General features: G+C 37.8%; 1 protein-coding gene across 1 annotated transcript; it reads right to left on the bottom strand.

Annotated features, from left to right (window-relative positions):
• Positions 1–16,726: 16,726 nt before the first annotated feature.
• On the bottom strand, positions 16,727–69,416 carry LOC147579416 (uncharacterized). The gene is given in 4 exon segments (XM_086715138.1): positions 16,727–16,851; positions 16,936–17,110; positions 47,626–49,655; positions 69,410–69,416. Coding segments are annotated over 4 exon segments (2,337 nt in total).
• Between the last annotated feature and the right edge of the window lie 2,673 nt (positions 69,417–72,089).

Genomic DNA, 72,089 nt, shown 5'->3' with positions numbered 1-72,089 from the left:
GCCAAAAGAAAGCTGGAGTAGCCATCCTTATATCAGACAAACTAGACTTTAAATTAAAGGCTGTAACAAGAGATGAAGAAGGACATTATATAATAGTGACAGGGTCTATCCATCAGGAAGAGCTAACAATTATAAATGTCTATGCGCCGAATACCGGAGCGCCCAAATATATAAAACAATTACTCATAAACACAAGCAACCTTATTGATAAGAATGTGGTAATTGCAGGGGACTTTAACACCCCACTTACAGAAATGGATAGATCATCTAGACACATGATCAATAAAGAAACAAGGGCCCTGAATGAGACATTGGATCAGATGGACTTGACAGATATATTTAGAACTCTGCATCCCAAAGCAACAGAATATACTTTCTTCTCGAGTGCACATGGAACATTCTCCAAGATAGATCATATACTGGGTCACAAAACAGCCCTTCATAAGTTTACAAGAATTGAAATCATACCATGCATACTTTCAGACCACAACGCTATGAAGCTTGAAATCAACCACAGAAAAAAGTCTGGAAAACCTCCAAAAGCATGGAGGTTAAAGAACACCCTACTAACGAATGAGTGGGTCAACCAGGCAATTAGAGAAGAAATTAAAAAATATATGGAAACAAACGAAAATGAAAATACAACAATCCAAACGCTTTGGGACACAGCAAAGGCAGTCCTGAGAGGAAAATACATTGCAATCCAGGCCTATCTCAAGAAACAAGAAAAATCCCAAATACAAAATCTAACAGCACACCTAAAGGAAATAGAAGCAGAACAGCAAAGGCAGCCTAAACCCAGCAGAAGAAGAGAAATAATAAAGATCAGAGCAGAAATAAACAATATAGAATCTAAAAAAACTGTAGAGCAGATCAACGAAACCAAGAGTTGGTTTTTTGAAAAAATAAACAAAATTGACAAACCTCTAGCCAGGCTTCTCAAAAAGAAAAGGGAGATGACCCAAATAGATAAAATCATGAATGAAAATGGAATTATTACAACCAATCCCTCAGAGATACAAACAATTATCAGGGAATACTATGAAAAATTATATGCCAACAAATTGGACAACCTAGAAGAAATGGACAAATTCCTGAACACCCACACTCTTCCAAAACTCAATCAGGAGGAAATAGAAAGCTTGAACAGACCCATCACCAGCGAAGAAATTGAATCGGTTATCAAAAATCTCCCAACAAATAAGAGTCCAGGACCAGATGGCTTCCCAGGGGAGTTCTACCAGACGTTTAAAGCAGAGATAATACCTATCCTTCTCAAGCTATTCCAAGAAATAGAAAGGGAAGGAAAACTTCCAGACTCATTCTATGAAGCCAGTATTACTTTGATTCCTAAACCAGACAGAGACCCAGTAAAAAAAGAGAACTACCGGCCAATATCCCTGATGAATATGGATGCAAAAATTCTCAATAAGATACTAGCAAATCGAATTCAACGGCATATAAAAAGAATTATTCACCATGATCAAGTGGGATTCATTCCTGGGATGCAGGGCTGGTTCAACATTCGCAAATCAATCAACGTGATACATCACATTAACAAAAAAAAAGAGAAGAACCATATGATCCTGTCAATCGATGCAGAAAAGGCCTTTGACAAAATCCAGCACCCTTTCTTAATAAAAACTCTTGAGAAAGTCGGGATAGAAGGAACATACTTAAAGATCATAAAAGCCATTTATGAAAAGCCCACAGCTAACATCATCCTCAACGGGGAAAAACTGAGAGCTTTTTCCCTGAGATCAGGAACACGACAGGGATGCCCACTCTCACCGCTGTTGTTTAACATAGTGCTGGAAGTTCTAGCATCAGCAATCAGACAACAAAAGGAAATCAAAGGCGTCAAAATTGGCAAAGATGAAGTCAAGCTTTCGCTCTTTGCAGATGACATGATATTATACATGGAAAATCCGATAGACTCCACCAAAAGTCTGCTAGAACTGATCCATGAATTCAGCAAAGTTGCAGGATACAAAATCAATGTACAGAAATCAGTTGCATTCTTATACACTAACAATGAAGCAACAGAAAGACAAATAAAGAAACTGATCCCATTCACAATTGCACCAAGAAGCATAAAATACCTAGGAATAAATCTAACCAAAGATGTAAAGGATCTGTATGCTGAAAACTATAGAAAGCTTATGAAGGTAATTGAAGAAGATTTAAAGAAATGGAAAGACATTCCCTGCTCATGGATTGGAAGAATAAGTATTGTCAAAATGTCAATACTACCCAAAGCTATCTACACATTCAATGCAATCCCAATCAAAATTGCACCAGCATTCTTCTCGAAACTAGAACAAGCAATCCTAAAATTCATATGGAACCACAAAAGGCCCCGAATAGCCAAAGTAATTTTGAAGAAGAAGACCAAAGCAGGAAGCATCACAATCCCAGACTTTAGCCTCTACTACAAAGCTGTCATCATCAAGACAGCATGGTATTGGCACCAAAACAGACACATAGACCAATGGAATAGAATAGAAACCCCGGAACTAGACCCACAAACGTACGGCCAACTCATCTTTGACAAAGCAGGAAAGAACATCCAATGGAAAAAAGACAGTCTCTTTAACAAATGGTGCTGGGAGAACTGGACAGCAACATGCAGAAGGTTGAAACTAGACCACTTTCTCACACCATTCACAAAAATAAACTCAAAATGGATAAAGGACCTGAATGTGAGACAGGAAACCATCAAAACCTTAGAGGAGAAAGCAGGAAAAGACCTCTCTGACCTCAGCCGTAGCAATCTCTTACTCGACACATCCCCAAAGGCAAGGGAATTAAAAGCAAAAGTGAATTCCTGGGACCTTATGAAGATAAAAAGCTTCTGCACAGCAAAGGAAACAACCAACAAAACTAAAAGGCAACCAACGGAATGGGAAAAGATATTTGCAAATGACATATCGGACAAAGGGCTAGTATCCAAAATCTATAAAGAGCTCACCAAACTCCACACCCGAAAAGCAAATAACCCAGTGAAGAAATGGGCAGAAAACATGAATAGACACTTCTCTAAAGAAGACATCCGGATGGCCAACAGGCACATGAAAAGATGTTCAGCGTCGCTCCTTATCAGGGAAATACAAATCAAAACCACACTCAGATATCACCTCACGCCAGTCAGAGTGGCCAAAATGAACAAATCAGGAGAATATAGATGCTGGAGAGGATGTGGAGAAACGGGAACCCTCTTGCACTGTTGGTGGGAATGCAAATTGGTGCAGCCGCTCTGGAAAGCAGTGTGGAGGTTCCTCAGAAAATTAAAAATAGACCTACCTATGACCCAGCAATAGCACTGCTAGGAATTTATCCAAGGGACACAGGAGTACTGATGCATAGGGGCACTTGTACCCCAATGTTCATAGCAGCACTCTCAACAATAGCCAAATTATGGGAAGAGCCTAAATGTCCATCAACTGATGAATGGATAAAGAAATTGTGGTTTATATACACAATGGAGTACTACGTGGCAATGAGAAAAAATGAAATATGGCCTTTTGTAGCAACGTGGATGGAACTGGAGAGTGTGATGCTAAGTGAAATAAGCCATACAGAGAAAGACAGATACCATATGGTTTCACTCTTATGTGGATCCTGAGAAACTTAAGAGAAACCCATGGGGGAGGGGAACAAAAAAAAAAAAAAAGAGGTTAGAGTGGGAGAGAGCCAAAGCATAAGAGACTGTTGAGAACTGAGAACAAACTAAGGGTTGATGGGGGGTGGGAGGGAGGAGAGGGTGGGTGATGGGTACTGAGGAGGGCACCTTTTGGGATGAGCACTGGGTGTTGTATGGAAACCAATTTGACAATAAATTTCATATATAAATAAAATAAATAAATAAATAAATAAATAAATAAATAAATAAAACCATTAAAAATTTAAAAAAAAAAAAAAAAAAAAAAGGAGTAAAAAAAGATCATTACTGACCATTTGGGAATCTTCTGTAGAAACGTCTATGTCTTAATGTGTTTCAAACACAGAATAGAATTTAGTGATTCATCACATATATAACACTCAGCGCTCATTGCAACAAGGGCCCTAGTTAATACCCATCACCCAATTAGCCCATCCCCCCAACAAACATCGCTCCAGCAATCCTTAGTTTGTTCTCTATATTTAAGAGTCTCTTATGATTTGTCTCCCTCTCTCTTTTTGCCTTATTTTTTCTTCCTTTCCCTTATGTTCATCTGTTTTGTTTCTTTAATTCCACATAAGAGTGAAATCATATAATATTATTTCACTTAATACACTTTAGTTCCATCCAAGTTGTTGCAAATGGCAAGATTTCATTCTTTTTTATCACTGAGTAATATTCTATTCTATATATACGTACACACCACATCTTCTTTATATATTCTTCAGTTGATGGACATTTGGGTTATTTCCATAATTTGGCTATTATTGATAGTATTGCTATAAACATTGGGGTGCATATGTCCCTTCGAATTGTGACTTTGATGATTAGATAGCTGAACTGCCACCATTAGATTCTCAGCATTTACACTAAAATTATCAAGTGACAAATTTGTCCTCTGATAACAATTTTTATTTTTGCTCTACCAAAATTATATCTTAAATTCAGAAAAATAAAATTTTTAATATTTGTTTTAAGATTCAAAGTGTATCTTTTAGATTTCTTAGAGGACTCAAAAAATTATAAATATTTTTACCTCATAAAATGAATGATGTTAAAAGGAATTACACTTTTTTTCTTCAATTAATTTACATATTTGTATGAGTTACATGAAGTTGTAAAATCTAAAAAGTTCAAATGGTTAATTTTACATAGGTAAAGTATTACTGATATAAATGTTTCAGAGACTGTATATATTATCAGATAGATTGGAGATTGTCACAGCTCTGATAAGCTCACGTCTTCAGGTGAACATTGACCAAGTCCTTATGAAATAATGAAATATTACACCTCAATGTAGAATGTTACTCTCCTTCATTTTATATTAGTTACTGTAATAAATTATTCACAGACATTTAATCTCATCTTGTGGGTAGATTTTGCTTTCCTCCAACATTTGCTTAAAGGTTCTACTATAAAGTAGTGACCATACTGTTAGGTCTTGTTATTTTGAGGGTTCAGAAGCAGATAACATTATGAAAGCAGAGGACTGACTTATAATCCAGTGGAATAAATATCAGTTGGACAGGATAGAAAGAATTTATGAGGAAAATTCCATTGTAGGTAGAAACTATTTATAGTAATGTTTTAATGTTTTATTTTCTAATGGTTATATGAGAGCTTATTTCCCATAATTGTCCTATGCCATGTAAACAGTATCTGATTTTCATTTTATTCTAAAAATTCAGAATATACTTTAACTAGCAACATATTATTTGCATAGTTTCATTAAGAATTTGTCTTTATAGGGGCATCTGGGTGGCTCAGTTAGTTAAGCGCATCAACTTCGGCTCAGGTCATGATCTCACAGTTCGTGGGTTTGAGCCCTGTGTTGGAATCTGTGCTGACAGCTCAGAGCCTGGAGCCTGCTTTGGATTCTGTGTCTCCCTCTCTCTCTGCCTCTCCCCCATTCCTGCTCTGTCTCTGTCTCTCTTTCTGTCAAGAATAAACATTAAACAAAAATTAAAAAAAAAACAACAGCAAAAAAGAATCTGTCTTTTATTTGGATTTAATTGAACATCCAAGGCTGTACATCTTTATTGGGTATTAAAAGTCCACAATTAAAAAACAAGGATTGAACTTCAAATGTTGATCCAATGCCTACCAAATTCTCCCAGAAAAGGTTGATTGATATTTGTCTATGGTTCAGCATCTCAAGTAGTAAGGAAGTCACTTCTACAAGGCCACTTGAGAAGTGCCATACTTGAGAAACTTGAGGAGGGATATCTTCACTCAGAAGTTTAACAACCTCTTCCTACATCTACATAAACAATCAAGGACAATATTAAGAACAATTTGGGGAGGGATCAAAGATAACTTTAGATATTATTGATGATCAAAACAAGGGAATGTTAAGCAAAGTTAGTTACAAATTAGTATTGATGAAAATAATTTTATGACAGGAGAATTTAAAGGAAAATTGACTAATATCCTGCTACAGTACATGTATTTTCAATACTATATTTCATTATTTGACAGACCAACTAAACAATTACGTAATTTTTTTACTTAATTATGTACTATCTGATTCCATCCTAAATACAGTAAACTACATGTAAACTTGCAAGATACTCACTAGTATAAAAAACAAAAAACAATTTCAAAGGTTATCACACATTGGGATTGCAATCCATTTTTTTCACAAATGAAAGCTGTTTGTCAACATTCAGAAAAGTTGTCTTTAAATCCATTTTACTATATATCTTATTATGAGAATTACTTCATTGTATCAATTTTCCAATTTCCTTTTTTCTTTTATTTTTTATTTATATATGAAATTTATTGTCAAATTGGTTTCCATACAATACCCAGTGGTCATCCCAAAAGGTGCCCTCCTCAATACCCATCACCCACCCTCTCCTCCCTCCCACCCCCCATCAACCCCTAGTTTGTTCTCAGTTCTCAACAGTCTCTTATGCTTTGGCTCTCTCCCACTCTAACCTCTTTTTTTTTTTTTTTTCCTTCCCCTCCCCCATGGGTTTCTCTTAAGTTTCTCAGGATCCACATAAGAGTGAAACCATATGGTATCTGTCTTTCTCTGTATGGCTTATTTCACTTAGCATCACACTCTCCAGTTCCATCCACGTTGCTACAAAAGGCCATATTTCATTTTTTCTCATTGCCACGTAGTATTCCATTGTGTATATAAACCACAATTTCTTTATCCATTCATCAGTTGATGGACATTTAGGCTCTTCCCATAATTTGGCTATTGTTGAGAGTGCTGCTATGAACATTGGGGTACAAGTGCCCCTATGCATCAGTACTCCTGTGTCCCTTGGATAAATTCCTAGCAGTGCTATTGCTGGGTCATAGGTAGGTCTATTTTTAATTTTCTGAGGAACCTCCACACTGCTTTCCAGAGCGGCTGCACCAATTTGCATTCCCACCAACAGTGCAAGAGGGTTCCCGTTTCTCCACATCCTCTCCAGCATCTATAGTCTCCTGATTTGTTCATTTTGGCCACTCGGACTGGCGTGAGGTGATACCTGAGTGTGGTTTTGATTTGTATTTCCCTGATAAGGAGCGACGTTGAGCATCTTTTCATGTGCCTGTTGGCCATCCGGATGTCTTCTTTAGAGAAGTGTCTATTCATGTTTTCTGCCCATTTCTTCACTGGGTTATTTGCTTTTCGGGTGTGGAGTTTGGTGAGCTCTTTATAGATTTTGGATACTAGCCCTTTGTCCGATATGTCATTTGCAAATATCTTTTCCCATTCCGTCGGTTGCTTTTTAGTTTTGTTGGTTGTTTCCTTTGCTGTGCGGAAGCTTTTTATCTTCATAAGGTTTAATTCCCTTGCCTTTGGGGATGTGTCGAGTAAGAGATTGCTATGGCTGAGGTCAGAGAGGTCTTTTCCTGCTTTCTCCTCTAGGGTTTTGATGGTTTCCTGTCTCACATTCAGGTCCTTTATCCATTTTGAGTTTATTTTTGTGAATGGTGTGAGAAAGTGGTCTAGTTTCAACCTTCTGCATGTTGCTGTCCAGTTCTCCCAGCACCATTTGTTAAAGAGACTGTCTTTTTTCCATTGGATGTTCTTTCCTGCTTTGTCAAAGATGAGTTGGCCATACGTTTGTGGGTCTAGTTCTGGGGTTTCTATTCTTTTTTTTTTTAAATTTTTTTTTTCAACGTTTATTTAATTTTGGGACAGAGAGAGACAGAGCATGAACGGGGGAGGAGCAGAGAGAGAGGGAGACACAGAATCGGAAACAGGCTCCAGGCTCTGAGCCATCAGCCCAGAGCCCGATGCGGGGCTCGAACTCACGGACCGCGAGATCGTGACCTGGCTGAAGTCGGACGCTTAACCGACTGCGCCACCCAGGCGCCCCCTGGGGTTTCTATTCTATTCCATTGGTCTATGTGTCTGTTTTTGTGCCAATACCATGCTGTCTTGATGATGACAGCTTTGTAGTAGAGGCTAAAGTCTGGGATTGTGATGCCTCCTGCTTTGGTCTTCTTCTTCAAAATTACTTTGGCTATTCAGGGCCTTTTGTGGTTCCATATGAATTTTAGGATTGCTTGTTCTAGTTTCGAGAAGAATGCTGGTGCAATTTTGATTGGGATTGCATTGAATGTGTAGATAGCTTTGGGTAGTATTGACATTTTGACAATACTTATTCTTCCAATCCATGAGCAGGGAATGTCTTTCCATTTCTTTAAATCTTCTTCAATTACCTTCATAAGCTTTCTATAGTTTTCAGCATACAGATCCTTTACATCTTTGGTTAGATTTATTCCTAGGTATTTTATGCTTCTTGGTGCAATTGTGAATGGGATCAGTTTCTTTATTTGTCTTTCTGTTGCTTCATTGTTAGTGTATAAGAATGCAACTGATTTCTGTACATTGATTTTGTATCCTGCAACTTTGCTGAATTCATGTATCAGTTCCAGCAGACTTTTGGTGGAGTCTATCGGATTTTCCATGTATAATATCATGTCATCTGCAAAAAGCGAAAGCTTGACTTCATCTTTGCCAATTTTGATGCCTTTGATTTCCTTTTGTTGTCTGATTGCTGATGCTAGAACTTCCAGCACTATGTTAAACAACAGCGGTGAGAGTGGGCATCCCTGTCGTGTTCCTGATCTCAGGGAAAAAGCTCTCAATTTTACCCCGTTGAGGATGATGTTAGCTGTGGGCTTTTCATAAATGGCTTTTATGATCTTTAAGTATGTTCCTTCTATCCCGACTTTCTCAAGGGTTTTTATTAAGAAAGGGTGCTGGATTTTGTCAAAGGCCTTTTCTGCATCGATTGACAGGATCATATGGTTTTTCTCTTTTTTTTTGTTAATGTGATGTATCACGTTGATTGATTTGCGAATGTTGAACCAGCCCTGCATCCCAGGAATGAATCCCACTTGATCATGGTGAATAATTCTTTTTATATGCCGTTGAATTCGATTTGCTAGTATCTTATTGAGAATTTTTGCATCCATATTCATCAGGGATATTGGCCTGTAGTTCTCTTTTTTTACTGGGTCTCTGTCTGGTTTAGGAATCAAAGTAATACTGGCTTCATAGAATGAGTCTGGAAGTTTTCCTTCCCTTTCTATTTCTTGGAATAGCTTGAGAAGGATAGGTATTATCTCTGCTTTAAACGTCTGGTAGAACTCCCCTGGGAAGCCATCTGGTCCTGGACTCTTATTTGTTGGGAGATTTTTGATAACCGATTCAATTTCTTCGCTGGTGATGGGTCTGTTCAAGCTTTCTATTTCCTCCTGATTGAGTTTTGGAAGAGTGTGGGTGTTTAGGAATTTGTCCATTTCTTCCAGGTTGTCCAATTTGTTGGCATATAATTTTTCATAGTATTCCCTGATAATTGTTTGTATCTTTGAGGGATTGGTTGTAATAATTCCATTTTCATTCATGATTTTATCTATTTGGGTCATCCCCCTTTTCTTTTTGAGAAGCCTGGCTAGAGGTTTGTCAATTTTGTTTATTTTTTCAAAAAACCAACTCTTGGTTTCGTTGATCTGCTCTACAGTTTTTTTAGATTCTATATTGTTTATTTCTGTTCTGATCTTTATTATTTCTCTTCTTCTGCTGGGTTTAGGCTGCCTTTGCTGTTCTGCTTCTATTTCCTTTAGGTGTGCTGTTAGATTTTGTATTTGGGATTTTTCTTGTTTCTTGAGATAGGCCTGGATTGCAATGTATTTTCCTCTCAGGACTGCCTTCGCTGCGTCCCAAAGCGTTTGGATTGTTGTATTTTCATTTTCGTTTGTTTCCATATATTTTTTAATTTCTTCTCTAATTGCCTGGTTGACCCACTCATTCGTTAGTAGGGTGTTCTTTAACCTCCATGCTTTTGGAGGTTTTCCAGACTTTTTTCTGTGGTTGATTTCAAGCTTCATAGCATTGTGGTCTGAAAGTATGCATGGTATAACTTCAATTCTTGTAAACTTATGAAGGGCTGTTTTGTGACCCAGTATATGATCTATCTTGGAGAATGTTCCATGTGCACTCGAGAAGAAAGTATATTCTGTTGCTTTGGGATGCAGAGTTCTAAATATATCTGTCAAGTCCATCTGATCCAATGTGTCATTCAGGGCCCTTGTGTCTTTATTGACCGTGTGTCTAGATGATCTATCCATTTCTGTAAGTGGGGTGTTAAAGTCCCCTGCAATTACCACATTCTTCTCAATAAGGTTGCTTGTGTTTATGAGTAATTGTTTTATATATTTGGGCTCTCCGGTATTCGGCGCATAGACATTTATAATTGTTAGCTCTTCCTGATGGATAGACCCTGTCACTATTATATAATGTCCTTCTTCATCTCTTGTTACAGCCTTTAATTTAAAGTCTAGTTTGTCTGATATAAGTATGGCTACTCCAGCTTTCTTTTGGCTTCCAGTAGCATGATAAATAGTTCTCCATCCCCTCACTCTCAATCTAAAGGTGTCCTCGGGTCTAAAATGAATCTCTTGTAGACAGCCAATAGATGGGTCTTGTTTTTTTATCCATTCTGATACCCTATGTCTTTTGGTTGGCGCATTTAATCCATTTACATTCAGTGTTGTTATAGAAAGATGTGGGTTTAGAGTCATTGTGATGTCTGTATGTTTTATGCTTGTAGTGATGTCTCTGGTACTTTGTCTCACAGGGTCCCCCTTAGGATCTCTTGGAGGGCTGGTTTAGTGGTGACGAATTCCTTCAGTTTTTGTTTGTTTGGGAAGACCTTTATCTCTCCTTCTATTCTAAATGACAGACTTGCTGGATAAAGGATTCTCGGCTGCATATTTTTTCTGTCTAGCACACTGAAAATCTCGTGCCAATTCTTTCTGGCCTGCCAAGTTTCAAAAGAGAGATCAGTCACGAGTCTTATAGGTCTCCCTTTATATGTGAGGGCATGTTTACCCCTTGCTGCTTTCAGAATTTTCTCTTTATCCTTGTATTTTGCCAGTTTCACTATGATATGTCGTGCAGAAGATCGATTCAAGTTACGTCTGAAGGGAGTTCTCTGTGCCTCTTGGATTTCAATGCCTTTTTCCTTCCCCAGTTCAGGGAAGTTCTCAGCTATTATTTCTTCAAGTACCCCTTCAGCACCTTTCCCTCTCTCTTCCTCCTCTGGGATACCAATTATGCGTATATTATTTCTTTTTAGTGTATCACTTAGTTCTCTAATTTTCCCCTCATACTCCTGGATTTTTTTATCTCTCTTTTTCTCAGATTCCTCTTTTTCCATAACTTTATCTTCTAGTTCACCTATACTCTCCTCTGCCTCTTCAATCCGAGCCGTGGTGGTTTCCATTTTGTTATGCATTTCGTTTAAAGCGTTTTTCAGCTCCTCGTGACTGTTCCTTAGTCCCTTGATCTCTGTAGCAAGAGATTCTCTGCTGTCAGCTATACTGTTTTCAAGCCCAGCGATTAATTTTATGACTATTATTCTAAATTCACTTTCTGTGATATTATTTAAATCCTTTTTGATCAGCTCATTAGCTGTTGTTATTTCCTGGAGATTCTTCTGAGGGGAATTCTTCCGCTTGGTCATTTTGGATAGTCCCTGGCATGGTGAGGACCTGCAGGGCACTTCCCCTGTGCTGTGGTGTATAACTGGAGTTGGTGGGCGGAGCCGCAGTCAGACCTGATGTCTGCCCCCAGCCCACCGCTGTGTCCACAGTCAGACTGGTGTGTGCCTTCTCTTCCCCTCTCCTAGGGGCGGGATTCACTGTGGGTTGGGGTGGCCTGTCTGGGCTACTTGCACACTGCCAGGCTTGTGATGCTGGGGATCTGGCGTCTTAGCTGGGGTGGGTAGGCAAGGTGCACAGGGGCAGGAGGGGCAGGCTTAGCTTGCTTCTCCTTAGGTGATCCACTTCAGGAGGGGCCCTGTGGCAGCAGGAGGGAGTCAGATCCGCTGCCGGAGGTTTGGCTCCGCAGAAGCGCTGAGTTGGGTGTTTGCGGGGAGTGAGCAAGTTCTCTGGCAGGAACTGGTTCTCTTTGGGATTTTGGCTGGGGGATGGGCGGGGGAGATGGCGCTGGCGAGCGCCTTTGTTCCCCACCAAACTGAGCTCTGTCGTCAGGGGGCTCAGCAGCTCTCCTTCCCTTTGTCCTCCAGCCTTCCCGCTTTCTGAGCAGAGCTGTTAACTTATGACCTCCCAGACGCTAAGTCGCGCTTGCTGTGGGAACACAGTCCGTCAGGCCCCTCCGCTTTTTGCAAGCCAGACTTGGGGGCTCTGCTTGGCCGGCGAGCCGCCCCTCCGCCCCGGCTCCCTCCCGCCAGTCCGTGGAGCACGCACCGCCTCGCAGCCCTTCCTACCCTCTTCCGTGGGCCTCTCGTCTGTGCTTGGCTGCGGCGACTCCGTTCTGCTAATCCTCTGGCCGTTTTCTGTGTTATTTAGGCAGGTGTAGGTGGAATCTAAGTGATCAGCAGGACGCGCGGTGAGCCCAGCGTCCTCCTACGCCGCCATCTTCTCCATCCCCAATTTCCTTTTTTCTAATAAAGTTTAGCATTTATATTCAATCACCACAAATACAATGCAATTTGAAAGTATTTTTCCTCTCTCTATATTAATATGGTAAAATAGACACAACATAAAACTTACCGTTTTAACAATTTTAATCTTACAATTCAGTGGCATTAAGTTGTACACATTGTACACAATATCGTACAACCAATACCAGTATCCACTTCCAGAACTTTTTTTTATCATCCCAAACAGAAACTCTGCACTCATTAAATAATAATAACTTACTATCCTACCACAGCCCCTGGTAACCTCTATTCTACTTTCTGTATCTATAATAGAATCTATAATAGAATATTTGTCCTTTTGTGTTTGGGTTATTTCACTCACCATAGTGTTTTTCAGTCTCAACCATGTTGTAGCATGTATCAGATAATATTCCATTATATGGATAAATATTTTGTTTATCCATTAATCTGTTGATGTGCACTTTAGTGCTTTCTTCTTGTTATTATTAAAAAATGCTGCAGGGTGCTTGGGTGGCTCAGTCGGTTAAGTGTCCAACCTCGGCTCCTGTCATGATCTAACAGCTTGTGGGTTCAAGCCCCACATTGGGGTCTGGGCTGACAGCTCAAAGCCTGGAGTCTGCTTCAGATTCTGTGTCTCCCTCTCTGTCTGCCTGTTCCCAGCCTGTGCTCTGTGTTTCTCTTTCTCCAAAATAAATAAACATTTAAAATTTTTTAAAATGCTGCTATTAATATTGGTGTTCAGTGTCAGTCTCTATTTTAGACAGTTTGAGGTATATACATAGGCATGGAAGAGGTATCCCCTACCTTTCAAAAGTTTGTTATGCCACTTTACTTTCAAAAAAGACCTATATTACAATCTGTTTTTGCATATCAAAAGAAATTCAAATGGGATTTTTACTTTTACCAAAAAAAAAAAGGCAAAGATCAAAAATAGCATTCAGTATTTGTTTTACAGTGAGCAGTTATAGAGGGAGCACACACTCCAGTTAAGTAGGGTGGCACCACCAAATTCCTTCCCTGGGAACTTCATTCATTCATCTCAGCATCAAGCTGTCATAGCTTCAAATTGATTCTGTGAGTGCCTGTGCCTTATGTAAACTTACTTTGTGTATCTACTAGCAAGGTACGGTATCAGAAAAGCCTGACAGGTGAAAATTTTATAAGATCGCAGAATAGTAAGGAGACTATTCTGTGCCTGTCTCATCCCTCGAACACAGCTAGATCAACATCAAATCATTTTGAAAAGCTAGGAAATCAATCTGAGGATTAAAAGTACAATCTTACATAATTTGAGGGAGAGAACATGGCAGGTACTCTGTGCAGAGAGATGAGTTGGGGGAGAGAAGAGATGCAGTGTCACAGAGGGAGAGAGCCCTTTTTGCAAAGAGGAAAAACAGAGGGGGAGATTGAGCAGCACATCATGTTCATGCAAGAAAAGCACTCGAGAAAAGCTCGAGAGAAAGAGAGAAAGAAAACATGTGCAGGGGACTTCACAAGAAAACTCTTCTCCAAAATCATTGATGGGGAAAAAGGAGAAGGTTTCAATACCACCAGTTTTTGTTTGTTTATTTGTTTGTTTGTTTGTTTTATAAGGAGAAGAGCGCAGAGTCTGAAGTTTTGGAGCTCAGCACTTGTTGGTGTTCCCATGAAAAAGCAGGATGGAGCCCGGGAGAAGGCAGCTTGGTCTGAGGATCCCCTGCGTCACATAAGAGAAGCAGTTATCTTGCTCTGAGTGCATTTAGTAGAGGCCAGATGGGGCCTCTCAGGCAAAAGACTCTGTAGGCACCATATTGTTGCCCTGTTCACCAGTATAGTAACAGAGACACTGGCTAAGGGCAGCAACACATGGCAATAGCTGTATGTTGCAATTTACCATAAACTCTGAGCCATTGTCAATGTGCTGTCACGTGACCATTTTCTGGGACAAGTTGGTACCAGCCACAGTGCAGCAAGACCCCCAGAGGATCAGCACAGATCTGAGCCACCAGAATCTGAAATGTGGGGTTTTTAAACACAGCCATGCCTGTGATAAAACTCAGAAGGGAGGCAACACTTATCATACTGACAGCTCTGGAAACAGGATGAAGGCAGGGAGCTGATGGAAGCCTCTGTGAGGGCACAAACTTCCCTCTCCAAAGACGAGAGGAGAGAAGTCATTTTCACCATTAGCCCACCAACTCTGATGGATCCCAGTGAACTAAACAACACCATCAAGTGAAGAACAGGACAAAGCAGTTACCAAGCCTTTCCTTCTGTGCCATCCAGGCACATCTCCACTAGGGCAAGGCAGCCTGAGAATCAGAGCAGCAGGCCCCTACCCTCGAAGACCAGTACAGATCTCTTGCACCAAGTCTACTGATCATAGAGTGCTGCAAGGTTTTAGCTCTAGGGGAAACTGGATCTAGCCTCATTTGAGTTTTTTTCTGTTTCTCTGTTCATTGTTTTTCTTTTTTGCTTCTATTATGCCCCCCCTCCCATATATAGAAGGAGCAAATATTTTATTTTATTATTACTTTTTAACTTGTAATTTTAAAAATATTTTTCTTTTTTTTTTTATTTTTTTGTTTCTATTAATCTTCTCTTAACAAACAGACAAAAATGCACCTAGGATCTAGGTTCTTTTATTTGAGTACTTTTTAAATTTAATTTTATTATTTTTCTTTCTCCAAAATTACAAGATGGAGGAATGCACCCTAAAAGAAATAACAGGGAGTATGATGGGCATGTATTTAATCAATACAAATATAAGTAACATGTCTGAATTAGAAATTAAAACAATTATAAGGGTTCTAGCTGGATTGAAAAAGCATAGAAGACACTAGAGAATCCCATATTTCAGAGATAAAAGAGTTAAAATCAAGTCAGGATGAAATTAAAAATACTATAACCAAGATGCAAATTCTAATAGATGCCATGACAGTGAAAATGGACAAATAGGAAAAACAAATTGGTGGTATAGAAGGTAAATTTATGGAAATAAATTAAGCTGAAAAGAAGAGGGAAACAAAGTTAACAAATCATGAAGTTAGACTTGGGGAACTCAGCAACTTTTTAAAACAGAATGACATACATATCATAGGAGTCCTAGAAGATGAAGAGAGAGAAAAAGGGACACAAGGTTTATGTGAGCAAATTATAGCTGAAAACTTCTCTAATCTGGGGAAAGACACAGATATCAAAATCCAAGAAGCACAGAGAAGTCCCATTAAATTTAAGAAAAGCCAGCCATTACCAAGGCATTATCACAGTCAAATTCACAAAAGTGCACAAAGAATCCTGAAAGCAGCAAGGGAAAAAAAAATCAGCCTACAAGGGAAGAGAGATCAGGTTTGTAGCAGATCTGTCCACAGAAACTTGGCAGGCCAGAAGAGAGTAGCACAATATATTCAATGTGCTGAATGGGAAAAATATGTGCCTGTGAATACTCTATCCAGTAAGACAGTTATTCAGAATAGAAGAAGAGATAAAGATTTTCCCAAACAAAAACTAAAGAAATTTGTGACCACTAACCCTGCTCTGAAAGAAATTTTAAGGGGGACTCTGAGTCAGGGTAGGGGGAAGAACAAAAGTAACAAAGACTAGAAGGGAACAGAGAACATCACCAGAAACACCAATATTACATGTAACACAATGGCTCACAATCACCCTGAATGTAAGTGGACTACACACTCCAATCATAAGATTGAGGAGAAGAGTTAAGATGGTGGAGAAGGGAACCCTGGACTTTCCTCATTCCTCAAATACAACTGTATTGAAGTCAGATCACTTGGAACACCCAGGAAATCATTCTGCTGACTGGCTGAAAGATCTCCACAGTTGGAGGGAGACAAGGTAGGAGGTTCAAGGTGCATGAAACTGAAATGAGGGAGAGAAAAATGGTAGTGCCACAGAAGGGAGAGAACCCCTTCCACAGAGAAACAAAAGGGAGAGAAAGAGAGAGGGGTTGAGGAAGTGCAGCAAAGGGTTCACACAAGAGAAAAACCTCTCTGGATCATGGATTGGGGAGCAAGAAATAGTGTCACAGGGTTTTTGGTTTGTTTGTTTGTTTGTTTGTTTTGGGGTGTGTGTGTGTGCATGTTTGTGTGTGTGTTTTCAAACAGCATTGAGAGTTTAATATCTGAGATTTTGGAAGTGTGTGACTTTATCTGGTGTGGAGCTGTGGCATGTGCTCCTGGGGATGAGGAGGGATCTGGTGTAGTGATCTCTGAGGTTCACTGGGAGAAAACATTCCCCTTCTTGGAGTACTTTTGGAATAAGGTATATTGCCTCTCCAAGGACAAAAAGAAACTTTTTACCACCAGCAAAAGGCCTTTCATCAGCAGCAGAGAGAGGCACACCCAGAAGGCATACAACTTTTTGCTGCTTTTAGCAGTGTCACACCATAAATTCTGCGTACTGCACTGTTATGGGACTGTTTTTCTGGGACAAAGGACATCAGAAAAAACATGGAGAGGTTCTCCTCCAGATGAGGGGAGCAGGTCCACTTGATGCCTGGTCCTTTAAGACTTTGAGTTTTGAATCCCAGCTGCACACCAAAAACAAAAACAAAAACAAAACAACACAGGAATGCTGTGGTGCAGGGTGAGCTGACTGTCCTAGTATTTCTAGAAGGGCTTCCTGAACAGAAGGTGGTGTGAGATACCCTGTTGGGGAGAGATATTGGGGAAGTCCCATTTCCCCCCCAACATGGTAGGACTTCACAGAGCAACACAGCAGCCCCCAGTGGAGGCAGGACCCACTTACACCAAACCCTGCCCCACGCTGTGCCTGGTTTATGTACTCGGACAAGACTGAGTCAGTGCAGCAGGTCTTTCCTTCAGAAGACTAGCACAGGCAGCACCTAGCATGTACCAAGTGTACTGAAAATCAAGTGCTTCAAAACAACATCTTGCAGTTCTGGTAGAAAAGAGCAAGGTGTTTTGTTTTGTTTTGTTTTGTTTTGTTTTTAATTATTCTTTCTTTCTTCTTCTTCTTCTTCTTCTTCTTCTTTTTCTTTTGGAATCAGGCTCATAGCTTCTTGTTTGCTTTTGTATTTCATTATCACTTTTTTTTTCAGGCATCTTTTTTTCTTTTCTTTTTCTTTCTTTATTCTTTTCTTCTTTTTTTCCATTTTTATTTATTTATTTACTTATTTATTTTGAAATCGGCCTTATAGCTTTTTTATTCTCTGTTTATTTTTCCTAGTTTCCTTTCCTTTTCTCTTTTTTGGGATCAGGCTCCCCCCTCCCCTTCCCACTTTTTTCCAGGCTTGTTTTAAGAAATAAAATAAAGCACACCTAGTAAAAGGTCCAAACATTCCCCACTACAAGCAAGAAGGAGCTCTGCAGAGGACTGACCAGTGGGAAAGCGCAGCCAAAACACAACAGCATACAGCATACCCCAGAAACACTTCCTGAAGTACCAGTCCCTGGACAGTGTATGACACCTTTTTTAATATAACACTATTCTCAGGTGCAGGATATATAACAAGTCTTTAAAACACACACACACACACACACACACACACACACACACACACAAAACAGAAACTTATCCCTAATGACAAGACAGAGGAATTCTCCTCAAAAGAAAGTTAAAGAAGAAATCACAACAAGGGATTGCTTAAAACAGATATAAGAATATATCTGAACAAGTATCTAGAACAACAGTCATCAAACTACTAGCTGGGCTTGAAAAAAAGCATAGAAGACACCAAAGAAACCCCAGCTGTAGAGATCAAAAATTTAAAAACTAGTCGGCTGAAATAAAAAATGGTACAGCTGAGATACAGTGATAATGAGGACTGAAGAAGCAGAGGAGAAAGTAGTGATATAGAAGATAAAATTATGGAAAATAATGAAACTGATAAGAATAGGGAATGAAAACTATTAGGGCATGAGGGGGTACTTAGAAAACTTACTGATTCCATAAATAAAACAATATCAGGGCACACCTCGGTGGCTCAGTTGGTTGAGCATCCAACTGTTGATTTTGGCTCAGGTCATGATCTCATGATTCGTGGGTTCAAGCTCAGCATCAGTCTGTGTGCTGACACTGCAGAACCTGCCTGGGTTTCTCTCTCTCTCCCTCTTTATCTGCCCTCCCCCTGCTTATGTTCATGCTCTCACTCAAAACTAAATAAATAAACTTAATTATTTTTTAAAAAAGCAATATTCATATCATAGGAATCCCAGAAGAAGAATAGTGAGAAAAAGGGGCAGAAGGTTTATTTAAACAAATTACAGCTGAAAACATCTTAGTTTTGCCTACGTTTAACATTTGTAAACATGGAATTACACAATATATACTACTTTATGCCTAGTTTTTTTTTTTTTTTTTTTTTTTCAGTCAGCATGTTACAAGTGAGACTAATCTATGCTGGTTTATGTAACAATAGTTTCTTTTTTATGTTACTATGTGATATGTCATTGTACAACTATATCATAATTTCTTTATTATCTCTTGTTGATGGATACCCAGACTTTTTCTAGTATTCAACTATTGTGAATAGCCGCTATGAACCATTTACTTACATATAATTTTTATTTATTTATTTGAGCATATCACATACTTTTAATTATTTATTTAGAGCATATGCACTATTTTTCCTTAGGAATGGAATTTCTAGGAGTACGATTAAATATAATAGTATCTGTTAAGCTTATTTTGAATGAGACTGCATCACTTTACACTCCCATAACCAGAGTATGAGTGTTTAGGTTGCTTCATATCTTTTACAACAAATAGTTTTGTCCATCTTTTTTATTTTAGCCATTGTAATAGGTAGGTAGTCATATCATTGTGGTTTCAGTTTGTATTTCCCTTAAGCCACACCCATTTTGTTATGGTTTGCCTGTTATTCTCCATTTTTAACTTACAACCTATCTGTGCCTTTAATTTTTAAGTGAGCCCTTTATAAATGGTATAAAATCAGGTCTTTCTCTAATTAGTTAAAAGCACTGTATTTTAGATGGAAAATTTAGTTCAGTTAATTTAATATAATAATTGATTTGTCCAGAATTAAGCCTGTTCTTTTGATATTTGTTTATCCCATCTGATATTTGTTTATCTGTTTCTTTTTTTTTTTTTTTTTTTTATTTATTTATTTATTTTTGGGACAGAGAGAGAGACAGAGCATGAACGGGGGAGGGGCAGAGAGAGAGGGAGACACAGAATCGGAAACAGGCTCCAGGCTCTGAGCCATCAGCCCAGAGCCTGACGCGGGGCTCGAACTCACGGACCGCGAGATCGTGACCTGGCTGAAGTCGGACGCTTAACCGACTGCGCCACCCAGGCGCCCCTGTTTATCTGTTTCTATTTTTCACATTAATCAAGTTTTTATTATTTTATTTTATCTCTTTTGATGTTTCTTGATGATAAACTTTGATACCATGTTTCTAGTGGTTAGCAAACTACAGCTTCATAAATAATGTAGGAATATTACAATATTATAATTTTATATACCCTTGATCCTTCTTTTATATTGCCATATTTTACTTTTATATATATTATAAATCCATCAATATAGTGCTATTACCAATTGCTTTACATAAACAATAACTTTTTTATTTTTGTTTCTTAACTTGTATTTCTATTTTTTTGTGGAGAACCAATAGGTGGGCAAATAGAGCTAACTCTATACATAGGAATTCTACAAATTCCAAACCCTTGAGTAATCTCTTCCATGAGTAATGGAAGGCTTCTTTCTCCTTCAGCATAGGCTCAGACTTGGCAACACTCTCAGCTGCTCCATATTTTTGACCCTCTTAGAAGGGCTTTTTATCTTTCTAGAATCTATTTTCTGAAGATTTTTTTTTTCATCCAAATGTCTTCAATGCACTGAAAATATACACAATTTTACTGTATTTTTTAAATTCTACTTTATACAGTTGGAGCAATATAACAAGATGCAGAAACTGTTAGTGCTTTATGTAAAATATTTGTTTTTTATAATTTTTTTATGCAAAATCTTTAAATCATATTGAGTTCTGTCAAAATATCATTGTTATTAGTTACTCTTAGGATACATAGTAACTTTATTTAAAAACTCTAGATTTTGTGATATAGTCAAGATATACAAAGTGTAGTCATTTTTGAGAATGTTTGTTATTATCATAAAAAATAAATAATATACGCCCACCAATTTCTCAAGATACATCACAGTATAGTATATGACAGGATACGTAAACTGTTTTGCATATTATACAAAATTTGTATAGGCAAATAATTATTATACTAATTTATAATAAAATATTAGTTTTGAAAATAAAGATAGGTATGATATATAAGTTCTTCATGTGACTGAAGATTATATATAGATAGAGAGACACAGAGCCAGAGAAAGAGAAAGATAAAGAGAGGAACAGAGAAAGACAGAGAGAGAAAACATACTGTGCCCCAAGCATTGATTTGTGTTTTACACATTATTAATCGATTTGTGTTATTAAACAAATTAATTTATTAACTCATTATCTGATCTCGGAGGTAGTCACCATTATTTCCCCCAATTTTACAAATAAGAAAAATACACACATATAATTTATGTAATTTGCCAATGCTCATATAACTAGAAAGTGATAAAATTAATTTAAGCTCACTATAGAGGTCTTGTTACTAATTATAATGCTGTACTTACTGAACTTTTTTGAGTTTTAAGATTCTATAATCCTAGACGAAAAAAATAACATAAAAATTAAAAAAATCTTTATTGATTATATAAATTGAGAGATAAATGGAGAGAAAGAAACAATAGTAGGGATTCCCTTTAACTTCTAACATTAAACATACACACACACATAAGTACACACATCCCCCAAGACGTGGTCAAAATGAAAGGTTCTGTTCATCTGAATCCTTCTAATTAAACCTAAAACTATCCTTGGAACCCACTCCTGAGAACAGCTCAAAAACAAACAAAAACAAAAAACAAAAAAACATGGTACATACACAAATATAGATTTTGCGCATATACAAGGTATATGACTCTATTAAAATAGAGATATGCAATTTAAAAAAACAGGGACCTCATGAGAGTTGTGAGCTGATATTTAGGATTCAAATAATAAACACAGTCATGAGAAATTTGAAAAAAGTAAAGAAACTAAAGAAATTATTAAACCTTCTAAAAGGGACACTTTAAGAAATCAGGGCTAATTGGTCTAAGATGCCATATTAAGTATAGAACCTGTTACTGACATCAATACATCCACATTGAGAAAGTCTAGTTGTTCTTTATCTCTTATGAATAATATGCCATGATAAATTGTTTCAATAAAATATCAAGACAATCTATTCAATACCTTTTTAAAGAAAATTTGTGAATTTATTCATATATTTATCCTGTCTGACCTTTAAATAAACATGAGTGAATAAATGGAAGATCAGCTTTGTCATGAGTAATCAGAGACCATAGATGAAATAATTAGAGATGGATAGATACTGAATATTAGGACAAATGTATGCTAAATCATTATTTTTAAATTGTAAGTCTAAAAACAATACACAAGACATAGAGGAGGATGGTCAAGTAGGAGGACCCTGAGCTCACCCTGTCCCATGTTTTTAATCAGATATTCCATATCCAAGTCAATAAACTGGAAAGGGATCCAAAGACTGGCAGAACAAACTCAACAACTAAATATAGGAGAAGAAGCTGCCTCTAAAAGGTTAGGAAGTTCAAAAAAGCAGAGGGAGGCTGCCTGAAGAATGGTGGGAGCTGCATACACAGAGAAGGCAGAGAAATGTGCCCTTGCACCAGGGAGCTCACACAAGGAAGACTAATCTCCACATTTGGCTTTAAAAATCAAAGGGGCTGAATTCCATAAGTTTGTAAAACTAGTGGTATTTGGAACCTAGAGTTTTAAACATCATTTGTTTAAACACTGGGCATGACTAGAGCACGAATGATAGCCGGGACTCTGCCCTTAAGGAGACAGTAGCCTGCCCAGAAAGACAACGTAAAAATGGCAGATTATACAACACATGGGGCAAATGGGAGACAGATCTGGCAGGTGCCATTTTCTTCCCCATCATAAACACAGACATGCCTATAGAGGCGGGGGTGCACTTGATACCTAACATTTGATACCTAACCTGTCACCAGTGTGACATGCCCAAGAGTACTCCTGAGGACTTGCCCACTCCAAGCTTGCTAACCTCAGCCCTGCGACCAGGGTAAATTTTATTAAAGCCATGTATCTGTTCCACCCAGGCTTCAGGTGCCACAATGCCATTCTATTGACCCCACCACACCCAGCCATGCTCCCATGGCCACAATCACATGCCTGCCCAGCTGCAAGTTTGCATAGACACATGCTCCAAGGCGTCATCATGCACTACTCCCAGCCACCAGGTATACAACAGCTGCTATGCACTATGCCCAGCTGATACTCTGGGCCCAACCATGCACTTCATCCAGCCCTAAGCCTGGTGTGCAGGCCCCAGCTGTTGCAGTGCTTTAGGGAATCTGGCATAGGACCAGTAGCCCAGCTCAAATTCTGTTAACACCAGTATGCTGCTTCCAAATTCCCTCATGGGCATGCCACTCAGAGCAGTACTCCCTGGGTTTCACTAACATCTCAGACAGCAAGCACAGTCCACAATAGGCAGAGAGACTGCAGACAACTGCACTGAAAGATAAAGTGACTCAGACACAACAGCAGGGTGTAAGCAACACACATAGGATACTTTCCTGAGGTGCCAGGTTCTGGTGAACAGGGAATAATGCACTGCAGAGCACTCTAGGACCTCCTCTTCATAAAGTCACTACATTCAAGAGCAGTGGACATAGGCGACTTTCTTAACACACAAGATTAGACACAGAGTGGAAGACAAAATGAGAAAACAGAGAAATTTTTTCTCAAATAAAAGAACAGAAAGAGGCTACAGTCAGAGATCTAAGTGAAACAGATATAAGTAACATTCCTGATAGAGAATTTAAAACAGTGAGCATATGGATACTCACTGGACTTGAGAAAAGACTGGAAGATATGAGTGAGACCCTTAACACAGAGATAAGGAATAACATAGTAGAGATAAAGGATACAATAAACGAAACACAAACAGAGGAATGAGTTAGTGACCTAGAAGAGAGAATAATGGAAAGTAATCAAGCTGAAAAAAGAGAGAGAAAAGAATTATGCAAAATGGGAATAAACTCTGGGAACTCAGTGACTCTGTCAAATGTAATAACATTCATATTACAGGACACTCAGAAGAAGAGAGAGAAAATGGGGCAGAACATTTATTTCAAGAAATAATAGCAAAAACTTTCCATAGTAATGGGGAAAGACACTGATATCCAGATTCAGGAGGCACAGAAAACCCCCCAAAATCAACAAAATCAGATCTATGCCAAGATATATTGTAATTAAAATAGCAAAATGTAGTAATAAAGAAAAATTTTGTAAAGCAACAAGACAAAAAAAAAAAAAAAAACAAAACAAAACAGTTGCATACAACAGAAACCCCATAGGCTATAAGCTGATTTTTTAGCAGAAACTTTGCAGGCCCAACGACAGTGTCATGACATATTCAAAGTGAAGAAAGGAAAAAAACTGAAGCCAAGAATACTGTATCCAGCAAAGCTATCATTCAGAATACAAGGAGAGACAAAGAGTTTCCCAAACAAAAACTAAAGGAGATCATGACCACTAAACCAGCTCCACAAGAAATGTCAAAGAGGAATCTTTGAGTGGAAAGGAAAGACCATATTTAGAGAATATAGAGTAACAAATGAAAAGCAGTAAACGAATTGAAGAGAATCAATGTCATACCAAGTATATTTTCTGACTACAATACAATGAAAATGGAAGTCACCAAAGGAAAAAAATCAGGAAATACCACAAATCATGGATGTTAAATAACATGCTACTAAACAATGAATGGATCAACCAAAAAATCAAGGAAGAAATAACAAAGTACATGGAAACACATGAAAGTGGAAACACAGCGATTCAAAGCCTCTGGGATGTAGCAAAGTACTTCTCAGTGGGAAGTTTATAGCAATACAAGCCTAACTCAAGAAGCAAGAAAAATCTCAGATAAACAACCTAACTTTGTATGTAATGGAGCTAGGAAAAGAACCACAACAAAACCTAAAACCAGCAGAAGAAAGAAAATAATAACAATTGGAACAGAAATAAATGATATAGAAACAAACAAAAACCACAATAGAACAGATCAATGAAACCTGGATCTGGCTTGTTGAAAAAAAAAATCAACTGATAAACCTCTGACCAAACATAGAAGGAAAAAAAAAAAAAGGTGTGGGGGGGGGGCACTCAATCAAATCGCAAATGAGAGAGGAGAAATAACAACCAACACCACGAAATACAAAGAAAACATAAGAGATAATTTGAAAAACTATATGCCAAAATACTGGACAACCTAAAAGAAATGGATAAATTCCCAGAAACATAAAAACTACCAAAACTGAAACTGGAAGAAATAGAAAATGTGAACAGATCAATAACCAGGAAAGAAATTGAATCAGTAATTAAAAATCTCACAATAAACAAAAATCTAGGACCAGAAAGCTTCAAAGACCAAGTCTACCAAACATTTAAAGGAGAGTTGATACCTATTCTTCTCAAACTATTCCAAAAATAGAAAATGTAAACTTCCAAGTTTATTCCATGATGCCAGCATTACTCTGATACCAAAATCAGATAAAGACACCACTAAAAAAGAGAACTACAGACCAATAACTCTGATGAACATAGATGCAAAAATCCCCAACAAATTCCAGCAAGCTGAATGTAACAACACATTTGAAAAAATAATTTACCACACTAAGAGAGATTTATTCCTGGCTGGCAAGTGTAGTTCAGTATTTGCAAATCAATCAATGTGACACATCATATTAATAAAAGAAAGGATAAGAACCATATGATCATTTCAATAGGTGCAGAAAAGGCATTTAACAAAGCACAATATCCATTTATGATAAAAACCTTCAACAAAGTAAGTTTAGAGGAAATATACCTCCACAAAATAAAGACCATATATGAAGAACCTGCAGCTAACATCTTTCTTAATGGTAAAAAACTGAGAGCTTTCCCCCTAAGGTCAGGAACAAGACACCACTTTTATTCAACATAGTCCTGGAAGTCCTAGCCATACCAAACAGATAAAAAAAAAAACAAAACAAAAAAAAAAACCTCCCAAATAGGCAAAGAAAAAGTAAAACTTCCTTTGTAGGAAAGTAAAACTCTTTGTAGATGATATGATACTCTATCTAGATAACCCAAAGACTCCACCAAAAAACAATGAAAACTGATAAACAAATTTGGTAAAGTCAAAGTATACAAAATAAATTTACAGAAATCTGTTTGCATTTCTATATACCAATAATGAAGCAGCAGTAAGAGAAATTAAGAAAACAACCCCATTTACAATTGCGCCTAAATAATAAAATACCTAGGAATAAAGCTAACTAAAGGGGTGAAAGACCTGTACTCTGAAAACTATAAAACACTGATGAAAGATATTGAAGATGACCCAAAGAAATGGAAAGACAGTCCATGCCCATGGATTGAAAGAACAAATACTGTTAAAACGTCTTTACTACTGAAAACAATCTACACATTGAATGCAATCCCTAACAAAATACCAACACTACTTTTCGGAACTAGAACAAACAATCCTAAATTTTGTATGGAACCACTAACTACCCCAAATAGCCAAAGCAATCCTGAAAAAGAAAAACACAGTTCTGGATTTCAAGCTATATTACAAAGCTGTAGCCATCAAGACAGTATGATACTGGCACAAAAACAGACAAATAGATCAATGGAACAGAATAGAAAACCCAGAAATGGACCCACAACTCATCTTCAACAAAGCAGGAAAGAATATCCGATGGAAGAAAGATAGTCTCTTCTACAATGGTGTTAGGAAAACTGGACAACAACATGCAAAAGAATGAAACTGGACCACTTTCTTATACTATACACAAAAATAAATTTAAGTTTGTATTAAAGACCTAAATGTGAAATCCAAAATCATAAAAAAGAGATCACAGGCAGTAATGTCTGTGACAGCTGTTGTAGCAACTTTTTTTTTTTTCTAGATGTGTCTCCTGAGGCAAAGGAAATAAAAGCGAAAATGAACTACTGGAACTATTTTAAAATAAAAGACTTCTGTACAGTGAAGTAAACAATCAGCAAAACTAAAAGCTCACCTACAGAATGGAAGAAGTTATTCACAAATGACATATCTGATAAAGGGTTAGTATACCAAATATCTAAAGAATTTTATGAAACTCAACACCCTAAAAACAAATAATCCAGTTAAAATACGGGCAGCAGACATGAACAAATATTTTTCCAAATAAGATATCCAGATGGCCAACAGACACATGAAAATATGCTCAACATGTCTCATCATTAGGGCAATAATGCAAATCAAAACTACAAAGAGATATCATCTCAAACATGTCAGAATTGCTAAAATCAACAACATAATAATCAACATGAGTTGGAGAGGATGTGGAGGAAAAGGAACACTTGTGTACAGTTGGTGGTAATATAAACTGGTGCAGCCACTGTGGAAAACAGTGTGGAGGTTCCTCAAAATTTAAAAATAGAATTACCTTATGATCCAGCCTCTCACCACTGGGTATTTACCCAAAGAATACAAGAACTCTAATTCAAAGGGATACATATAACCCTACATTTATTTCAGCATTATTTACGATAGACAAAATATGAAAGCAGCCCAAGTATCCACGGATGAATAGAACAGAAGAGGGGTGTATATATATACATATATATATGTATTAAAGACATACATATATATGTGTGTATATATATATAATTCCATAAATATATATATATATATATATATATATATAATGGAATTTCATTCAGCCATTAGAAATAATGAAGTCTTGCCATTTGCATCATAGTGGATGGAGTATAATGCTAAGTGAAATACATCATAAGTCAATCAGAGAAAACCAAATACCATATGATTTCACTCATATGTGAAATTTAAGAACAACAAAAAAAGCAAAGGTAAAAAAAAAAAATAAGAGAGAGAGACAAAACAATAAAGTCTCTTAATTACAGGGAACAAATTTATGGTTACCAGAGGGGAAGGGGGATGGGGCTGGATTAAACAGGTATGGGAATTAAGGAGTGCATTTGTCATGATAAGCACAGGGTAATGTACAAAAGGTTAATTTACTTACATTGTGCACCTGAAACTAACACCGTATGAAAACTAACTGGAATTAGAATAAACTTAAAAACATAGTAACACAAATTATTTTTTTTTAATTTTTAACGTTTTTATTTACTTATTTATTTTTTAATTTTTTTTAACGTTTACTTACTTTTGAGACAGAGAGAGACAGAGCATGAATGGGGGGAGGGTAAGAGAGAGAGGGAGACACAGAATCGGAAGCAGGCTCCAGGCTCCAAGCTGTCAGCACAGAGCCCGATGCGGGGCTTGAACCCAGGGACCACGAGATCATGACCTGAGCCGAACTCAGACACTTAACCACCTGAGCCACCCAGGCGCCCCTATTTATTTTTGAGACAGAGAGACAGAGCATGAGCGGCAGAGGGACAGAGAGAGAGGGAGACACAGAATCCGAAGCAGGCTCCAGGCTCTGAGCAGTCAACACAGAGCCCCATGCAGCTCTCAGACTCATGGACTATGAGATCATGACCTGAGCCAAAGTTGGACGCTCAATTGACTGAGCCACCCAGGCGCCCCATAGTAACATGAATTCTTAAAAATGATTATTTTTTCTGAGGTATTGGCATAGAGTTTGCTCTAATTTTTTCAAAAAAGTCCATTATTGTGTAAAAGTTATACTGATATGTAGTCACTATATTCATTCATAGAATTCTCTTCCTAATAAATGGCAGAAATCCTGGTAAATAAATTAATACTGTTGAAATCTTTACAGAAATATCTAATAAATACATAATTTTTCTGTTTTTAGAAAATTATTAAAGTGATTAAAGTGGAAATAGTATATGTAAACACTTAAAATAAATCTCCAATAATATAAAAATTATTTTTTTAAGTTTTTATTTTAATTCTAGTTGATACAGTGTTCTATTCATTTCAGGTGTACAACATAGTGATTCTACAATTCCATGCAAAACCCGGTGCTGATCACAAGTGCCCTCCTTAATCTCCATCACCTATTTCACCCATCCACTTCTCCAGTAACCATCAGTTCGTTCTCTTTAGTTAAGAGTCTATCTCTTGGGCACCTGGGTGACTCAGTCAGTTAAGCCTCTGAGAGTTCCAATCCCATTATCAGGCTCTGCTGCAGCACTGACAACACAAAGCCTGCTTGAGATTCTCTCTCTTTCCTTCTCTCTTTGCCCATCTCCTGCTTTTATTTCTCTCAAAAGAAATAAACTTTAGAAAAAGAGTCTGTTTCTTGTTTTCTCTCTTCTCTCTGTCTCTTCCCCTCATCTCCTGCTTGTTTGTTTAGTTTCTTAAAACTTAAAAACTTCTGTTTCACTTAGATTTCGCCATGGCCCAGTACTCTCCTTTGATTTGGGATAAACTTCTCTGTCTTTTCATTTTGTCTGAATCTCTGTGCCTGTTTCTGTGTGTTAGGAAAGTCAACTGCATCTCCTCTTCTTATAGGTAATGGCTTTTGAAGAAGAGGTCCTGTAGTGCCTTGCAGTGTAGGGTCTCCTGTTCCCTAGGGCCTGGCACTTCAGAGTGTCTCCAGTGTGTGATTGGTTGTGTCCTGACAACTTGCTTTATCCTTAAGACCAGTTGTCTGTCACTCTGCTTTTTGTGGGCAGTGTGTGGTCTCTGGACTGAATGTGGTACATTTTAACTAGGTGTGCTCTGGTATGATTATGAAATGAGACCTGTAGCCACCACTGCAGGAATCAAGGCTCTGCAAAACTCCCAAGTCAGGAGTTTTGAAACCTGGGCAGGGATTTTGCTTGGTCTCCTTGGGGAGGGGCCTACCACACTGGGACTAAAGCAAGCATGACTGGGAAGGGTTTCCACTGGAATGCAAGGAATGGGCATGGCTTAGTTTAAGCAAGATAGGTAACAAGTGTTGGCCCTGAGCTGGTTCTTCCAGGTGGTCTATGTTTATGCTGATAGGTAGGGCAGGGAAATCATGCCTGCCAGTTTCTTTGTTCCTTGAGGGATCCCTCCATGAACTCTGTCTCTCTGGGACACTCCAAGATGAGCAAATAACCTCCCCAATGTGTGTCCCAGGCATTCTTCAGATTGCTATTTTCACACTGTATGTTCATAGGCTGTTTGCTCTGCCTTTTCTCCAAGAGTAGTCCCACTGCCTCTGGGCTCTCCCCAGACCAAGCCTGCTGACCTGTAGAACTCCAGGCTTTTAGCTTCACTGGTTGCAAGAACTCATGAAATTCAGTCCCTATCACTTTCCAAGCTAATGCCTATAGGGATTTTAGTATGCTCCCCTGTGTTTAGTCTGTCTCTCACCCTTCTCCATGACACAGCTCTCTCCCACTACAGAGGCCACAATCAGTTTCTCTCCCACATTTATTAATGTGGCCTTCTCTCTACCTTTAGATGAGGAGTTTGTTCTGCCAGTCTTCAGGTCAATTTCTGGGATATTTAGGATGATATAATAGTTATCTAGTTGAATTAGTGAGACAAGATGAGCCTACTCCGCCACCATCTTCCCTTCCAAGAAATTCTTAAGTTAGAAGTTTTTGTTGTTTAGAAATACAAATTTGAGGATCTTTTCTGGTGAAGAACTAAGTTCCCTTGCATAACCAGGATTACAATGGTGAAACAAAGAATGAGCTGTAGTGCTGGGTAATAAACTAAGAGGAATATAAAGTTAACATTAGTGGCTTGGGAAAAGGAGTATTGTAGACAAAAATACAGAGATACAATTATAAGAAACATATTGAAAAGAAATTCTAAGAATATGTTGTTAGAATAAGGTTGGAGAACTTTATTCTGAGGGAAATAACTGAGGAAATTCAGAAGAGTGGTGTCAAAATATGTAATATGTATATATGTGTGTAGCTTATTTTGCTGCCCTGCTATGATGTAATTCTCCATTATCTCCTTCACATAACAGCTTTGAATAGACAGTGCTTGCGTTTGAAGATGTGGAAGTGTGGTGGCTTTCCCTGGCAGAGAGAACTAAAGTGGAAAAAATTTGAGTTGCTCTGAGGCTGAGAGATGTCAGGTGATATTTGAATGACTAGAGGCCTAGATTGAGTGACACAATATCAAACAAACTCTCAGAGAATATTGGTGAAGACTCTGAAAACCACAAAGTACCATGGGCTAGAAAAATCAGGATTTTTTAAAAATATTAACAGAATGAATAATCTTCAAACCCTGAAGAAAGTAAAGGACACCTGACTGTGTTTGTCTGTCTGTTTGTTTTTCTTGTTGTTTCTCTGTCAGATTTTTCCCCAAATATACAAACATGATTGTTTTAGGAAGAACATTCTTCTTACACCCAAACCCATTACAAATATATTGGTATTCTGAAATCAAATGCATTTAAGCAGGTAGAATTTGTGATAGTTGGTTGGGTTTTGTAAAAAGCATTCCTGTTACCCACTGGAATGAAAATTCAGCTTACTCATCATGTACTTGGACCATTAGGTATATAGAAGGTATAAGCTGTTGATTGAATGAAGGGAAAATATAAGGATAAGAATATTGTGGGTTTGTCAGCCCTGCTATTAATTCAAACTATTATAAACACACATTTTAATAGGGCTGCAATCTCCTCATCTGTAACATAAGAATATCAAACTTGTTACTAGGATAAGTTCCTAGTAGTGTTATGGGTGGGTCGTAGGGTAGTTCTATTTTTAATTTTTCCCAAATCAGACAGAGACCGCACTAAAAAGGAGAATTATAGGCCAATATTCCCCCACTAAAAAGGAGAATTACAGGCCAACATGGATGCAAAAATTCTCAACAAGATACTAGCAAATCAAATTTAATTGTGTATTAAAAGAATTATTCACCATGATCAAGTGGGATTTATTCCTGGACTGCAGGGCTGGTTCACTACTCACAAATCAATGTGATACATCACATTAATAGAAGAAACGATAAGAACCATATGATCCTGTCAATAGATGCAGAAAAAGCATTTGACAAAATACAGCATCCTTTCTTAATAAAAACCCTCAAGAAAATCAAGATAGAAGGAACATACCTTAACATCATAAAAGCCATATATGACAAGCTTTAGAACACTTTAAACTAGTCAAGTTGCCTTGGGCTATTGTTTCTGCTTCTCAGAAGACAAGGCTATATGGTCTTAGTGCTAAAGATAGTAAACGTATGCAGAGAACATAGGGTTAAGCTGGACTGTGCTCTGGCTGTATTCACTTCCGTGTACCTACCTCTCACCAGTTTTTACTACCAGACAGAAGAAAGCAGCCCCCAGAACAATATCACTCTGCCTGGCTTCTATTGGCTGTCTGAACAATATATTGCAGGACTTCTTACCATTTTCTACTGTGTCATTTCCTTTTTCTTTTCTTCCTCAGAGTATGTTTTCTAATTAGAATCATTGAGAACAAATTTAAGACTTTTATGGAATAGAGGTGTAAGTCTTACAGGTGTGAGAAAAATGGAATGGAAATTTGACATCTATATAGTAAAACTGGATTTTGAGTAACTTGTTCTGAGAGTGTTCTGCAAGACAAGCAAACATTTTTAATAAATTTTAACTTGATAAATGAACGAGGTCTTGCAATATGGGTAGTGTGTGATGCTAAATGTCACATGATCACAATTGAGCCAATGGTTCTTCTCTCTCTGTTGGTCTGTCTCTCTCTCTTTCACTGTGCGATTGTGGATGATTGTCTCCCAGGCTTGGGTGCTCAGTTTCAGGCCACAGTGTTTGGAAGAATTCAGTGGTTTTTCAGAATGTTAGAAGGTGCCTACAACTTGCACTAGTGTACTTTTTGTCACTTCAAAGGACCTATGGACAGTCCTTTGCTTTTCCATGCAAGAGTAAGCTTAGGAATGATTTTCTTCATTATAGGTCAGGCTGCTGGCAGATATAGACCCTTTCCTCTGCTTCCCTATTGCCAGTTACATTAAATAGAGTATAGAACAAGAGTTTATTAATACTGTAATATAGTCTACATTCATGTGAGCATATACAATGGCCCTGTGCAGAAAAAAAAAAAAAAAAAAGATCCATTAAGCCAATAGATAGCAGTGATTCCATTAGTGATAATGAAGGTCATTGTACAAAATGACCCTCCTTTCTCTTCTTTCCCTCACACAAGCCATGAAGATTTTCAAAGGTAAGTGCAGGTTAATTTGTTTATTTTTCTTTATATTTTTGTTATTATTTTGTATTGTATTACAGTTTTGTAATCATTTTTATATGAATATTTTGAGTTGTGGAATGAATCATTTGAGTTTCCATCATTTCTTATAGGGAAATTCACTTTGATACACAAGTGCTTTGGATTACAAGCATGTTTCTGAAGGAATTGTGCTTACAAACCAGTTTTACTGTATATTAATACTGATTATAATAAGGCCTTATTGCAATAAAAATGATATTTATAGATTCAAGTCTTGATTTTAAGGATTTTTTTTATAAAGGACTAGAATAAGAGATTATGTGATGGTTGTGAGATTATTACCATGGCCTCCCTAATGTGTAATGCAACCAAGATGAGAGTCCCATATCATTCATGAGACTAACTTTTCACTCTGTGGTATATATAAATAATTAAACATAGACATACATGCACACACTATATAAGGAGAATGTAGACACATGTATGTCTACAACAATGAAAACTAAAATATCATTTAAAAATCATAAAAAAGACTTTCATGTCAAGTAAATCATTTATATATATGACATACATCTCAAACAAAAGTGATAATTTTCTCCAGTTTTATTGAGAAAAAATGGCATACACCACTGTATGAGTTAAAATTGTACAGTATAAAGATTTGATTTACATATATTGTGAAATGATTACTACAGTAGTTTAACATCCATGTTTTCATATAGATAAAATAAAAATGAGAGAAAGAAAAGAGAAAAAAATATCCTTTTGAGAAGTTTTAGGATTGCATCTCTTAACAACTTATATATCATACTTCATGTTAACTATAATCATCATGTTGTGCATTATATCCCTAGTATATTTATTGATCACACACACACACACACACACACACACACACGACACAGGCCTCACAATGTCTTTATCCATTTATCCATCAATAAAACCTAGGTTGTTTCTATGTCTTGGTTGTTATAAATAATACTGCCATAAACATGGGGGTGCAGGTATCTTTTCAAGTTAGTGTTATTTACTCTGTATATATTCCCAAGAGTGGAATTTCTGGTTCATATGGTACTTCTAATTTTTTTGAGAATTCTCCATTCTGTTTTCCATGGTGGCTGTACCAATTTACCACCAAGTTCCCTTTTCTTGACATCAAGCCAGATTTTGTTACTGCTTATGTTTTTGATGGTGGTCATTTTTACAGGCATGACATGATATCTCATTGTGATGTAAATTTACATTTCCCCAATGACTAGTGATGTTCAGCATATTTTCATATACCTGTTGTTTTTTGTATATCTTCATTAGAGTAATGTTTATTCAGAACCCATTTCTGAATTGGGTTATTTTTGTGACAATGAATTGTATGAGTTCTTTATATATTTTTGATATTAACCCCTTATCAGATATATATTTTGCAATATTTTTCCCATTCTGCAAGTTGCCTTTTTCTTTGTTGATGGTTTCTTTCTCTGTACAGAAGCTTTTTTTTTTTTATGTAGTTCATTTTTGATATTTTTTTCCTAGTATTTTACATGTCATATTCAAAAAATCAATACCAAGACCTATGTTAAGGAGCTTTGCTGTTATTTTTTTTCTATGTGTTTCATGGTTTCAGGTCTTACATTTAAGTCTTTGATTCACTTTGAGTTAATTTTTGTGAGTAGTGTAAGATATTAATCCAGTCTCATTCATTTACATGTGAATATCCAGTTATCCCAGCACCCTTTATTAAAGACACTGTCACTTATCTAGTGAATATTCTTGGCTCCCATATCAAATATTAGTTGACTGTTTATGAATGGGTTTATTTTGGGGATTTCAATTCTGTTCTATTGGTTTGCTTGTCTGTTTTTAGCCAATAGCCATATTGTTTTGATGATTATAAGTTTATTGTATAGCTTGAAATCAGGACATGTAATGCCTCTTAGTTTTGCTCTTCTTTTTCAAGATTTTTTGGCTATTCAGGGTCTTTTGTAGTTCCATGTAACTTTTAGGAGAGTTTCTCTCTGTGTTCTTTCTGTAATAAATGCCATTGGAATCTTGCTATGGATTGTGTTGACTCTGTAGATCAGCTTCTAGTAATATTGACATTTTAACAATATTAATTCTTCCAATTCATAAACATGGGGTTCTTTCCATTTATTTGTGTCTTTGACTTCTTTCATAAACATATTGCAGTTTTCAAAGTAGAAATATTTTACCCCCCCAGTAAAATTTATTACTAAGCATTTTGTTGGTTTTTATTAAATGTAATAAATTTATGTATCTTTCAAAAAATTCCTTTCAAAAAACATCAGTAGTGTTTCTGTATGGAAACAATATTGAAATTTGCATGTTAATTTTGTATTCTCCATTTTTACTAAACTCATTGATTAGATCTAACAGTTTCTTTGTTGAGTCTTTAGGATTTTCTATATATCAAAATTATGTCATTTGCATATAGAGATAATTTTACTTTTTTCTTTCCAATGATGAAAATTTGTATTTCTTTTTCTTGCCTGATTGCTCTAGTTAAGAAACTTAGTACTGTGTTGACTAAGAGTGGTGAAAACAGTCACCTTGTTTTATTCCTGACTTTACAGCAAATGCTTTTAACCTTTTATCATTGAGTATGATATTAATTGTATTAACTGTGGCATTGTCAAAATAGCCTTTATTACATTGAGATATGCTTCTTCTCTGCCATTTTTGTTAAAAGTTTTTACTTTCATTGGATGTTGAATTTCTTCAAAATGTTTTCTGTGTTTATTTAGACGACCATATCACCTATAGCTTTTCCTTCTGGTAATATTCATTTCTGGTTTTGGTATCAGAATGATGCTGGCATGGTAAAATGAGCTTGAGAATGCCCTCCTCCAATTTTTTTTTTTTTTTTTTTGGAAGAGTTTGATAAGGGTTGTTGGTGTTAAGTCTTCTCTAAATATTTGGTTAAATTCACCAGTGAAACTTCTGGTTATGAGCTTTTTTTTCTCCCCCCACCCCGCGCAAGATTTTAAATCACTGATTCAATTTTCCTTATTACTAATTGATCTATTAAGAATTTTTATTTCTTTCTGATTCAATCTTGGCAAGTTTCATGTTTCCAAGAATTTTTCAATTTCTTCTGGGTTGTCCAGTTTGTAGGCATACAGTTGTTTGGAGTAGCCTCTTATGATCCTTTGAATTTCTGTGGTATCAGTTGTAATGTGTCCTCTTTCCATTTGTAATTTTGCTGATTTGGGTCCCTTCTCTTTTTTCCTTTGTTAGTCTAGCTAAAGACTTGTCAATTTTGTTTATCTTCCCAAAAAAACCCAACTCTTACTTTGGTTAATCTTCTCTCTTGCTTTTCTGTTATTTATTTCATTTATTTCTGCTCTAATCATTATCATTTCTATTCTTCTACTAACTTTGGATTGTTTGTGCTTTTCTTCTAGTTCTTTAAGGCATAGTTTGTTTATTTAGGATATGTCTTGCATCTTAATACAGGTGTTATTGATATGAACTTTTCTATTAGAAATGTTTTAGCTACACCCCACAAGTGATGGTATGTTTTGTTTCAGGTATGTTGTTATTTTTTAAAAAAATTATTTCCCCTTCAATTTTCTTCTTTTATATATTGGTTATTCAGGGATTATTTATTGTTTGACTAAAGGTTATTGCTGTTGTATTGACATGTTTTATATTGTGTAATTAACAACAGATTGTCATAAATATGGTAGTTTTTACTATAATCATTTTAAAAATTGGAGTTTTAAGTGAATTATGCATCCTATTACCATATTGTAGAATATAACTATAACTTTATATTTACCATTACCAGTGAGATTTATGTTACTTCTTTATCTTTTTATGAGGTTAATTAGTGTTCTTTCATTTCCACTCGAACTCCCTTTAACATTTCTTGTAGGGCAGGTTTGGTGGTAATAATTTCTCTCAGCTTTTGTTTGTACGGGAAAATTTTTCTTACTCCTTTACTTTCTAAAGAACAGCCTTATTAGTTATAATTCTTGGTTGACAGGGTTTTTTTCCTAATATTTTTAACATATAATCCCATTCACTCATGGCTTAATAAATTTCTGTTGAAAAATCCGCCAATAGTCTTATGGCAGTTCCCTTGTATATAACTTCAGTCTTTTCTCTTTTTGCTCTTAAAATTATTTTCTTTGACCCTTGACAATTTAATTATAATGTGTCTTTATGTATCTTTATTCAGGTTCAACCTATTTGAGATCTTTTGGGCCTCATCAATCAGATGTCCATTTCTCTCTCCATGATTGGGAAGTTCTCAGCTGTTATTGCTTTAAATATACTTTATTTTCCTTTCTCTTTCTCTTCTCTTTCTGGAATTTCCATAATGCAAATATTGCTTCTTTTCATTGTGTTCCGTAATTCTTATAGGTTTCACTCTTTAAGACTTTCTTCTTTTCACTCTTCTTATTGGGTAATTTTTCTTACTTTTGGGCCACTTATTCTTTCTTTTGCATAGTCAAGTCTACTTTTGAAACTCTCTGTTAAATTCTTGAATTCAGTTACTGCATGTTTCAAGTTTAGATCTCTGTTTTTTTTAATTTTTATTTTAATGTTTATTTATTTTTGAGAGAGAGAGAGAGAGAGAGAGAGAGAGAGAATAAGCAGAGGAGGGGCAGAGAGAGAAGGAGACACAGAATCTGAAGCAGGCTCCAGGCTGTGACCTGTCAGCACACAGCCCAACATGGGGCTTGAACCCAGGAATTGCAAGATCATGACCAGAGCCAAAGTCAGATGGTTAACCAACTAAACCACCCAGGCACCACTTTGTTTGTTTGTTTGTTTGTTTGTTTTTTGATGGCTGCTGTTTCCTTGTTAAAATTCCCATTTTGTGTATGCATTGTTTTCTTAATTTTGTCTAGTTGTCTGTGTTTCCCTGTAGTTCATTAAACTTCCTTAAAAGGATTTTTTCTGACTTTTCAATTTCTTTATGGTCAGTTAAGGTTTTGAAGTTTCTTTTGGTGGTGTCAAGTTTATGTGATACTTTATGATGCTTGATTCTTTATGTTGCTATCTGCACATTTGACTAACCAATCTCCTCTTCTAAAGTTTATAGGTTTGCTTTGGCAGAGTTCTTTATCAGCTAGCTCAGTTTGGATTTCTGGGTGGGTCTGCTGGTAATGTCCTTGGGCAATTTAGTCCTAATATTAACAGTCATTTGTGGTGAGACAACTGCACAAGCTCTGAGGATGAGGATGGGGTTGTACCTCTTGCTGAGAACAGTTGGACAGGACTGTGCTGGCTTGTTTTCCTACTCAAGTGAGGGTTTATGTTGGTTTTTATGGCTGCCTGGATTCTCTGGTTGGGCTTTCTGGATGGTCACAACTGGGTATTATATTTAGTAATGATTGAGGCTATGAATTAACTTTTCCGTGTTGGCAGAGCAGCAGGATGGGACCCAGGCCTTGTACAGTTCAGTGCTTGGGACTTGAATCAGAATGTGTACTGAATTCCCTGGTCAGGTGAGGCCATCAGTTTTGCTCTCAGACATGGGCAGCCATAGGCTGTGCTTTTAGTTTAAGTGCCACTGTACGTGGGCTGTTGAATGAGATATGCAGCTTCCTATCTGCTCTGGTTAGGTTACCTTGTCCAACAGACAAGGCTCTTTTCAGTGATGAGCAAGGCTACACATTGTATTCTTTGCCTTGGCACAGCAAGAACTTGGTAAATGTTCTTGGTAAAATTTTTGCCTTGGCAAAAACTGGTAAAGCTTTTCTTTGTTGTATTAACTCAAGTCAACCTGCACCCCAAGTTTCCTGACTGAACAGAGCCACTGGCTTTGCTTTAGAAACTATTGGTTCTGCCTGCCTCTCAGCTTGTGTCTCTTTGGCCTTCACAGTTTCCAGGAGTTGTGGTCAGATCAAACCAGAAGACACTCTCACAAAGTGTGGGGCTATGTCTCAGCTCCCTTAACTGAACAGGAGAAGGAGAAGCCACTCCAGGTCACTTTCAATCTCTCAAATAGGCTCTTGGTTGATAGGGGTTTGGGGCCATCCTGAGCCTTGGCTATGAAAAATCCTTCTGCCTATGTGTAGAATGGGAACCCACCATGCCTGGTACTCTGGAAGTGATCAGTTTTGCTCACCTGCAACCTGGCTCGATTGCCCTTGGAATGTGCAGCTGTCAGGAGTTGTCACCAGCCCTTTGGTCAGATGGTTCTAGAAGACATTCTCCAGAGAAGGTGAGGCTGTGATTCACCTCCTTTCCTGGATGTGGCAAAACCTGGTTCTAGGGACAGAAAACCTCTTTGCTTGAGAATCTGAATCAGACAGAATTGCATCCTGCCAAGTTTCCTGGTCAGAGTACACCCCAACTTGTTTCTTCAATAAACAAAGCCTCTGTCATCTGCGCACTGCAGGTGTGAAATTAGTCTGCCAATATCCCTGTGTTGATTGTCGAAAACCCGTCCCCACTTCTCTGTCACAGTCCTAGTAGTTTAGTGTCATGAATTTCCCTATAATTCCCATGGTGACAGAGTAGGGCTCCTGCAAAGTGACCCACCATGTTTGAGAGGGTGGTTGTCCCCTCTGGTTTCTCTTTTTTGACTGGAGGAATTGGAAGCTTAAGGGAGTCTTCTCTGCATGGTGCTATGCTGGCTGGGAGAGGGACAATAGCTGCTTCTCTTATTACCTAATGCAGTATGTCTTTTTGTCTGTGGTGCAGGGACTTGCCTCAGCATCACTCTCATGTTCTAGTATTCTCTCAGTGTTGCATTATGTTAGTAATTGGTAGTTGTTCTTATTGTGAGGGGAAACAAAATCAGGAACAATCTATGTTGCCACCTTGTTGATGTCACTCCTGAAAGGTTAAATTTTGAAATAATTGAAGTAGCTGTTAATGAGAAAAATATGTAGGCATTAGGTAAGTACAATTGTTAAAATGAATTTCTTCAAATTAGTATATAAATGTATCGTATAATGACAGGATCTGTAAGTGTAATGACATACAAACAATATTAATTGAGGAGGAAAAGGAAAACCCAATTTTGAATATGTATACATTTATTCTTCTCTAGTAATCATCAAGTTGTTTGATTTCTGGCATAAATGACTAGTTTTAGTTTTCAATCTGCAGTTGAGACTCTCTATTTTGATCAAGAAATTGGAATGTCTTATTATGACTTATTATATGTAGCATATAATAAGAGTTTGGTGTTAGTGTTTATTATAATTTTATTAATATGTAATCAATATAATATTACTCGACATGTTCTGAGAATGAGATATATTAGTCTAATTCTACTCATGAACTCGAAATAGATATATTTTTGTGTGTCAATGTGGCATAACTCAAAAGAAGTATAACAAAACATTGCCATTATTTATTTACACATACAGAGTATGCAATTGCCATTAATATTTTTATTTTCTTGGTCAGATATTGGTGAAACCTAATGTTATAGTCAACTGACTACTGAGCATTGTTTTGCCAGTATATATCAATTTCAAGAAAATTCTGGGTCAATAAATATGTCTTTTCTATACTCATATACCTAATTGAGTACTAAGAATTACATAGGATATATCAACATCATATTGCTTTCACTGTTTACCCAGGGTAATTTTTCTTACCTTTAAATTTGAAAATTATAGTTACATACTCTTTTTACCTAAACGTGGCTCTCATTTATTCTGAATTTCCTTTCAAGTCTTAATCATGTTGCATATGAAAACTCTTAGATAATTCTGATGGCAAGAATGAAAACAGAAAGCCAAGATATTTTTTGAAGATAAAAGAACACAGAATTTTGTAAACATGCTTATCAAGAAGTGATTATTTATGGTAGCATTTCTTTTCTTTTTTAATTATCCAGTTTGTTAAATGCAAACAAAGGTGTTTTGAAAGTGTTCATTTGTACCAGAAAAATGCAGAAATAATAAAACTTATTTAAACCAAAATAACCAATTGTGTAAAAGCCCCAAATTTTCAACAGAGATTTTACCATTTAACTAATATAATGTATTTCTATGCCTCAGTTTGTATTTTCTCTGCTATGGGTATATTCCATATGCAAAATTTGTGCTGAGAAGGAATATGCATGTTTACTCTCTGAGCTTATACACAATTGGCACTTGGTTTTGTAGTTTGTATTCTATACCTGTTGCAAAAAAAAAAAAAGTCCCGATTATCCTACTACAACTTAGACATGGTTCAATGAATGCCAAAACAAATGACTATAGAATTCCAAAATAATAGGGATTTTAGGATTATGATATTTAGGTTTCATTTATTTTCTCCATCTATTTTTATTAAGAAACTAGAAATGAGATTGACAGAATTCAGCAATTAAAAAAATCAAATTAACACCCTGCTGATTGCAATAAAGAACTATGAAGTAACCTCATACCTGCAACTAAGATAAAGAAGTTCACATCAATTAAAATGGCATTATATATAAAAGCAAAGTTTGTCCTGCTAAGTAAATCTGGCCTACTAATTCATGTTAAAAAAGAACTGTGGTTACTTAAGTAGTATTGTTCTGGACTTGTAAGGGCCTCCAAACTCAGTCAAGGTGACAGGGGAAGAGAAAAAATAAAAAAAGAGCAACTTAGCAATTTTCAGCAGGGAGCATAGTCTTCAGAAAGCTGGGAACACCTTTAACTTAATCATAGGTTAAACCAATTTTATTTATAACAATAAAAGAAACTTCTGCTTATACTTGAGTTACAGCACATCCCTTTGTAGGCATCCATAAAATAGAAAGCCAGGGCAGGTGACATGCAACAGAACAAAGCATTATGCTAACCAAAGGAAATCTGCACTTAGATGAAATTTTATCAGCGTATTTAATTAAAAGCTGGTAGGTAGGCTTCAGTGAGAAAACTAGAAGCAGACAAATTCAATAAACTAAGTAAGAAAAATCGTATTCAAAAAGCTGTATTTAGTAATTATTTCAGATACCTATGTATAATGGTGACTTGGCTCACTGTTTTTTGACTACAAGATACAGAGTCTTTGTTTCCTGTTTTATTACTATTAATATTATTATTATTATTGTTTAAAACATCTCTGATAATATAGCTTGAGGAGGTAAAATATGAAACTATCATACTAGAACATTCTCTCTTCTACTTCCCAAAGCACCATAATACAACTCTTGAAAATATTTCATTTTTTTTAGTTCTTAGAATGATGTATGAGAAAGTGACTATGTACAGACAGTAGTATTTCATATTCTTTATAGGTATGTCTATTCAGGAAGTTTCATTTCTATAGATGCTGTAAATCATAATCTTTGGTGATATATCAGCTGGAAATTTTATGAATGTATCTAAAAGGAAATGGTGATCATTTGTATTAATCTTCTTAAATAATTAGAAATTAAAAGTGCCCTCTTTGCATTTTGCAGTTCATTAATATGAAAGGAAACAAACTTGGCAAAGTAACTGGACTTATCAGTTCAGTTTGATTTATACATTCAGTGACATATACTTGTCCAGCCAAAATAAATTACTTCACATGTATTACACATAATTCCCACTCTTTCTGTTCATGCACAATTCCCATAATTCCTGTTTTCAAGCAAAGAAAAAAATAAATTATTTTACATGTTATAACCATCAGTAAATTCTTTCCAAAATGATAGGAGAAAACATCACGAATCAAAGCTTGGTCACATCAAATAGTGGACAAAAATCCTGATTAAAAACAACATGGACTCTGCTTACTCAATTGAAAAATGGGGCAATAATGGGGTAATAATTGTCTATAATTATCTCACAAGGTTGATTCAAGGTTTATTTGAGAAAGATGTTCTTAAAAATACTTTGGAAATCATGAAAAATATATAATTATAATATCATAAAACCTTAGTTTTAAAAAGAGAAAAATTATAAAATTAGATTTGAAACACTATCAATTTATTGGGGGAAAATTGTTACATACAGAGCCCCCTGAAATAGTAAATATATATTTCATCTACATGATCAAAGAGGAAATGATTTCAACTTGCTTAGATTACAAAAGTTATTCTATGCTTGCTGTGGTTCTGGTCCATATACAAAACTTAATCATGATTTGAACATTTTTTTGTCCTGAAAGGTAAAATCTCCAGTCAGAAGTCTACAGTCAAAACATAAAATATAGCTAAGAGTTGTACTTCAATACATAATGTCTGTAATAAATGTGAAGTGAAACAGAATTATAGAATCATTTCCCACAACACAGTCATGGTATCCAGAATTTGGAGGGAAATTGGAGGACAGTTCTTATAGTTCCAGTCTCTCTCCCCATGGATAAATTATCTCTTTGAAGTGGAAGAATATACAACTTGTGTAGTTCAGATGTACACTATAATCTACACATAATTACATCTCATGGCAATTACAGTCAGTCCTTATCCTGACTTTTGGACCCAGGCAATCACTTATCTGCTGCTGGAAGCTAGCTATCCCAGCCTGATGGCAAGGCCCAGGCTATGGATGGATTGGTGACTGCAAGGCGGCCCACTGACAGTGAAGCTTCTTGTACTCCTGCTCTTAGGTAATTTGGCCTTAACAAAAGTACTTGGGATATTGTCTGTTGGGGAATTGCCCTCGACAGGCCCCCTGGGAAAAGAACCATTAGGAAAGAAAATAAGGTTCCACAAGAAATTGTGTGGCCTTACATTTAGCCCTTATCCCCTATGGAGACTCCTCTACTTACATGAAGGATAGTCTCATGCATTTGTCAGCAAAGGTGGCCAATAAAGGAGAGACATATGGATTTGAAAGCCCCACTCCGGCAACTAAGGAGTGTATGTATGGGCACAGGTTACTCCAACCCTAGGCCCACCTGGCCCCCAGGAGGCATTCCAGATGATGATTGAGGTTAAGGTACAGAATGGTTCATTTGTTCCTAGGTGCATTGTCTCTCTGAGAATGTATAAGGCATGGGTTTCTAAGGCCCTCTTGGCCCCCTCCTGGCACCTCGGACCAAGGCAAACACTTTTGTTCCTCAAACCTCAAATGGTTCAGGGAAACAACTAAGAGGTCATGTCCCTGTAACTGTTCCACTTGAGGTGTTGAAAGATAGATGGCCTTTCATGAAAACAGCAAAGCAAATGCTCTATAGATTATAGATAAATGCAGATGCATGATGGAATAATGTAAGAATTTAATCAATAATAAAAGGGTATGAGGGAATATTACGAGAAAATCGCCATGTTATTTCTTAAAGGTTGATTACACATAGGAACATTTTCAAAATTAAGTATCGTTAGAAAAACATAGATGATTTTGCTATAAGGAAATCACTAGCAAATATAATGCCACGTTTGCTACAATAAATCGGCCAGTTCAACACACTGCTGTTGTCTGTGTCCATTTTTATTTTAGTTTTAGTTTTTATTTTAGTTTTTTATTTTAAGTTTTTTATTTTAGTTTTGTTTTATTTTCACCAACGCTGTTCTTCCTTCCAGAACCCCTGGTTGCTGGAGCTGGTCTCCGGCAATCTGCAACCTGCAACTCTAAATTCAATTTACAGAATTTCATAGTAAAATTATGTAATATGTACATTTTTGTGTCATTCTCTCAGCATAATGTTTTGAAGATCCATCCACACTGTTACATAAATCAGTGGCTCTTCCAATTTTATTACTAATTGGTATTCTATTGTACAGACACACCACAATATGTTTCTGGTTCAACTTGTTGAAGGACATTTAGACATATTTTCAATCCTTGGCTGGTACAAATAAAGCTGCTGTCTCTTGAATAAATACCTAGGGATAGAATATCTGGGTCAAATAACAAGTGTATGTTTAACTTGAAAGAAAGAAAGAAATAAGAAAGAAAGAAAGAAAGAAAGAAAGAAAGAAAGAAAGAAAGCCTGCCAAACTACTATCCAAACTGATTGTATTTTACAAGCAACAGTGTGTGTGAGAGATTTCAGGGTATAGTCCTCTCAAATACTAGGTATTCTTATTCCTTTTTTGTATCCATTATAGTTTTGGTGTAGTGCTATTGCACTTTGTTTTGAAGTTCCATTATCAGATGACCTATGATGTTAGCATAATGTTTATTGGCCATTCAGGTATCTTCTACTGTAGATGTCTATTCAAATCTCTTGCCTACTTTCTTGTTTGGTTATTTGAGGCTTACAGAATGTCTGATCCATAGATATGAAATCCCACATGATACAGCAGCTGAGTGGACCCATTACTATGGAATCTCCTGTTAATATTACATACCACACCACAAGAAGCAGCTGGACTCATAAAGTGCTGCTAAAGCATTCTAAAGACACAATGGAAGTACTACCTTAAAAAAAAAAAACATTTTGAATGCAAAAAGGTACTATCCTTCAGGAAACAGTATATACCTCCATTCATAGATCTCTATATGATCGTGTTTTCTAATAGGAAAAATATATGGGTCTATCAAACAAAAAGAAGAAGCAGGAATATCCTTGATTAATGTTACTCCCAGTGGTCCTCTAAGGCCTTTTGTGTTTGTTGTTCCTGCAACTCTGGTTTCTGTAGGATTGGCTGGCCCTGGTCTTAAATAAGATTCTCTTAGTCCCTTTGGATTCTTTGTGTCCAGAAACTAAAAACCAGAAAAGGCATCACCACTGAGACAGAGATACCTGTGATCAGCAGGAGGAAATAGAGCTCCTTTTCCACAAAAGAAACAAAAATGAACACACAAACACACATACAAATACACAGAAAAACCTGAAACCTCAGAGGAAACCCTGAGATCGACTGCTCAAGCCGGGACTGGAGTTTGTCTCATTAGCCTTCCTTTGTAAGATTTCTATCAGGAAGAAAAGGCCCATGGAAATTATGGACAAGGTAATATGGAGAACCTATTTTTGGTGGTATATTTATACAGTACTTGATGCAACGAAGGATTGGAGTGACCATGAAAATTTGCAACTCAAAGATCTTGCTACAGACAGCATAATTAAATGACAGTCTTGGCTTTCTCTTCCTCTGTGAACATGACTCACTTTTGCAGTGGTCATGTTTCTACAGGTCATAGAGCATGAAAGGAATCCTATGTTAGGACAATTCCAGTAGATGTAAGATTCTCCAATTGCTGATTTCAGCTTGAGGACTCCCCATTGGCCTGGCCAAAACATTCTGGGAGTTGTGTTGCAGTCCATGTCTCTTCCTACTCCAATTCACCTTCTGTCCCTCTTTCATTCCACAAGACTTTTCCACCATCTTCTGTTTCTTCCTTCAATAAGTATGTTGCACTTTTAATTCCATCTTGGTGTATGCTCCTCAAGGGACCTGAACTTGAATGCAAATTGTATAAACAGATAAGATTAAAAAAAAAAAAAGAACCAAGTTTTTCACTCATGATGTGTGGTTGGAGAGTCCTGGCTGGAGGTAGGAAGGAAGCAATTATAATAAAAATTTCTTTGGGGGAAAAAAAAAACACATGTTATACATCCTAGTAAATACTATCATCTCATTTTATCTTTGGATTTTTGTTTGTTTTGTTTTTTACAAAATGTGTGTGTTATGCCCAGAATTCATGATCCCCAAAGACCACTAGGGAGCTGAGTCCGATGCAAAAGCAAAGAGCCTTTATTCGAGCTAGCTCGAGCTCAATCCCCTACCTGCACCGACGCAGCGGTGAGATACCAGGGAAAGAGGGCGAGTTTCAAAAGGACAAAGGTTTTATTGGGGCTTGGGGGCAGTTGGTGAGGTAATGGCTATGGCCTCAGCCGATTGGCTGGGGAAGGGTCCTGGGGAAGGGTCGAGTCCTGTTAGGCAGGTGAAGGGGGGGTTACTCAAGGGGAGGAGGTGTGGTCAAGGTGAAGGACACAGAACAAGATGGAGTCGGCTGGCGTAGGCCCGCCCTTTCATTCCCCCCTTGTCATGTAGCTTAGGGACCCAATCATGGGACCGGCTGCATTTATGGTGACAAGGGGAACAGAGTTTGGAGGTTTATGCAAAGTTCTGGGAACCAAGTGTCCCTGGGGTGGCTCTGGGACGTCTGATTAAGTATTGTCCCCAAGCTGGTGTCTATGATCTGCCAGGTGATGTTTTGGGGGGCGTGGGGACTCCCGGCAGCATGAGCAATGACAAGCAGTTAACAGAGTTACCAATATTAGGTAGGTCAAATGCGCTGTAGCTTGAGGTTGAGCGGGTTGTGTTGGTCCCGACTGATGGCCCATCGCGTGACAACGTCCTTCCGGATCGAGGAGGGGTCCGCTGGCTGAGCGTGGGTGTGATGGACCCAGGTCGCGATGCCGTCTACCTTGAGAGCAGTGGGGGTTGTCAACACCACGATGTAGGGTCCCTTCCAGCGCGGCTCGAGAGTCTCTCGGTGGTGCCTCTTGACGTAGACCCAGTCTCCCGGCCTGTACTGATGAGGTGTCGCGATCGGGCCAGCCTCGTAGATGGCACGGAGGCGCGGCCAAATGTCCTCGTGCGCCCTCTGGAGCCCGCTCAAGGAAAGAAAAAGTTCTTGATCTTTAAACTCAGCAATAAGTTCAGCTCGAAGGCTGGGAATAACAGGGGGTGGCCTGCCAAACATAATCTCGTAGGGAGTAAAACCCAGAGTGTAAGGAGTGTTTCTAACCCGGTAAAGGGCGTACGGTAGGAGAGTCACCCAGTCCCCGCCAGTCTCCATGGTTAATTTGGTAAGGGTCTCTTTTAGGGTTCTATTCATTCTTTCTACCTGTCCTGGGGCCTATAAGCACAATGTAATTTCCAGTTTGCCCCCACCGCCTTGGCTACTGCCTGTGTTACCTGCGAGATAAAAGCTGGTCCATTGTCTGATCCTACCATGGCAGGAAAACCATACCTGAGTAAGATGTCTTCTAGTAGCTTCTTAGCCACCGTCTGAGCTGTTTCATGCTTGGTTGGGTATGCCTCCACCCAACCAGAGAAGGTGTCTGTAAATACCAGGTCCTCGTGTAGTGCCTCGTCGAAGATGGTGGGTGAATTTTTGAATCCCTGAGGTAGCCGTGTCCAGGTGAGTTGCCCACTGTAGCCCTCCTCCGGATCATGCCACTCGAAGGCGAACGCGAACAAGGGTTGGCTCTGGGGTGCCAAAGGCAGACTGAAGAAGGCGTCCTTTAAATCTAGTACAGTATACCAGACCCTGGAGGGCGCTAAGGAGCTCAAGAGAGTATATGGGTTGGGAACAGTTGGGTGTATGTCCGCGACCCTCTTATTTACTTCCCGGAGGTCTTGTACCAGTCGGTAGTCATTTGTGTGAGGCTTTTTGACCGGCAGTAAGGGGGTGTTCCAGGCAGACTGGCAAGGAACTAGTACCCCTAGGCTTCGTAGTCTCTGGATGTGTGGCTGGATCCCCTTCCGGGCCTCCTGAGACATGGGGTATTGTTTGATCCTTACTGGACTCTCTCCTGGCTTGAGCTCTACCAGGACTGGGGTCCTGTGAGCGGCTAGTCCCATCCCCCCCGTCTCTGCCCAAACCGAGGGGAATTCTCGTAGCCATCTGTCTATATTATCCTCTCTCAGGAGCGCCTCCTGGTGGAGGAGGTATTCATCCTCCAGTTTCATGGTCAGGACCTGGATGGGGTGGCCCTTGCCATCGGTGACCTGAGGCCCCCCTTGTCTGAAAGTTATCTGAGCTCCAATCTTGGTCAGTAAGTCCCGTCCTAACAGTGGGTAGGGGCATTCTGGTATTACCATAAAGGAGTGGGATACCCAGCCCATTCCCAAATCTACTGTTCTTCGGGTAGTCCATGAATATTGGCTCATACCAGTTGCCCCTTGTACCCAGGACTTCTTGCTGGCTAGTTTTCCTTGTGGGGTGCGGAGGACCGAATGTTGTGCTCCGGTGTCGACAAGGAAGTCAATAGGGGTCCCCTCCACTTTAAGAGTTACCCTGGGTTCGGGGAGAGGGTCCGAACCCCGACTCCCCTAATCACTTAGTTCATTTAGCTCTAGGACTTTTACTCGATCAGTCTTGCTTCCCTTCCCGCCGGCCCTTTTTGGACAATCTCGGGCCCAATGCCCTATCTCCTTGCAGTATGCACACTGATCCTTCTGCAGCCTCTGCTTCCCCCCCTTGGTGGTTCCTTTACCTTTTCTTGCGTCGTCTGCCAGCTGCCGGAGACGGCGGTCTCGTTCCTCGGGGAAGTCAGCAGTGGTAGCTAGTAGTATTCTGGCCAGGTCTCGAGTCTGCTTACTGCTGGCAGCCGCCATGGCGCGAGCCTGCTTGTCCTCAGGAGGCTCCCGGTTATTATATACCTTTTCGGCTACCACCAGTAAGTCCTGCAGACTTTTTTCTCCTAGTCTATCTATTTTCTGTAATTTTCTCCTAATGTCTTTGGCCGATTGGTTTACAAAGGCCATGATAACAGCTGCCTTGCTTTCCGGAGCCTCTGGATCCATGGGGGTATAGGTACGGAATGCCTCCATGATCTGTTCTAAAAAGGCGGCCGGAGATTCATCTTTTCCCTGTTGTACATTTCCTACCTTGGCCAAATTGGTTGGCTTTCTAGCAGCCATTTGGAGACCCCCCATTAGAGTCTGGCGGTAGACCCGGAGCCTCTCCTTACCTTCTGCCGTGTTGAAATCCCACTGGGGCCGAGTTAAGGGGAAGGAGGCATCTATCTGAGCCTGGTTGGTGGTGGGATTCCCGTCTGCGCCTGGAACTAGTTTCCGGGCCCCACTGAGGATTCTTTCTCTTTCTTCAGTCGTGAACAGGACCTGCAAAAGCTGCTGGCAATCATCCCACGTGGGCTGATGGGTAAAAAGAACAGAGTCTAATAAATCAATAAGCCCTGCCGGTTTCTCGGAAAACTTAGGATTCTGAGCTTTCCAATTGTAGAGGTCACTAGTGGCGAAAGGCCAATAGTGATGGGGCTGATTCCCCTCCGCGTCTGGGGGTCCGGTGGCTCACAGGGGCAGAATAGTGGAGTCGGCGGCGGAGGCGGATTGCCCCCTCTGAGCCCTTTGTCTGGTAAAGGGCGGGCTTCCCCCTGGAGCGTTTCCACCTCCCGCTCTCGGAACAGCGTCTGCCTCCCCCGGAGGGGGAGGATGGTGTTCTTCCGGCATCCTAGAGGGGTTATACGGGGGAGGAAAAATTAATTCTTCTTCAGTACCCCCCTGTAGGACAGGGAAGAGGGGTGCTGAAGGCTGGGTAAGACTTTTCCTCTTCTCTGTCTCCTGCAAAGCAAGAATGGGTTTTGGCTCCGGAGGGAGCAGGGTTAGGAAGGGCTTAAGCCAAGAGGGTGGGTCTTCTACAAGGTCCTGCCAAGTGATAATGTAAGGGAGCTGATCAAGATGGCCCGCCTTAGGCTGAGAGATGATACTCCTGGCTCGGTGGATGGTAGGGAGGTCGAAGGTCCCCTCTGGTGGCCATCCGACATTGAAAGTTGGCCACTCGCTAGAACAAAAAAACTGCAACCGACCCTTTCGGACTTCCACACTGAGGTTGTTAGCTCTTCCCCTCACATCCTTAAAGTGATCAATCATAATACTTAGAGGAGTAGTCTGAGTCTGTCCCATAACATCCGTCCAGTAAGTCCACAGAACAAAACAGAGAAACACAAAAACAGACAAACAGAGGGCCCCTAGAAAGTCTTCCAACTCCATGGAAGCAAAACTGCAAGCTAGCTTAGACCTTTGAGGGGATTCCATGTCCCTCCAAAACCGATGAGGGGATTCCACGTCCCTCCAAAGACGACGGCCTCACGCCGACCAGCGGGAGCGACCCGCCTCGTCTCAGACCTTTGAGGGGATTCCACGTCCCTCCAGAAGGGAGAATCGGAATGTCTTCCGAAACTCCCGGCCCGTGGTCCTCCAGTGCGTCCACTTAGACCGCGTCGGGCACTACCAGAATTCCAGAAATGAGCTCACACAGAAAAGACAGAACAAACAGACACTAACCGTGGCCAGTCAGGCTCTCCGGGTCGGGGGTCCCTCGGGGTTCTTGGGGATCCCGGGCCAAGCCCCCAAATGTTATGCCCAGAATTCATGATCCCCAAAGACCACTAGGGAGCCGAGTCCGATGCAAAAGCAAAGAGCCTTTATTCGAGCTAGCTCGAGCTCAATCCCCTACCTGCACCGACGCAGCGGTGAGATACCAGGGAAAGAGGGCGAGTTTCAAAAGGACAAAGGTTTTATTGGGGCCTGGGGGCAGTTGGTGAGGTAATGGCTATGGCCTCAGCCGATTGGCTGGGGAAGGGTCCTGGGGAAGGGTCCGAGTCCTGTTAGGCAGGTGAGGGGGGGGTTACTCAAGGGGAGGAGGTGTGGTCAAGGTGAAGGACACAGAACAAGATGGAGTCGGCTGGCGTAGGCCCGCCCTTTCATGTGAAAGTCACTTGGTTTTTGAAGTAAATTAATGCTCTGAGAATACATTAGCAACTTGTGTATTGTTCACAACTAGTGTGGACTGAAATCTGAGGTTGCCTATGGAAAGTTAATTGCAGCTGGATTATGTAGAGATGGGAAGAACAGAAATATCAAACAGCTAAAATACCACAAGATTGGACATTATATTTGTGAGAGATAAAGTAGTTAGAAGGATCAATGATGCATTGTTTCTGGCAAGGGTCCCTAGTTAAATGATTCATAAAAGGCATACAAAAGAACTTCACAGTTTAAAGAATACTGCACAGTGTGGATAGTGGAGGAAAATAATCAATTTTGGTTGAAACATACAATGATTAAGAATGTGTACATATCTTGGCACTCAAGAGAAATGTGCCAAAAATTATAAAACATGTGGAAAATTGGGGTGCCTGAGTAGCTCAGTTGGTTAAGCATCCAATTTCGGCTCAGGTCATGATCTCAAGGTTCATTAGTTCGAGCTTTACATTAGGCTCTGTGCCAACAGTGCAGAGCCTGCTTTGCTCTCTCTCTGCTCTCCCCCCTCTCAAAAAAAATAAGTAAACACTTTTTAAAAATGTGTAAAATTAACTATGAGGTATAATAAAATAATTATATATACAAGCATTCTGGAGTTGAATTTGCTAAAGGAAATATCAAAACTAATATAGCAATCTATATTTGACTTTAAAGTATATTTAGAATCTCAATGGAATTTTTAAAAAGAATAAAATCCATGAAAAATAACAGGAGATTTTGAAATAATAACAGGCAAAAAAGAATGATGTAGAGATGGTTATAAAGAAGTAAAAGTTCTGGAAATGAAAATGATGTAAGAAAAAAACATCAATACAAGAATAAACACAAAGAGAATTAGTCAACTCAATGATAAATGAGGAATTTATTCAGATAAAAGAGATTATAAATCAGAAAAACAAGTTATGAAAGCCTCCAAACATTTGTTTGCTAGGAGTTCCAAAAGAAGGGAAACAGAGTTGTCGTAGACTCTGGGTCTGGAGTTGTCTTGCCTAGCAAGAGAGAGGATGCAGGATTAAAACGCAAGAAAGGCTAATGTCCAGGAGGAGACAAGAGCCCTGAGTAAGGGTCCTTGCTCTGTTTTTATTAGGATAAGAAGACTTACAAATGTGATGGGCAGGCGCAAAGAGACAATGAAACCGTGAACATTAACTCATGGGCATGGGTGAAAGGGGGTTTTAAAGATATTCAGTGTTAGGGACTTGGGTCAATACAAAACAAATTTCTGGTGCTGGGTAGAACGTCATTTACAGCAGACATGAGGCACCACCTCTGTTTACTTACTGGCCTAGAGGGTGAGAAAAATGGAGCAAGCTACCCCAGGGTAAACAAGGCACCTTTCTTTTGCTAATTGGCTTTGCTCTGGGCAAATTCACCCTGCTGCAGTCCATAGCCCTGTTTACCTATTTACCTAATTTGGTCCTTCCTGTGAAAGCAGCTTTATGCTATTGTACTAAATTGGGAGGCGTTTCCACCCTGAACATCTAATCTTGTTTACCTCATTTTTGATGCTTTCATTCTGAGGCTTTTCTATTACTATATCTTTGTCCTATACTGGGGGACTTTGCCCTGTTTACCTAATCTTGTTTACCCAAACTTGGGTGTGTTCATCCTGTGACTTTATAATTCTTTATGCCTTGTTAGCCCATCGGTGCAAACTCAGAGAATTCCTAAACTTATTCCCCACACAGAATGAAAGAGAAGCCATGTTTAAGGAGGATATTTGTTCATTCAACAAATACCTCTAAGGACCCACATTGAGAAGTTACTATTCCAATCATAGACAATATTTTGGCAGGAAAAAATTGTCAATACCTACACTAATTTTATACCTTACATTATGCCTTAAAATTTCCAAAACTGAAGAAATACTTGAGGCCTTTGAAAGTATAAAACAGGTATGAAACAGCAGAATAAATAAAAATGAATCCACACCTAAACAGATGTATGATACTCATTTTTATTGCTTATAAAGAGTTCCTTAAAATTAGTTTGACAGTAAGAGGATTTATATCTTCCCATTCATTGTTTTTCCTTTAAATCCTCTTTTAATTCCTTTTGATGATTTTAGCTTGAGATTTTTAAAAATATTTTTTCATGTTTATTTATTTTTGAAAGAGACAGAGTGCAATTGGGGGAGGGGCAGAGAGAGAGAGAGGGCGACACAGAATCTGAGACAGGCTGCAGGCTCTGAGTTGTCAATACAGAACCCAATATGGGGTTTGAACCCACAAACCGTGAGAGCATGACCTGAGCTAAAGTTGGTCACTTAACTGACTGAGCCACCCAGGTACCCCTAGTTTGAGATTATTTAAGAAAAAAAAAATTAAGTCTTACCACTATATATTTTTTTCCTTTTCCTAAATCATAACTTTTGTTTTTTCTTTATTAATATTTCCTTTTAGATGTTTTCTGATCTATTATTCATTTCCAGGAAAGTGATTAACTCATTTATTTTGGTATATTTTTTAAAATATTGAAAGCCTAGGGGCGCCTGGGTGGCGCAGTCGGTTGAGCGTCCGACTTCAGCCAGGTCACGATCTCGCGGTCCGTGAGTTCGAGCCCCGCGTCAGGCTCTGGGCTGATGGCTCGGAGCCTGGAGCCTGTTTCCGATTCTGTGTCTCCCTCTCTCTCTGCCCCTCCCCCGTTCATGCTCTGTCTCTCTCTGTCCCAAAAAAAAAAAAAAAAAAAAAACGTTGAAAAAAAAATAAATAAAAAATAAAATAAAATATTGAAAGCCTAGAAATTTCTACATGGTAAGGTAGTAAGGCAGTATATACATATCTGAATATATACAAGGATGGTGGTGGTGGTGGTGTGTGTATGCATGTCTCATTATTATCTTTCTTAATTTATACTGTTTTCAAAGATTTTTAAACTTTTCCAAATGGTAGATTGTTTATTTATAATCTAGTCATTAAATTCTAGTTGTATTTCCTTATAGTAATTTATACATTGGAGGATAAATTGAAAAGAAAATTGAAGTATCATATTTTCTTGGCTTTTAAGTCAAAGTATATTTCTAATTTGGAAGATATAGATGTAGATTCTTCATTCAAATAACATGATCATATAGACCTTCTAAACTTGAAAAATCGATTTCATTTTTTTCAAAATATATTAAAACCAAAAATATTTATTTTGACCTCTCTACAAATTTTTGTTTTTATATTTAAATAGATATTTAATTAAAAACATAACCTGTAAAAATTATAGGTTGTACCTTAACTCAGTTAAAACTTTCTTCTTTCTTCTATTTTTGATTAGCATTTTCCTAGTTTATGTATCCTTATTCACACTGTTTATTATTCTAATTTAATCTATTCTGAATATGCTGAGTGTGTCTCACTTACAATATAACATATAAGATATTTGAACAACTAAGAGTCACTTTTTAAATGCAGAATGTAGTGTTTTTCCAATTTAAGATGGCTTATATTTCTATTTTTCTCAACTTACTACATTTCCTCCCATGTTACTTTTCTTTTGACTAATTTTAATGAAGACATTATTTAATCATTTATCACTTCAAGTGAATTTTATAAAATAAAACAGTTTAGAAAATCAATTCCAATAATATAATGAAATAAGCAATATTACATTATATAAGTTTACAAATTAAGTAAGCTATTACCTCTTTCCAACTTTTTATGCCCAACAACTAACTTAACTTTTTAATTTATTCAGATTTTTATTCTTAAATTACAATGTTTTCATTAGATAGATAGATAGATAGATATAGATAGGTAGATATATAAACATCCTCCTCTAATAACTTATTTTGATAATTCACATATTCCAAGATTGAGAGGTGTCACCCAATAACACACAGGATTATTGCTCTGTGTGAGTGATTAAAATCCTTATCTTTGTAAGGTTTAGGGAACTAAACATATTATCACTAAAATTACACCAAAGTCAAGAAAGTGTTTCTGAATTTGAGAAGGTTAAAACTGAATATTTGTGAGGGAACATTAATAATAGCTGTTTGTCTGCCAGGTACTGTGCTAAATAAACACTTTGAATGAATATGATCATTTCAAAACTATATACTGAAAAATAAATGCAAAAGTAATAAACACAAAAGAAGAAATATTTCCTTTAAACAGATATAATCCCCATTCTTCCTACAGTGTAGATTTTTACCCCTGGCCTACTTTTTAAAATTTAGACATTTTGCTAAATGTTTTATGAAATTTGGTTTAGAGTTTTAATTTATTCATTGTATACTTGTAGTCATATAAATCTTGTATAAAATAAATAGTTTTAATCTAATACCATATTTAAAAGCTATTCTTTTGCATTTGAAATTTGGAAATAAAAATAAAATAAAATTTTTTGATTCATAAAACATACATCATTTTTATCCTTTCTGTTCATTTTCTTTCAAATGGTACATGAGTACTTTAAGATTAATATTTTGAAAAAAACATATAATGTTAATTCAACATTTCAAAAAAAAAATGAAGGCCTAAATCCAATTCTAATTCCATTTACTTGAAAAACTATAATTCTCACTTGGATATAAATTTATTTGTATGTGTGTAATATGTACCATTAAAGAAACACAATAAGTCACTGTCAAATTAGGTAAGACAAATATTTAAAAAACAATGCAAACTTATATTACTCATATACATATATGTGTGTGTATATGTATATGAGTGATATAAGTTACATATATACACACTTTCACAAACACCCACTCATTTATGTGTATATGTACCAATGGAGATCTATCATTGGAATACACTGCATAAAGACTAAATCAGACAGGACACTTGAATGAAAGTTTAAAATTCCTGAGATGAATTGTTTCTGAAATTCTTTTTTTTTTTTTTTTTTTAATTTTTTTTTTCAACGTTTATTTATTTTTGGGACAGAGAGAGACAGACCCTGCTGATTGACAGGGGAGGGGCAGAGAGAGAGAGGGAGACACAGAATTGGAAACAGGCTCCAGGCTCTGAGCCATCAGCCCAGAGCCCGACGCGGGGCTCGAACTCACGGATCGCGAGATCGTGACCTGGCTGAAGTCGGACGCTTAACCGACTGCGCCACCCAGGCGCCCCTGAAATTCTTAAAGGACATAAAGAAATTAAAATCTTGTTTGATCAGCTTCTTTGTTATTATTAGGAGATTCTTACAAGCAAAGTAAATGGGGGATATTCTCTCACTACAACTTTTGGACAATAGAAGAATGATTCAAATGGCAGATTCAAAGTCAAATATGTGGAGCTTTTGTTGTCCACTCTTATTTTTAATCAAGCACAAACCACCCACACCTGCTAAAATAGAAGCAAAAAAGGCAGGTGGAGAAAAACATGTTCAGACCAACGTTGAAAGGCCAGGTCTGTTAAGAGGTTACTCTCTCTCAAAATAAATATTAAAAAAATAAACCAAAGTCAAAGATGGATAAAGAAAAAAAAAGGAAAAGCTCTGTTATTTAATTTCTCCAAATATTTATTAAATTCTGAATGCTAGGTGATTGGTTTCATATCAATATTTCATAGAGAAATTAAATATAATTCAATAGATTTTGAATTTTCCAGTATTTTAAAATATTAATTTTGAAAACATGGTTTGGATTAGGTGTAATTATTTCAAATATGATGGAAATAAAAGAAACTAGTTTTCTTTAAATTCTGTTACATCTTTCTCATAATAATTAAATTTACTTATATTTCTAATGATGTAGAGTAATGTCAAATTCTTTCATTTTTAGAGATTTTATGATAGGAGAGATTAGCTCATTATTACCTGTTCTTTGTAATAGCACAATTAGCTCTTCTATGTAATGGATGTCCAACTACTTTCAGAAAGATTGTAATTATATACGTTAAATATTGAACATTTGTTTTTTACTCACTATTGATATAAATCTTTTTGTGATTTTTTTATAAGTATGTATTTACAGTTTTCCAGTGGCAGTTGTATATGGTAAGTGTTACAATAGAGGAAGTTACATAGTATTCTAGAAATTTTTTTTAAAAGGTAAAAATGATGTTAGCCTTTTTAAATTTTTTAATGTTTATTTTTGAGAGAGAAAAAGAGAGGGAGAGCACACCAGCAGGGGAGGAGCATAGAGAGAGGGAGATACAGAATCTGAAGCAAGCAAGCTCCAGGCTCTGAGCTCTTCAGGACAGAGCCCAATGTGGAGCTTGAAACCACAAACAGTGAGATCATGACCTGAACTGAAGTCAGATGCTTAACTGACTGAGCCACCCAGGCACCAGCCTTTTAGTCAGACAGATAAATTCTTCATACAATTGAAAATATTTTCCTTGGACCTTGAAGAATGTATTAAAGTTGACAGAAGAAGTTAAGAATGGTCAAGGTAGATGGAATTGACAAATAAGAGTAGAGTTGTGTGAAAGAGAGTGTATCTTTGACAGTACATAATCAGTTCTGTATGTGACTACAGTTTGGGATGAAAGTGTTAGAGAAATGAGGAAAACATCCCTGAATGTCAGTGAGTTTGTTTTTTACCTTCAGATGATGGGAAATAAGTAAAACAATCTTCTTTTTTTTTTAAGGAAAAACATTTCTATTTCTTTATTTATTATTTAATTTATATCCAAGTTAGGTAGCATATGGTGCAACAATGATTTCAGGAGTAAATTCCTTAATGTCCCTTACCCATTTAGACAATCCCCCCCACCCCACAACCCTTCCAAAACCCTCGGGTTGTTCTCTATATTTAAGAGTCTTTTATGTTTTCTCCCCCTCCCTGTTTTTATATTATTTTTGCTTCTCTTCCCTTATATTCATCTGTTTTGTATCTTAAAGTCCTCGTATGAATGAAGCCATATGAAATTTGTCTTTCTCTGATTAATTTTGCTTAGCATAATACCCTCCAGTTCCATCCATGTAGTTGCAAATGGCAAGATTTCATTCTTTTGTATTGCTGAGTAATACTCCTTTGTATATATATATACCACATTTTCCTTACCCATTCATCTGTTGATGTGCATTTGGGCTCTTTCCATAATTTGGCTATTGTCAATAGTACTGCTATAAACACTGAGGTGCATGTGCCCCCTCGAATCAGCACACCAGTATCCACTTGGTGGATAAATACAAGTAGTGCAGTTGCTGGGTTGTAGGGTAATTCTATTTTTAATTTTTTGAGGAACCTCCATACTGTTTCAGAGTGGCTAACACCAGGTTGCATTCCCACCAGCAATGCAAAACAGATCCTCTTTTTCTGCATCCTCACCAACACCTGTTGTTGCCTGAGTTGTTAATGTTAGCCATTCTGAGGTGTGAGGTCGTATCTCATTGTGGTTTTGATTTGGAATTCCCTGTTGATGAATGATGTTGAGCATTTTTTTTTTCATGTGTCTATTTACCATCTCGATATCTTCTTTGGAAAAGTGTCTATTCATGTCTTTTGCCCATTTCTTTACTGGATTATTTGTTTTTTGGGGTGTTGAGTTTGAAGAGTTCTTTATAGATTTTGGATACTAACCCTTTATCTGATATTTCACTTGCAAATATCTTCTCCCATTCTGTCAGTTGCCTTTCAGTTTTGCTGATTGTTTCCTTTGCTGTGCAGAAGCTTTGTGTTTTGATGAGGTCCCAGTAGTTCATTTTTGCTTTATTTCCCTTGCCTCCAGAGACATGTTGAGTAAGAAGTTACTGTGACCAAGGTCAAAGAGGTTTTTGCTTGCTTTCTCCTCCAGGATTTTGATGGCTTCCTCTCTTACATTGAGGTCTTTCATCCATTTTGAGTTTATTTTTGTATCTGGTGTACAAAAGTGGTCCAGGCTCATGTTGCTGTCCAGTTTTCCCAGCACTGAAGAGACTGTGTTTATTCCATTGCATATTCTTTCCTGCTTTGTCAAAGATTAGTTTGCCATACGTTTGTGGGTCCATTTCTGGGTTGATCTGAGTGTCTGTTTTTGTGCCAGTACCATATTGTCTTGACGATTACAGCTATATGATATGTCTTGAAGTCCAGGATTGTGATGCCTCCAGCTTTGGCTTTCTTTTTCAAGATTGCTTTGGCTATTTGGGGTCCTTTCTGGTTCCATACAAATTTTAGGATTGTTTGTTCTAGCTCTGTGAATAATGCTGGTTTTACTTTGATAGGTATTGATTGAATATGTAGATTGCTTTGGGTAGTATTTACATTTTAACAATGTTTGTTCTTCCAATCCTGGAACATGGAATATTCTTTCATTTTTTTGTGTGTTTTCTTCAATTTCTTTCATAAGCTTTCTATAGTTTCCAGTGTATAGATTTTTTTCACCTTTTTGGTTATGTTTATTCCTAGGTGTTTTATGATCTTTGGTGCAATTGTAAATGGGATTGATTCCTTGATTTATCTTTATGTTGTTTCATTATTGGTGTATAAGAATGCAACTGATTTCTGTGCATTGATTTTATATCCTGTGACTTTGCTGAATTCATGGGTCAGTTCTAGCAGTTTTTGGTGAAATATTTTGGGGTTTCAATATAGAGTATCATGTAATCTGTGAAGAATGGCAGTTTTAATTCCTCCTGACAGATTTGGATCACAACCAACACTGCAGAAATACAAACAATGATAAGAGAATATTGTGTGCAATTATATGCCAATAAAGTGGGCAATCTGGAAGAAATGGACAAATTCTTAGAAACGTAAAAACTACCAAAACTGAAACAGAAAGAAGTAAAAAATTTGAACAAACCCATTGTTGATACTAGCCAACCAGATCCAACAATACATTGAAAAAATTATTCACCACAACCAAGTGGGATTTATACCTGGGATGCAGGGCAGGTTCAATATCCATAAAATAATCAATGTGATACATAACATCAATAAAAGAAAGAATAAGAACCACATGACCCTCTCAACAGATGTAGAGAAAGCATTTGACAAAACACAGCATCCTTTCTTGATAAAAACCCTCACGAAAGTAGGGATAGAAGGATCATAACTCAAGATCATAAAAGTTACATATGAAAGATCCACTGCTAATATCATCCTCAATGGGGAAAAACTGAGAGCTTTCCCCTAAGGTCAGGAACATGACAGGGATATCTACTCTTGCCACTGTTATTCAACATAGTATTGGAAGTCTTAGCCTCAGCAATCAGACAACACAAAGTAAAACAATTTTCTAAGACAACTATGTATATACTTTTGCATTCTAGATGTCTTTGGGGATCAATTTAGAAAAAGAAGGCTAAAAGACCAATCAAAACTATTCCAGTAGCACAGGCATGATTCTATGAGTGTCTGGATTAAAATATCATCTGTAATACAGAAGATACACTTATCTTCTATACACTATACACTTTGGGTTAGCAAAATAAGTCAGGGTAGAGATAACAACATTTAATAATTTGATTTTTTGGCGATTGGTTTGATAATTATCTTTAGCTGAAATGAACAATACCTTAAAAATAATAGGTTTATTTGCCACCATACAAAATTTGTTCCTGAATATGTTAAATATGAGGTGCAGGTTGTAATTGCAGCTGGAGAGTATCAGTCAACAATTAAATATATGGGTCTGGGACTTATAAGAGAAATCTGGAGTAAAATTTTAAGTCACAGGTCAGAAAAAATATTAGAAATGTGGGTATGGATATTAAAAAAAACAGGATAAGTGTGTAGAACGTCTTTTCCCAAGGTGCTATGGATTTCACTCACACACACACACACACACACACACACACACACAGACTCACTCACAAACACAAATATTCCATGGTCAAATAAATTTAAGAAATATTTAGTTAAACAAAGTTAATAATCTTTATTTTTTTACCACAACATTTCTTGGAGCCTTTTACATCACATTACAGTATATAGTATACAGCATTTCCCAAAGTTATCATAGAGTTGCATTTTTGAACACATTTCAGAAAAATTACTCTTGATTTGGGAAACACCAGTGCAGAATAATAATACCTAACAAGACCAGTATTTACAGAGGGAATAAGTAAAAGCCAGCGAGAAGAGAAAGTTGTTAGTATGGAGGCCAGCTTTAATTGTTTTTTTTTAATTATTTTTTTAACGTTTATTTATTTTTGAGACAGAGAGAGACAGAGCATGAACGGGGGAGGGTCAGAGAGAGGGAGACACAGAATCCGAAACAGGCTCCAGGCTCCGAGCTGTCAGCACAGAGCCCGACGCGGGGCTCGAACTCACAGACCGCGAGATCATGACCTGAGAGGAAGTTGGCCGCTCAACTGACTGAGCCACCCAGGCGCCCCCATTGAATGGTCTTAAGGAAGTCAAGGCAGAAGAAAATTTCAAGAAGAAAATAGGAAGATATACAAAATGTTTAGAAGGGTCAATTAAGAACATCACATAAAAATTCTCCCTGTATACTATGAGGAATTCATTGATAACTCCAACAATACTAACCAAAAAAAAGTGATTATTGAAAAAATGCAATAAGTTAAAGATTTTTTAAAAAGTAAGATTTATTTGAAAAGGGAAGGCAACATGGAAACAAACTTGGAAAAGGTAATTTACTATTGCAATTGTTTGCTTTGAATGGAAAAGATCATGTACCAATTAATTACAATTTTTTGAGTGCTTATGAATCTGGAGACCATGATAAAAAAATTCATAGAGCCTAACAGTGGTGAAGTATATGGTCTGTGAACCCAGGATATCTGGACTCGGAATTGAAACACAGCTCTGCCCCTTTCTGTCTGTGTGACCTTGGACAGATCATTTTGACTTTTAGTGCCCCAGTATAAAATGAGAATAATAGTAGCTTACTTCATGGCTTATTGTGAGGACTAAGTGGGAACATATAGAATACTTTATGGAGTTCTTAGATTAGTTTTAAAACCAATTCTAGAGCTCCTAAAATTCTGATTCAGTAGGTATGGGACAGATGAGGATCAGAAATCTGCATTCTTAATGACCCTCCCTCCCTGGAGACCACACTTTGAGAAACCTAACACAGATCTAAGATTCATTCAAGGAAAAGGTTTAGGAAATAACTAGGAAAATTTTGATGTTGCCTTAAACAAGAGTTAGGAGTGTAGTTCCCTAGGCTGCTGTGATTAAGTTTTGCAACTGGATGCTTAAAACAACAGAAATTTATTCTCTCACAGTACTGAAGGTTAGAAGTTTGAAAGTAAGACGTCAGCAGCACTATATTCTTTCAGAAGGTTCTAGGGGAAGAATTCTTCCTTGCCTCTTCTAGTGTCTGCTGATTGTAGCAATCCTTGGCATTCCTTGACTTGTAGATGCATAACTCTGATCTCTGTCTCCTTCCTCAAATGGCCTTCTTTTCCATGTGTTGATGCCTCTTTTCCCTTTCTTTTAAGTACACAAGTTATATTGGATTATGGCCCACCCTAATCAAGGATGACCTCATCTAAATTTTATCTTAATTATATTTGCAAAGACCTTGTTTCCAAGTAAAGTCATATTTACAGGTACCAAAGGCTAGGACTTTCACATACCTTTTATACAATCAAACCTATAACAGAAGAGAAGGAGATTCAGGTTAGAAGTTAAATAATTCTAGTAACAAGATAATGTCCTTTAAAAATAGCATATCAGTCTCTACAAATGTCGGATGACTGATAAGGTAAATGTCATCCATGAGATAAACAATTATTGGCCTCATGTTGGCATTTACCTGAGATTAAATTACTATGGAAATATGCATTATCATCAGTGAATGGAAGCTTTGGGCAAGCATTTGCATATTATGCAGATAATTATAACCTCATCCATATCATTCCCATACCCTTGATCTGCTTGATCTTCTGATCATGTTTTGTCAAATCTACTGTGAGGTCAAACCATAAATCCTCTGTATGAGATCACTTTTATAGAAAATGGTAAATGAAATTCTACTCACTTGAAGGATTTCATTTCTGTTCAAAGGTGTGACCCTCAGGTAGGGATATCACGTTATAGAGATCCACTTCCAGCAGATGGCCATGTAATACGAGGGACCATCAACAATCCAGAAATTTTTCTTTTTTAATCATCTAGTCAGAAGCAACTCTTAGTGTGTCACTGAAGTGTAGAAGGAAAGATGGCAATTCATCAGTAGTAGGCATGATGGAAATGTGTGTAACCTGTTCATTAAATTGTACCTTGGGAATTGTTTAGGCACAGAACCCTAAGTACAACTTTTACTTGATGATGGAAGACTGCTTTGAAGTTAAATTGATTATATAATGCTCCCATCCTGATAGTTTGCCCTTATCTCATGATCAGACATTCCTTTTAATTGTATCAGTTTCACAAAAAAAGAATGCATTTTTTTTTTGAAAAAGAGATTTTGCTCCAAAATCAGGTGGATTTCATTGTATTAATCCTCTGAGGACTTGCTACAGGCTCCCAATAGCAATTCTATCTACCATAGATACCTGAAGCATTGGTTCCCTGAAAAGTAATAAGAGGAATTAAGATGGCAGTGAAGTAGGGGAAACCTGGATTTTTCTTGTCCCTCAAACCCAGCTGTATTGAGGTCAGATCACTTGGAACACACAGTAAATTAATCTGTGGAGTGACAGGGGGATCTCCAAGGTTGGAGGGAGACAGAATGGCCAGTGCAAGGCACATGGAAGTAAATTGGGTGAGAGAAAAAATGTGGTGCCATAGAGGGGAGAATCCATTCCATGGAGAGACAAAAGACAAAGAAAGAGGGGATGAGTGAGTGTGGCATAGGGTTTGGACAAGGAGAAAACTTCTCTAGGCCACAGACTGGGGAGCAAGAAGTACTGAGCATCACAGCGTTTTGCAAACAGCATTTGGAGCTCCAACTCTGAGGTTTTTGAAGTGTGCAACTTATGCTGGAGTCGAGCTGTGGCAGATGCTCCTGGGGAAGGAGCTGGCCCCGGAGTGCATAGTATGGTGTAATGATTCCCAGGAAACACTAGAAGAGAACTTTCCTCTTCTTGGAGTAATCTAGAAAAATGTATTTTGCCTCTCCAAGGACAAAAGACCCTGTAGGCACCAGCAAGAGGCCTTTTATCAGCAGGGGACAGAGGTGCACCCAGAGGAAATATAAACTTGTTGCTGCTTTTAGTGGTGCAACACCATAGATTTCTTGCACTGTGCAGGTGTGGGACTGTTTTCTGGGATAAAGGACTTTACAAACAGCAGTGGAGAGACTCTACTCCTGAGGAATAGGGGCAGATTCATACGGTGCTGCGTCCCTTAAGAATTTGGTTTTGAATCCCAGTCACAGACCAAAAAGAAATGCAGGAAAGCTGTGGCACAGGGCAAGCTAACTGCCCTTACTATTCTGTGAGGGCTACCTAAACAATGGGGGGGGGTGGGGGGGGTGAGATCCCATGTTGGGGATGAGAGATTGGGGTGGTGACATTCTTCCCCCAACACCAGTGTTGTAGGACTTCACAGAGCAGCACAGTAGCCTCCAGTGGATGAGGGTTCTGCTTATACCAAACCCTACCCCTTGTGTCTGGCATTGCTTATTTACTGGGGCAAGAATGATTCTGAGCGAACACAGTGGGTCTGTCCTCCAGAAGACCAGCAGAGACAGCACTCCACATGCACCAAGTTTATGGAAAGTTGAGCGCTCTAATGACACCTATATTTCCAGTGGAAATAGGACCAGGCTTAGTTTTTAGTTTTTTGTTTTTTTTTTTTTTTCTTTCTTTCTTCTTTTTTTCTTTGTCATCAGTCTCATAGTTTCATGGTTATTTCTTTGTTTCATTTCCTTCTCTCTCTCTCTCTCTCTCTCTCTCTCTCTCTTTGGATCAGGTTTCAATTTTTTCTTTCTTTTTTTTTTTTCCTTTCTTTTTCTTTGGAATCAACCTTAGTTATTTATTCTTTCTTCAGTTTTTTTCATTCCATTTCCTTTTCTCTTGTTTTGGGATCAGGCTTTTTTCCACAGGTTTATTCTAACAAAAGAAAAATCAAAACACAGCTAGGTAAAGGTCCAAACATTCCACAATGCAAGAAAGAAGGAGCTCTGCAAAGGACTTAGCAGTGTAAAGTGTAGCCAAAACACAACAGCAGAGTGCACACAGCATATACTGGAAACATTTCCTGAAGTGCCAGTCTCTGGCCAGCGTACAACCCTTTTTTAGGTTTAGCAATACTCAGGTGCAGGAAACATAACCAGCTTTTAAAACACACAAAGGACACAAATTTAGCCAAAATGACCAGACAGAGTAATTCTCCCAAAGAAAAAGGTCAAGAAGAAATCACAGCCAATGAATAGCTTAAAATAGATATAAGCAATACATCTAAACAAGAATTTATAACAACAGTTATAAGAATACTGCCTGGGCTTGAAAAAACATAAAAGACACCAGAGAAACCCTGGCTGCAAGATTAAAGACCTAAAACCTAGTCAGACTGAAAAAAAAATTCTATAATTGAGTTGCAAAACACACTGGATACAGTCACAATGAGGAATTAAGAAGCAGAGGAGAGAAAAGGTGATAGAGAAGATAAAATTATGAAAAACAATAAAGCTGAAAAGAAGAGGGAAAGGAAACTATTAAATCATGACGGGATGCATAGAGAACTTTGTTATTCTATAAAACCAAACAATATTCATATCCTGGGAGTCCCAGAAAAAGAGGGAAAGGGGACAGGTTTATTTGAACAAATTATAGCTGAGATCTTCCCTAATCTGGGGAAGGAAGCAGGCATTCAAGTACAAGAAGGACAGGGGACTTCCCTCAAAAATCAAATAAAGCAGGTCAACACCATGACATATAGTGAAATTTGCAAAATTCAAAGATAAAGAAAAGATTCTGAAAGCAGCTAGGGACAAAAGGTCTTTAACCTACAAGAGTAAACACATACTTAACAGCAGACCTGTCCACTGAAACATGGCAGGCTGCAAGGGAGTGGCAGGGAATATTCAACGTGCTGAAAGGGAAAAATATGCAGCAAAGTTTATTTATCCAGCAAGGTTGCCAATCAGAATAAAAGGAAACATAAAGACAAACAAACACTAAAGGAGTTCATGACTACTAAACCAGTCCTGCAAATTTTAAAGGGGACTCCCTGAGTAAATGACAAAATGATGACAAAACCAACAGTGACTACAAAAGATTGGCGAACATCACCAGAAACACCAACTCTACAGGAAACACAATGGCACTAAATTCATATCTTTCAATAATCACTCTGAATGTATATGGACTAAATATTCCAATAAAAGATATAAGGTATAGGAATGGATTAAAATAACCAAGATCCATCTACATGCTGCCTACAAAAGCCATCAATATGGATATCTATATCTATTAATTTAGAACTAAAGTCACCTGCAGATTGGAAGTGAAGGGATGGAGAACCGTAATCATGCTGATGGATGTCAAAAGAAAGCCAGAGTAGTCATACTTATAACAGACTAACTAGATTTTAAAGTAAAGAGATGAAGAAGGGCATTGTATCAAAATTAAGAGGTCTAGCCAACATGAAGATCTAACAATTATAAATATTTATGCACCCAACTTGAGACAACCCAAATATATAAATCAGTTAATAACAAACATAAACTAATTGATGATAATATGATAATAGTAGGGGACTTCAACATTCCAGTTACAACAATGGACAGTTCATCTAAACAGAAAATCAACAAGAAAAAAATGGCTCTGAATGACACACTGGACCAGATGGACTTTACAGATATATTCAGAGCATTTCATCCTAAAAGAGCAGAATACACACTCATCGCAAGTGCACATGGAACATTCTCCAGAATAGATGGCATACTGGGTCACAGATCAGCCCTCAACAGGTACAGAAAGATTGATATCATACCATGTACATGTGTACCAGATCACAACCCTATGAAACAAGAAAAAAAAGTCTCAAATACATGGATGTTAAAGAACATTCTACTAAAGATGAATGGATTAACTAGGAAATTAAAAAGAAATTATTAAAAAGGAAGCCAATGAAAATGAAAACATGACTGTTCAAACCATTTTGGGATGCAGCAAATGCAGTCCTAAAAGGAATGTATGTTGCAAGTCAGGCCTATCTCAAGAAGCAAGAAAAGTCCCAAATACAGAATCTAACTTTACATCTAAAGGAGCTAGAAAAGGAACAGCAAATAAAGCCTAAAGCCAGCCAAAAAGGTAAATAATAAATATTAGAGCATAGATAAGATATAGAAACTAAAAACAAAAACAAAAACAAAAACACACACACAGCAGATCAAAGAAACTAAAAGCTGTGTTCTTTGAAAGGATAAACAAAATAAACAAAACAAGATAAATTCCTCTCCAGACTTATAAAAAGAAAAGGCAAAGGACCCAAATAGATAAAATCACAAAGGAAAGAGGAGTGATCAGAGCCAACACCATAGAAATGCAATTGTTAGAGAATACTATGAAAAATTATGCCAATAAACTGAGCAATCTGGGGGAAAAAATGGAAAAGATTCCTCAAAACTCACATACTACCTAAACTGAAACAGGAAAAAATAGAAATTTTTAATAGATCTATAACCAGCAAATATATTGAATCAGTTACCAAAAATCTCCCAACAAACAAGAATGTAGGGACAGATGCCTTGCCAGGGGAATTCTACCATACAATTAAAGAAGAATGAATATCTATTCTTCTCAAGTTCCAAAAAATGGAAATGGAAGGAAAGCTTCCAAGTATTCTATGAAGCCAGCATTACCTGGCTTCCAAAAACAAAGACCCCATTAAAAGAATTACAGGTCAACATCGTTGATGAACTTGGATTCAAAAATTCTCAACAGGATACTATAAAATCAAATTCAACAGTACACTAAAAGAATTATTCACCATGATCAAGTGGAATTTATTCCTGTATTCAAAGAGTAGTTCAATATTTGCAAATCTATCAACCTGATACACAACATTAAAAGAAAGGATGAGAAACATATGGTCTTCTCAATAGATGCAGGAAAAAAAAAAAACAATTTATAAAACAGAGCATCCTTACTTGATAAAAACCCTCAAGAAAATAGGATGCGATAGAACATACCTCAAGATCATAAAGGCCATATATGAAAGACCTGCAGCTAATATCATCCTCAATGGAGAAAAACTGAAAGCTTTCCCCCTAAGGTCAGGAACCACTGTTGTTCAGCATAGTACTGGCAGTCCTAGCTTCAGCAATAAGACAACAAAAGGAAATAAAAAGCATAAAATTGGCAAGGAAGAAGTCAAACTGTCACTCTTTGCAGATAGCATGATATTCTATGTGGAAAATCCAAAAAACTCCATCAGAAAACTGCCAGATGTGATACATGAATTCAGAAAAGTCATAGGATATTCAATCAACATACTACAGGCACCTGGTGGCTGAGTCTATTTGGTGTCTAACTCTTGATTTCAGCTTAGATCATGAGCTCATGATTTGTGGGTTCAAGCACTGCATCAAATTCTGCACTGATGAAATAGAACCTGCTTGGGATTCCCTCTCTCCCTCTATCTGCCCTTCCCCAGCTTGCTTGCTTTCTCTCAGAATATATAAATAAAAATTTTTTTTAAATCTTTCTGTTTAAAAGATAGATAGATGATAGATAGATAGATAGATAGATAGATACTATCAGTGCACAGAAATCAGTTGCATTTCTATACACCAAAAATAAAACAGCAGAAAGAGAAATCAAGGAATTGATCCCATTTACAATTGCACTAAAAACTGTAAGATACCTAGGAATAAATCTAACCAAAGGGGTTAAAGATCTGTACTCTGAAAACTATAGAAAGCTTATGAAATAAATTGAAAAAGACACAAAGAAATGGAAAAACATTCCATGCTCATGGATTGGAAGAAAAAATATTGTTAAAATGCTGACACTACCCAAAGCAATCTATACTTTCAGTACAGTCCCTATCAATATAATATGAGCATTCCTCACAGAGCTAAAATAAACCTATGTATGGAACCAGAAAGGACCCCAAATAGCCAAACTAATGTCGAAAAAAAAAAAAAAAAAAAAAACAAAGCAGGAGGCATCACAATTCCGGACTTCAAGCTGTATTATAAAGCTGGAATCATCAAGACAGTATGGTACTGGCACAAAAACAGATAAATAGATCAGTGGGACAAAATAGAAAACCCAGAAATGGACCCACAACTATACGGTCAACTAATCTTTCAAAAAATCAGGAAAGAACATCAAATAGAAAAAGACAGGTTCTTCAGCAAATGGTGGTGGGAAAACAGGACAACGACATGCAGAAGAATGAAACTGGACCACTTTGTTACACCACACACAAAAATAAATTCAAAATGGATGAAAGACCTAAATGTGAGACAAGAAACTATCAAAATCATAGAGGAGAACATAGGCAGCCACCTCTTTGACCTCAGGTATAGCAATGTCTTACTAGACATGTCTCTAGAGCAAGAGAAACAAAAGCAAAATGAATTATTGGGACCTCATCAAGATAAAAAGCTTCTGCACAGTGAAGGAAACAATCAGCAACTAAAAGACAACCTACAAGAGGGAGAAGATATTTGCAAATGACTCATTGGATAAAGAGCTAGTGTCCAAAATCTATACAAAGCTTATGAAACTCAACACACAAAAATAGAACATCAAGTTAAGGAAGGAATGAACAGAAGGGGGCCAACATGGCGGAGAAGTAGGGGGATCCATACTTCCCGCGTCTCTCAAACAAAGAAGGGCAGAAGCCAAAGGACTTTGAACACCAGAGCCTGGGAGGAAAAGAGACTGAATCTACTAGGAAGAAAATGAGAAAGCTGGAAAAAAGATAGGTGGATAACTGCGAACTGGGGGAGATAAAAAAAAAAAGGGCCGCATGGGCATGGAGGGGAGGGACCCCCTTCTGCAGAGAGACAAAGGGAAGAGAAAGAGTAGCTAGGGAAGTGAAGGACCATATATGGACAAGAGAAAGACCTTGGACTGATACTGAGAGGGATCTGATCTCTAACTGTGGGGCTTTCTTCAGACTGTAGCTGGCTCCCTGTTCCTGCATCTGGGGAGGAGGGGAGCCAGGCACCTGGGTGTGGTGGTAGGTCAGGGGCTCAGTCCACATTTGGAAAAAGTAGCTCCCTTCCTGGAGGGCTGTATAATAGTACAAAACCTGCCTGTGTCCGCCATCCCCAGGCTCAGTGGCTGGGCCAAGGGTGCAGTCTGCAGGAGAAAAAGGCAGCAGTCTCCCTGGAGTGCTGTGGGAAAAGACAAAGCCTGCCTGCATCCGCCACCCCAGGGGCTCGCAGCGAGTGCAGTAGCTCTGTCAGCAGTAGGAGAAGGCAGTCCTCCCTGAAGTGCAGTGGCACAGACAAAGCCAGCAGGGACTACATATTGGCTGCACTGAAAGGCGTTTCCCCAGTGCCAGACCGCATGGGACTTTGAATCCTAGCCAAGTGCAGGGTCAGGGGAGTTGGCAGAGTGGGAAGGACCACACCATCTATGCACCCGCGGCACAGTGAGGACAAGTCAAACCAAGTCCACCAGGTCCCGGTTCTGTGGAGAAGAGACTGGGGCATCACCATTTCTACCCCCCACAACACCAAGGTGGGGCCTCAGGGATTCTTCACAGGGCCCATAGTGGAGGTGGGTCCAGACTACACCAAACCACGCCCCCTTGCACTGGGTAACTGCCTATTCACCTGAGCAGCACAGACCCTGCAGAAAGTTCCCCTGACAAGCAATGCAGCATTGCCTGGATTGACTCTAGGTCAATTCTGGATATATAGATACATTTTCCCTCCCCCCATTTTTCCTCCTTATCTCTTCCCACCCCTAAACTGGTTACTCTGGTTATTTATTGTCTAAACAGACATATTTAATCCATTGTCTTGATACATGTTCTATACCTCCTTCTTTACACTCCTTTCTCTCTCTGGAATAAACAAGCCATACAGTTTCTCTATCTGGGTAACGTTATCTTCATTTCGTTTTCCCCACCTCCTTCTTTATATTCCTTTCTCTCTCTCGGGATTAAGCCTTTTAGTCTCTCTGCCTAGTCAATGTTTATTTTTTCTACCCCCGCCCCCCACTCCTGACATTTCTTTCCTTGTACGTGCTCTTCCATCAGCACTGCCTCCACCCTGTTCTTTACTTGTAGTCAGTGTTTTTGGGTTTTTTGTTTTTAGTCTTTAGTTTTTTTTTGTTTTTGCTTATTTGTTTGTGTTATTTGTTTGTGTGTTTGCTTGTTTTTGCCTCCTCTTTGTCTACCTGTTTTCCTTTACAGGACTACTCCAAGGAAAAAATCAAAGCACAACTGGTGGAGGGGCCAAAATATGACTACAAGTAGGGTAATAAAATAACCAAAGTCACAACAACAGAGAACAAGTAACAGTCTCTGAAAAAACACCTCCTGAAGAGCCAGGCCCTGGACAGTGTATGACCCCCCTTTAATAAAGCAGTGCTTGCAGGTTCAGAGTACACAACAAGATTTTAAAACACATAAGGGACAGAAAACTAGCCAAAATGACAAAACGGAAGAATTCTCCTCAAAAGCAATTCCAGGAAGTATCAACAGCTAACGAATTGATCAAAACTGATTTAAGCAACATAACTGAACAAGAATTTAGAATAATAGTCATAAGATTAATACTTGGGCTTGAAGAGGGCATGGAAGACAGCAGAGATTCTGTTACTGCAGAGATCAAGGAACTAAAAAGTAGTCATGATGAATTCAGAAATTCTATAAATGAGGTACAAAATAAAATGGAGGTGGCCACAGCACAGATTGAAGAGGCAGAGGGGAGAATAGGTGAATTAGGAGATAAAATTATGGAAAAAGAGGAAGCTGAGTAAAAGAGAGATAAAAAAAAAATACAGGAACAAGAGGGGAGAATTAGAGAACTAAGTGATGCAAACAGAATAATATCTGTATCATAGGAATTCCAGAAGACGAAGAGAGAGAGAAAGTGGCTGAAGGTGTACTTGAACAAATCATAGCTGAGAACTTCCCCAATCTGGGGAAGGAAACAGGCATTGAAATCCAAGAGGCACAGAGAACTCCCTTCACACATAACTTGAATCGATCTTCTGCAGGATATATCATACTGAAACTGGCAAAATACAAGGATAAA

Source organism: Puma concolor, chromosome B4, assembly GCF_028749965.1.
Source record: "Puma concolor isolate L17-30 chromosome B4, mPumCon1.1.hap2, whole genome shotgun sequence".
In the NCBI taxonomy this organism is placed as follows: domain Eukaryota; kingdom Metazoa; phylum Chordata; class Mammalia; order Carnivora; family Felidae; genus Puma; species Puma concolor.
Note: the sequence above shows the minus strand (reverse complement) of the source record. Positions and strands in the feature narration are given on the sequence as shown.